Raw genomic sequence first — 72,089 nt, 5'->3', positions numbered from 1 at the left:
GCAGACCTCCATTTTTATTCTCTTTAACGAGTCAAAAAGGGAAAAATACTCGGCAATCTTTTCATATTTTACGAGTCAGAAAAGAGCTTAAAGGCGACTCGTCCTAGAGGAACGAGTGGTATAAAAGGTAGCAACTGGTTCCGGCAATGGTGGAACTGCTCAAAACGTGTAATGGTCAAGAGGCTGGCTAATAAAACCACTCATCGCTGCGGTTCCTCAGGAAAGGATAAAGAACCAAGTGAGAGCATATGATCGGCCAAAGAGATGGTGGCGATGGAATGAAACAACCAAGGCTCATCTAGCAGAATTCAACGGATAAAAATGGCAATCACGAGATGTAAATCGGGTATGGGTTCATTTTTACACAAGCTTGAACCATGGAGAACTTTGCTTGGATTCGGTTTCATTTTTACACAAGCTTGAAACGAAAAACTATGCTTGTTACAAGTTCGCATGCCCCCTAGCATAATGACGCAAATCGAGGTACATGCCCCCCAAGCTTTATTACATTCAACAAAGTGGATGGAATGAAGGTTCACTTTCGAGATCTTGGAAAGACTCGACTGGGATTTTACGAGATCTTAATCAAAGACTCGATCTGAAAAGGGAGTTGTTTCATTTTTGTAATGAGGTTGACACAGTAAAAGAACTATCCTCATAACCCTTGTTTCATGTTTTAACGAGCTTGACACAAGATCAGGAACTATGCTCGACTCCTTGTTTCGTTTTTTAACGAGGTCGACACAAGATCAGAACTATCCTCGGACTAAGCCTAGTTTCATTTTTTAAGGAGCTTGACACCAGAAAGGAACTATGCTCCAACCGGACCCAATTTCATTTTTTAAGGAGCTTGACATAGGAAAGTGAACTATGCTCCGCCCGAACTTCATCATAATGAACAGGAAGTCGGGGCTTCCAAGAGTGGCGCTCCCGGTGGCAGGTCAATATCTCGGAAGTCAGGACCCAATGCCCCCAGGACACTATGCACGATGGTGTCATCACTGGGTACGGGCACGGGGTAGGTGGCCACGTAGTTGATTTGCGGCGAGGCAGATGCAACTTGTGGATGGAAGCCAGGAGGGAAGGATGAGTGCGCCGGAGGGGCTTGTGGACAAACGAACGATAATTGATCGAACGTCACGATTCTTCCATCGTGTGGAAAACAAACCACACGGAAAAGTGAAGAAACAAGGGCTCCCATGGCATACACATAATCACGACCAAGGAGAAGACTGAAGTCTAAAGAACCTTGGGTAACCAAGACGTCTATATAGACAGTCTTGCCCCCCAAAGTAATAGGAAACTTTGGAAGGATCCCTAATGGCTGACTCGTTCCTCCGTCAAACGCGGTGAGATGCGGTGCAACAGGTACAAGCGATGGGGAACCCAAAGCTCGCCAAGTAGTAACGGGCATAAGACTAACCGATGCTCCTTCATCTAACACAGTGCCAGGCAGCGCCTTATTGCAAGCATAGGCGGTGACCTAGAAAGGCACGTGGGATGGAAGGGGAGGGGTAGTCAAACGACTCCAATCAAAGGAGATGACCGAACTACTTGGTGGGGGAACCATATGGTTGCCCCCCTGCTCGGAAAGAACCGAATCTAAATTCTCCGGAGAGGTTTCAGGAGAACCTTGATCAAGCGCAGGAGAATCTGAGGAGATGAGAAGAACATGAGAATTTTTCTCTTCCGAAACAGAGTGGTTGAGAGGAGGTGAACTCGAATCAACACCCTTTCCGACCAACGACGGGTCTGGAACAGGCTGGGAATAGCCAGGTTCGGGAAGAGGGGCTTGGACAAAAGGGGGATCTGAAGCGACCTCTTTGTCAACAAGGGCGCGATCTACAATTGTAGAAAGACGTTGATAACCGGCGGGAAATGGATTCGGGGGAGCAGCAAGACTTTCCAACACAGCAGAGGCTTTATCCATGAGTGGACAAAGGTGAAGGGGATGTTTGCCTTCACAAAGTCGACAGGGGATTCGAAACTTCCCTTTCTCCTTACCATTCCCAACTGATGAGGTAGCATCGCCATGATCATCAGTGGACGATGAAGGGCGGGCCGGATCGTGAGACCAAACTTCTAATACCCTGGGAATGCCGGGACAATCACGAAGCAGATGGTCCTCCCTGCATAATCGACAAGGAAACTTAACCTTCCGCGGAGGAGCAGAAGGTGACCTGACTTCAGGTGTACTGGAGTGGATAGCTGGACTTGAGAGGGGGACTGTGTGTGTAGGCTCTCCCTGAGGGGACTTCTTCTTCTTGGTCTTCCTCTTCTTCTTCTTAGCCACCTGGTTACTCACATCGAGAATTTCACCAGGCGAAGTAGAAGAGGACGACGTAGAAGTAGGCGTCGAAGGGGAGAGATCCACCTTAGGATCAACATGATGTTGTTCAGGTGGAGGGACTGATGGACTAACAGCCGATACGGTAGGGACCAAAGAGGTTGAAAACAACCACACAGGCAACCCGACAGTTAACCCTGGTAGGGACAACGTCGCCATATACGGAGCACCAACATTCCCAAGAGGAGGGAATTGTCCTGGATTCCCATCAGAGGGGGAACCTGGGTTAGTGAATCCCGGAAAAGTTGCCATAGCAAACGAAAACGAAACCTACTCAAGCTAACGCACACGAGATCTAATCAGGTGATGTTATCGTGGCCGAATAAATTTTTAAGACACAGGAACTGAACTTGACCTTTTCATGTTTCAAGAGTCGAGAAAAGGACGAAAAGATGACTCTAGTCTCCTTCGAATGTTTAATGAGCACGAAGTGACAAGACGCTCACAGGCACCTTTTCGTTTAGGGAGTCCGAAAAGGATCAAAAGCGACTGCTCTGGAACTCTAGGTAGAGGGTGTGCCAAACTCTTCGCAAAACCACAGAATACTTTTTAGGGTACGGGTGGTCAATCTTCGTGAATGTTGTGTTCACTGCATTGCGAATTGTAGGGCGGCCGACTCGGCTTCCTATGGATAAAGGATAAAAGCCTAGTGGGGTCTCCCTATATACTCGACGGTACGTGGGAGCGCAGTCCGTATTAGACCACTATCGAGTCACAGAAGGAGGAATCACCCAACCTAATGTGAAACAACAGTGACTATGTTTTAAGACGCCGGAACACGTCTCTAACCTAGACCTCTAAATATTTGCGTTTAGTTCCAATGCGTTTTTAGATTCATTTGGTTCATTTTATAGTTGATCTTGAGATTAAGTTTCGATTTCAAGCTCTATCGTATGTTCGCTCACAATTACTTAGATGCAATCTATATGCAAAAGAATTTCGTTTCGTTCGATGAATTCTAGCTACGAGAGAGCAAAGAATTTTTTAAACAAAACGAATACAAACAAACAAGCAGCTAAATGCAACTAAAGCGAGGAAAGGAAACTTTTCTTTTGAAAATGCAAATCAATGAAATGTTATTTTCCTTTTCGAATTTTAAAGCAAGCTACTAATTCGTTTTCTTTTTAGTGACATAAAACACCTAAAGGAATTTGGAGGAACCTGAACACCAAGTAAACTACTTAATGAGAGCACACAAAGTTCCCAAAAACACTCAACCGAAGTCTCGAAATCAAAAGGAAACAAGGCAATGCACGAGCTATGTGATCTAAGCTCTGCAAAACAAGCAAGGATCGCAAGCAAGGAGGAAGCGAAAAAGACCACTTGGAAGCACAATCCAATACACTCTGACAATCACTGAAAAAATGCGAAAACGAGTCTAGAACGAGCTGGTCAATCAAGCAAACAGGGATCCTCACGGGAGGCTTGACACACACACGGCCACTAGATGTCCTAGGGTTCAGAGTGCGAAATCAATAGAGAAAAGCAAACATCCGACGGACCAGAGTCGCAACCAGTCAATTAGAGACCCAAACACAATCCAGCAATCGCAAAAGTAAGGATGAAAACACGAACCAAGCAGCTAGAAGGGAAGTTGTTTGCAAACTCAAAACCAAGCAAAACGAAACCCTATGGAGTTGAGCTCCGTAATCAAACAGTTCAAAGTTCAGAGAGTGAAAAACAAGTCATCAGACAAGTGGGGAGAAGAAGGGAAAGTCACAGCAAGAGGTTTAGGAGGTCAATTTGGACAAAAATGAGTTTTTCAGGCTCAGCGCGGGTAGCCTTCAGCAACTTGGCGCTGACAGGGGGAGGCCTTCAGCAACTTTGCGACGTCAGCGCGGAAAGTTAGGGAAAAAGCGCGCTGCCCTAGAAGAAAGGAGGTCAGCGCGGATTTAAGGCACACAGACGCGATGACAAAAATTACAAAGAAGAGTGGGCGCGATGTCAGCGCGGGAGAACACGAATAAAGCGCGCTGGCCTTGAAAACGAGGTCAGCGCGGCTGTTAGACGTACAGGCGCGATGAAGAGAAAACCAAAGAACAGAGTCGCGATGTCAGCGCGACTGTTCCGAAATAAAACGCGCTGAGAGCAAAAAACAAGGAAAACCGAAATAAAACTTCCCAAACCAAAGGCAGGAGCTTTTCAATGATAAAAATGCTTCCCAGAAACGCCCAGAAAGTTCATAAGCAAAAAGACAATCCCGAAAACTCGAAAAGAGATCAATCAAAGCCAAACACAAAAGTGGACTCAAGAGACAAAAAGGCTGATCCCCAGCGGAGTCGCCAAATTGTTGGAGAGGTAAATCCCCTCTACGGATAGAGGCGATCCCTACTAGCCCAATAGGGGTCTAGCAACAATCACACAATGCTGCCACGCATGTTCCTAGTTACAATTAAACAAGAAGTAAAGAGCACCTACTTGGATTCCTGCGCTGTCGTTGGACGAAGAGATGTCTCCTTCGCTCCTTCGCTTCAGCTGGTCACAGTCCTCCGCGATCCCCGCGAACGGACACCTGCACACACGAAGAGAAGGCAAACGCAAGCGTGAAATCTAGTAAAAGTAACTATATGTCAGTCAGAAAAGACATAATTCACATTTATCCATTGCATAAACAAACGAGAATGGAACAATAATAGCAGTCATCTATTATTAATCAGAATAGAGAAGAGTACAACCAAATGTTCTGACGTCGATAAACTTCTCAGGAGGGATCAGTCAGCATGTATCTCAAGCATTCACCTTTGAGGATGGTTCTCCCAAGACAAACAACTCTCTCTCTCTCACACAAATGTCACAAACAAACTTCCCCAAGCAATCAATCACTTCCACTCCTAACACACCAAACCTATAGCAGCAATCTGAGCACTACAAGCTCTGTACAATCCAAGCTAAGTCTAGCTAGTTCCCACTAGTTTCTAACTAGCTGCTCATGGTAATGGTGGAAGTTTATATAGGAGAAGGAGTCTCCTAAAAAGGGGGAAGGATGAGCTTATCTTCAAGGGGAGTAGTTGCAAAGGGTCGAACAGACATGCCATAGAAGGGAGTCGATATTCACAAAGCTAACAACCAAGCCTGGAGAGATCTGGAAGGCTGGTTGTTTGAACAAATTCGCCCAAACTGGATCAGCGCGGATTATATGGAGACTGCCGCGCTGTCAGCACATAACAATAACTGAACAAGTCATGTCAGCGCGGAAGAACACGGGAAAGCCGCGCTGTGCGTCATCGCGGAAAAGTGATGTTCTTCCGCGATGGCAGCGCACGAAATACACTGTGAGGCGCTGGTCATCGCGGTTATTTTAGGAACAGACGCGCTGATGCACAAAACTTTGGAAAAATGGGTTTTTAAGCCAGTTCAGGGATCAAACACTTAGTGATTGTGACTTCTGGACACAGCAGGGTGACTGACAGGAAGGCAGTGATAAATTACTGTGTAACAGTTTCTACTAGCTGGATGAGCTCGAACACACAGAGCAAAAGGTTGAGTATAGGCATGGGGCTTCCCAGTGTGGACACAAGTTCATGGTTGGACCAAAAATTCCCTTACAGACGATTCAAATTTTCCATCAAGACTTCATCGGTCGAAGGTTACAACTAAGCATAGAGAAGATGAACACAAGACTGGCCAAATGCTATAGTGTCACAAGTTCCTTCAAATTTCAGCCACATACTCTATCCAGAAACCAGAATGTAGTAGTTGGCAGCACTTATTTCTGGAAACAAAAATACTAATATATCAAACAAACAAAATGAATGTGAACAAAAATAGTAAGCAGAACCAAACAAAGAAAAACAAAGATAATAAGCAAAGAAAACAAGATGAAAACAACAAGCAGCAAGTAGACTATGTACATGGCATGGGTGCGGCCCGACCTATTGAAGGTAATTCTTGAGATCTTGGCCATTGACAGGAAGGTTGTCAATCCTCCCGTCAAGTGATTACAAGTGATATGTGTGTGAGCCAAGATTCTCGTAGACCAGTGCAAGTCCACTAGGCTCCACTACCAGAACTTGGTGGCATTCCAAAAGACCTTTAAGTGAAGACAACACCACTGTTTCAGGTACTGTGTGCCATCTGGGCTCTGATGATGGAACAGGGTAGTTGTTTTTATTCCAGGAACGGTTCAAGTTTCTAGAATCAATGCATAAGAGGATTTTCTTGGATTTCTTACGTGCAGAATTTAAATTAGAAAACCAAGTGTGATGTTGAACTTTGCAAGTAATCCAATCATCCAAAATGTTAGTCAATTTTTTCTGTATAAGGAGTGAAAGCAACATGTACATGTGACCTAATGTTCGTTGTAACAACTTATCTCCTCCTTTACCTAGAATCACATGTTGGATTGCTCGCATGTAGTGTGTACTCAGGTTATCATCTGCCCGTGCAGACCCATTCTGGTACTGTTCAATCAAGCGGTCAAAGACTTGTCGTTGATGCGGTTTCAACTTGTAATCATGATAGGTTTCTAGGTTGCTCTGTTCATTTGTAGTGATAGTGCTTCATACTTAGTAGTGTTGTTTGTGCACTCGAACTTCAAGCAGCTTGAGATCATATATTGTTTGTTGTTTTAGATGACTGAGATACAACTGGTCCTTGAGACATCATGAGTCTCTAATCCGTCAAAATCCATGGACCACAACTGATCTATACACGGGCCGTTTGGCATGCTAGTACTACTGTTACTACTATTGCGGCTACTACTGCTACTATCGGTACAATGAACTGTAAAAGTTTCATTACCATTAGTTGGGAAAGGAAGGAGTCCCAAATGTGTGTCTGATGAGGTTGGAGCTGACCGTGTAGGATAACACTCCAATGTCATTTCAATGAGGCAGTTGTCAAACATGAGTTCTACGAAGGCCAATGGTTCATTCTCACCGTTAAGGGGAGTGAAATTGTGTTTCATATACCTCTCGGATAATGCCCAAATTTGGTTGCATTTTCCCTTATACGGAAGCCACACGTGAGACCAGTCTATCGCAAAATATTCATTTAACTTGCTAGACCAGTCTCTGATAAGTAATAGACCATATACTTCTGGTATGTCCACAACAACTATGTTAATGCATTGGTGGAATCAATTGTCATGAGATAGTCAGATGATCATGTCTCGTAGCTCACCAATGGCTAGTACCAATGTTCGATTGAGTTCGATGATTCTTGCAAATATTTTGCTTCATTATGCGTTGATCTTCTTAGCAATAGAGAGCTGCATGATGTTGGCTATCGTGCTAGAATCGACCAAACAATTGTGTACATTATAGTTAAAAACTTCAAACGAGAGCAGGAATAGAGAGAAACCTGAGTTTGCTTCTTCTATCCAGTGTGTGTTGAGCACAATGGATAGTGATCTGGGAGGTGTGTTTGCTCCCTTGCAAGTGGAGTTTGCGTTGTCCATTGCTGTCTGTCCCATTGCACACAGTAGGATATCTCGTTGACTCTGGACCTTAGCTAGCTCGAACAAACTAATCTTCGTTTGAGTTTTCTTCATGTCTTCAACAATGTTGTAGTCCATAGGTGGTAGACTTACCGAGGTGTCCGGGGTGGAATGGATGTCTAGATGTCCGACGGGGTGTTTTGCAACTTGCTGCTCATGGATGTAGTCTTATCCACTGCTGTCTTCCCGGACTTGCTTTGTGTTTTTTGTCTTGGGGCGGTCATTGGATCAACCTTCTTTATCAGCAGTCTCGCCTTCTTTATCAGTAGTCTCCCCAAGTGTAGGGGGAGCCCCTTTAATCCTAAGATTGTAACGATCATTTTTCTTTTGGGACTGCTTCTCAGTGTTCGTCTTTGACATTACTTGTAAGCACTAATATGCATTCACCACATGCCCAGAACTTGATGTTTCATCTGGTGTAGCCTCTTCGTCATCATCAGTGTCTTCTGGCTATTCCTTCATATTGCTTTCCACATCAAGTGTATGACTGCAAACAGAGCTAACGACTCACTTCCAATCCAAACAAGAGTTCTTGGGGTGATGTTCTTCGTGGAAAGAACAGAACTTACAATTTGCACACTGTTCAAGTTGGAACATAGGCTTCTACGCAGTTTTTGAAGTGAACCGATTGTTGCTTGACAAGCCAGTTGATGAATTGTTTGTCTGTCTTTGTCTGGGTGGATGATTACTTGAAAATTAATCCATTTTCCATTGCTTCAACTCGGACATTTCCATGGTCAAGTTCTTGACAAGGCGAGTGAGGGTCTCAATATCGGTTGCTTCCTTTTCTCTACCCTTGCTCTCCATTGCTTGGGGCTTCCTACTCACATCCTTGGAGTCCTTCATTGATTCGTCATTCTTGATGACTCCGATTGCGTGCAAATCCTTTTAAACAAAATATCCTCTTCACAACTTTCTAGGAGTGTTGGTTTCACAGCTCGCTTGGCAAACTGCGTAATGCTAGTTGGCAAGCGGATGTGTAATAGTCAACAATGATGGAGTCATGAGGTTTAATGGCCACTGTAAACTTGTTCAAGATACCTGTAAACATCTAGTTGAAATCTTTCACTTTCTCTTTTCCCTCCATCTTAAGGCTTCCCAATTCTTTTAGTAGCATGGTTGAGATCTTGTCATCAGCAAAATTTTCAAGCAACATACGTTTGAAAACACTCCAGTTCTATATTGAGTTGTGTGGAAGGATATGATACCATGCAGCTGTGCGACACTCCAAGGTACATGGGAACAATCTACATGATATGTCGTCATAACATACCTTAAGGGTCTGCAGTTATAGGTAGAAGTTGTCTAAGTAGTCTTTTGCCTTCACCATGCTCTTAGAGTTGAACTCGATATTCATTCCCTCTGCTCAATTTTACATTTTGTGCAGAACAGCGATGAGAGCCAATGGTCCTTGAGTCATCCATTAAAGATTTGGGTCAGCCATCTCATATTCGTCTTTGTGCTCTTCCTCTCCTTCGAAGTATGATGGTTCCACTTTGAGTCGATTGGTTCGTCTCTAACTCCGCCTCCTCCAATGCCTTCCCCTCTACCTCATATATCGGAGTTTGATCCCAAGATCACAAGAGTGTCTTGTTCGCCTTTCCAGAAGATGGGAGGTTCCTCTTCATCTTCAATGGTTTCTTCCAGACCTTCAAGTGTGGCAAGGACTACTTCTTCCACCGATGATACAATAACTCTGGTGGGAGTGGCATTTGACCTCTTTGATGCATATGGAAGATGTTGTATGCCTGGGATTAATCCGATTGCTTTTGCGAACTAGCAAGTGATGGGACGGATGGAGCGAAGGTGTTGATATGGAATCTCGTTTTTAATTATGGGAGGTGAGGAGTAACCAACTGCAAATACGTGTGTAGGTGAGAGGGAGTGCGATTTACTGCCTTGGCCAAATAGTTGATGAATAAGTGTGAGGGAAATTTCAGCCATATACAACTGGTGGCCCTCCTTCTAGTGCCAAAAATGTTGTCAGCGCTGGACCTGCCAACATTCAGGGGATCACCCCGATATGAAGTCCCAATTAGACCTCACACCATTTGGTGTGGAAGTCCCATCCCGTATGATGGCCCAGTTGCCATTGTCTTAAGGATTTTCCTCAACTCTTGCTTGTTAGTACAGGAGAGTGGTCTGCTTTGTCTTTCAGACGTAAGGTTTGCATGCCTGGTGAGTGTAAGTGTTACTTGTGTCAATGGTTCTTTCACTATAGAGGGAGAGGGTGGGAGTGAGTCCCAAGTTGGTTGGGATGAAGTCCCAACTCAGCTAGGAACACACAACATAATAGGACGTGCACAGCTTCCGGAGGAGCAATCCACACGGATGCGGTAGTCACAACACACATGGTAAGATAACACGTACAACACTCAATGGATGAGTTTGAATGAGTGTAACAGTTGTTACAGGAAGTTTCATGTGAAAGGCATGTCTGGTATCTCGGAAGGTAGTCTACATGGGCGAGATAGCGTTAACAGCATATACAACACATTTCCATTAATAGATTATGTATTACAACAAGTGAAATAGTTCAGATGTAGAACATAGGTTAAAGAAACATGCATCACAAGTGTTGAATATTAGTCTTACAATAGTTACAATACATGTGTGAAAATGTGCTAGCCTGTTGGCAGGCTTTTGAATTAAGCGAAAGTTCCAAGACACATCGTTACACCATACATTACTAACCCCGAGTGTGGGTCATTGGAGCTACTACTTACTCCTCAGAGAAAACATTACAGACTCTCTTGGCTAAGTGGGAGGAGCTGGGGTGAAAAGTCCTTTGCATATACAAATGAGGGGGTATTTATAGCCAAGGGTGAAATTAACCCTTGTGGTTGTTCGACTACCCTCATGACTATTTGACTTCCATGAATTTTCGACTTTACATGACTCTTTGTACAACAAGTGGGTCTCTTGGACTTCCACGTTACATTACATTGATTGACAACATAGCCCATAGTAGACATGTGGGTGACATGACTCAAAATGGTAGTGTTGGTACAACCATGATACTGCTGGAGTGCATGTTGAGCTACAGTGTTGTTGGGTGATGGATGTCTTCATGGTGTATCACAACTTCACTTCCGCATGGAAAAGTGCGTGGAGTCTTCAATGATATTTGGTTCACTTGATGATGCTTAGGAACATTGCTCTTTGCTTGCATGTTGGAAGGCTTGATAGGCTCATTTGTTCGCGAAAAGCGCATGTTCATCCGTTTGTCTGTTTGTGAGCACATCTTGCATGTTTTCTCGTTCATCTGTCCGCGAACATATCTTTGCATGATCATCCGTTCGCGAGCACATCTTTTCGCATGCATCATTTGTTTGTCCATTGGTGAACCTATCCTTCTACATGTGCTCCCTTTGTTCATCTCATTCATCGTCTTGCCATGTTTGTTGGTTTATCTATACCTGCAGTCACTCATGACGAGACAACATCAAATCCAAAACCTCCTAGTCTACCATGACACATGATCATTTTAGATGCAGGTGGCTAGGAGAGGCAGCAAGGTTGTGAAGCAGGATGATGGCTCTGGGAATTGCTGATGAAAACAACACAACAATAATTGAGTGATGAAGATGGGAAATCCAAGTCGACAGTAACTGTCTACGAGGTCTGACTCAGATTGAAGGTAAAATTGCGCAAATTTTGGGAGGGACAGTCTGGGTTGTAGGAAGGCAAGGTAGGTAGGAACTGTGCAACTGCTGGAACGAGCGGGAAGTAGGGGTTGGAAGGCCAAATTTGTGCAATTTTCAGGAGGGACGAGCCACGCTGCAACGAGGGTTGACATACAGAGCTTGCGTAGTTTTTGAGAGGAACTACCCGAGAGCCTGGCAGCCAAAATTGCACAATTCCCATAGGGAACTAGCAGTTGGCTGTTGCGGTCACTAGCAGCCAAACCTGCGCAATTCCCAAAGGGAACTGGCAATTGGATGTTGGGTCATTGGAAGTAGAAACTGCGCAATTCCTAGAGGGAACTGGCAACTTGCTGCTAGGAGCTGTTGGCCGAGGAAACTGCATTAAGGTTGGGAGATCGACCTGTTGATCATTTCTGCACAATTTCTGAGCTAAGCAGACTGATGGGTAGCAGAAGATCTGCTTATGAAAATTGCGCAATTTCTTGGATGAGCAGCCGGTCGACTGTGAGGATCACTAACTGGGAAAACAACACAATTTTCTGAGGGAAATAGGGACAGGCACTTGGTGTCTGTCCGACCTGTCTACGAAATTTCATCAGTCAATTGAGTGAGTGAGGTTAGTGGCCTCTGCACAATTTTTTAGGGAGTCAGTCCCGAAGTGACTATCGGGTCCGACTATTTGGGTGGCCAGCACGAAAGTGGATTGAATTGCTTGTAGGCAGCGCAACTTGAAAAAACTTGCTTGGTACTTCCACGCTGTTCTGGTTGATAGTTGATCAAGTCAATGTCGGGGAGATGATCCAGCTGTCAGAGGGGAGTCTAGTCGTTAGAACTTCAACAAGCATGACTAGTGTGTGAACGATCTAAAGGTGCATAGGTGATCATGCAAACACTCACTCACATGACTCGATGACGAAGCAACCCAAACCATCTAGGCACACATGTTCAACATGACTAACCGATACTACAAGTGATAAGCACGACACTCATGATTGACCGTTCATTGATCGAGACGACGCTTGCGTGATAGTGAATGTGACTATGTGTGTGATTGTGACAAATGCTTTCATAGCGAACAAAACAAGCATATACGAAGTGAAGACTTTGAACATAACCAGAACATGGTCGCAAGCATGACTTAGACACAAACATGCAAAAACTTGAATGAAATGAACAAGCAAGGCGGATGCAAGAACTCACACGAGCTCACGGGGTGAACCCAAGTGTGTGCAGTCATCAAGAGAAACTCTCAAGAACAGTGCCAAAATTGGGTGCAGGCCAAAATTTTGGAGGGTGATTATAGCCGCTACAACAGATTCTCAATCCTACCCACTTTCAAAATAGTGTAAAGCAACCAAATTGGAACAAGTTACATAACATTGAAAAAAAATACATATCTTTGAAAAAACAATGGATAGAAAGCTACTTTTTCCCTCTTAAACACTAAAACCCATGTTCAACACAAAAAACCAATGACTGCCCAAGCTAAAAAAATTATCACTAACAAATTCTTGAGAAATAAATATTCATACAAAAATAATCGTTGATCAAAAAACGTAATGCAACCGAGATCGCATTCGAGGCCGTGGTAGAGTAGTTTCTTTGAGACATTTTTCTTGGCAGGTAATGAGTGCTTGTTGGTAACTCTACCTTGAGAGTAGTGGATAATACTATTGTATCAACAATTCACTTTATTGTTGGATCAATCAAACCCTTCATTTCCAATAAGTTATAGCTATTCATGTTCATATTAGGTACACCGCCGAATGAATTCATTCCCGGTATGGTAGGCGGAAATGGCTACAAAATGCGATCATGTTTGATCCTCCACGCCTGCAAAGATAGGCCATTTGACATGTCAGAGCCATCATTAGCGTAGGCATGATCTATACTCCATCATATTACATGTTGAATAATACTCATTTTGATATTTTATCTACTTCAACTTGAAACAAGAGGAGTTGCACCGCAGCTAGTCCCTGCCTGGGGCTGGAAGAAAAAAATCCACTCATTCCTAGAATAGGAACTGGTTTTACAATTCCACCACCACGTCATATAAATACATGCCTTCCCTGATGCTCCAGCCGAGAACCATAGTGGTATGCACGTGGGCTATGAATTATGATAACTCTACTGGCCCAGGGACATCTGTCACCCTAGAACTCTGCAACTAACAAATGTACAGAAACATCATTTTAAACATATTGTCTCACCCCACGCCCTACACGCATTGTTGCTCTCAGGGAATTTGCCAAGGATGTAGCAGTCGTCATTCTCAGGAAAGCACGCGCATCGTAAAAGAACATACGATATTTCTCGTTCAAAGCCGAAGAAAAAGACTGGAATTCCACCCAATGTGCCTTTCCTTTCGACCAGTGTGCCTTCTTTTTCTTTCAGACAGAGTTGAATTATAAAGCTTTCGTGGTGAAAAAGAAAAACCAATTCCAGAAATTCCGCCAATGTGCCAAGAGGATCTATTTGTTCATCATTATGAAGCTCGATCATGTGGGTACATAACAAATTGGCATTCCACGTGCAAGCATATCAACAATTGTTGAGACATCTTGGCATGTGTCCATTACAGATGGAAGCATATCAGCCCGGCTATGAAACAATTCAATATTGCTTGGCAAGCAGCTCAATATTGTTTGTTTGGTGGAGAACTGAATGTAAGTTGGATTTTTGTTGTTACTAAGACCCTACAGTTCAGGTTAACAGAGTATCTGTACAGGTGACAGGATCAGAACTTCAATCTGCATAGCCATTGAATATGATCAAATAAATCAGTGGGAGTTCTAACATACCTCCGTGAGAGTTCTATCATATTTGTAAGTGATTATACATCTTTCTATTCAAAATGGTTGTTCATGCATTAACATTTGGTTGTTTATGCATTACCATTTGCGTTCTGTTTCACGTATTTGGCTCAAAACCTGGCTTAAAAAATAATCTAGGGCAAACTTTGAAATAAGTTTATCGATGCTTACAAATAGATATCTCTCGAGATTACCATGAAAGATCAGATAAGAAAAGAATAATTTATGAACTCGGAATGCATGAAATTTCTTTTCCCTTTTTATATATCAGATTGCCAAATCCTGTGCGCACATATTGTGAACGCAATATTCTTATTCATTCTCTGCCTGTTTGTCATATGAGAAGATATAATGAGGATGAGTTGCAATTGTTGTCGAGTCTTGCCAAAGGGTTGCATCGAATCCTGCATTCTGAGACCTTACCTGCAATGGAATCTTGCATTCTGAGACCTTACTACAACGGATAAGCATCGCAGTATTTTCTTAGCCAAGTTTTATGGGTCTGTGGGGCTGACGACTCTCGTTAGCAACGACCTGTGTGTTTGAGGCCTGGTATTTTTCTCATATTAACAATATTTTATCTAAATCTATAGTTGCAAGTTGCAAATTTGTATTATACTCTGTTCTCATCCTCTGTCTGACTAGCAGTGCAATCAAACTGCCCAATTTGGTCTTTGAAATGAGATTCAAAACATCTGAAACAAAATGAAAAGCTATAAGACCTTCAAGAGAGAAAAGAGCGAAAAAAAATTCTTAATAGCATGAATTACTTATGTATTACTTATTGCTACTTATTGTTTATCGTAGTTTAAATTTATTTCATAATTTGTAATTTATATTAATTTCAGAATTGTACCTCATGAGGCTGCGAAGATGTGAAGATGAAGCAGGTCGATTGCCGTGACAATAGTTCCTGATTCAATTGAAGCCAGCCTGGTCATTTGGCGAGGCAAAATAGCCAGGCCGCAAAATTAGCCTCATGACCAGTCCCGTAATCGATTCTCATAGCGTTTCCAAAGCTATCTGTAAAATAAGGGAAAATCTCAGGAATCGAAGCACGAAGATCTGGCGTCAAAACCCTGTCCATCAATTCCTGGCCATGGTGGAGTCGTTCCTGCCATTGCCGGAAAGCGGGATTTCCATACCGCGCGGGCTACTGGAGGGGCGGTATTTCGTCAATCCACGCATCCATAATCCCCAGAATTTCGACGATGGCCTTCACGGATGGGGATTCGTGGCATTCATCGGAGATCTTATGACCACGGATCGATTCGCTCAGCGCCACCACGAAGCCCAGAAAAGACCTTCCGGAGTCCGAATTTTGGAAGTGTTCGATATCTGCGGGGGTAAATATTCTCCTACATGGGATTTGGAAGGAATATGGCGGGGAGACGATTGAGACCTTCTGTGCCTGCGGGACGGGGGCGAGGATCACCGCCTGCGTATTGGGCGGAGTCCGGAGAGCGGGTGCCTGAAGCATATACACCTGAATAAGACTGAAGAACAGCAAAAGTGAAGGCCGCTGAACATTACACGAAACTGGAAATGCATGACAGAGCAATGCATGGTGTGCAGGGGCATGGTGTGCACGTGGCAGAACCAAGCTACTATATGGCATAGCCAATTATCCAATTACCTAAACAAGTATAACATTTAACATTTAACACTGGAGACTAATGCTAACATTAGTCTAGGCATACAACACCTTTAAAAACCAAATAAGATATGGTTTGTCTCAATTTGCCTCGGGAAGAGGCCAAATAACATGGTGAAACCATATGCGATTAAAAACTTTAATTATAAGTGATAAGGAACTCGAATAAAGAGCTCAATTAATGATAAACATCGCGATATCGATTACTGGACTAATAAAGATGCAATTGTGACTCTAGCAGCCAAATTCTTTCGGACGATAAATTTCGAGTGGCAGAAAATATTCTGTCTTGCGTGTGGTGGCCCCCCTAAATGATTAAATTAGTGCAAATAATAGTCATCATATCCATTCAAATTTTACATGGTAGAGCATCTTCATTCTTGTGCGTGCTTCCTCTAAAGTTGGGTGGGATGTCCTTAGACGACATGCTGTTTAGCGTCGCTGATATGATGCGCGTTTACCCGAACGGTTACGATGGTCTTTCGACGCGTGTGATCGTTCACGTTATTCCTCTTAAAACGCGTCGAAACATACAGGGCCCAATGGAAAAATTGGACAGTGGATACATCACCGACAAAGTGAAGGGTCTAATGTGAATATTAGATCTCTGCACTTAACCAACATTTTTCATGACCTTACCTCTCCTGGTTTCGCAAACGACTCATATCTTTTCCCAAATCACATTTCTGTATTCGCGAATTCACTATGGCTTGCTCACCGTCTGCATCCTCATTCCGCACAAGCGACCCCGAAACTCAAATTCAATTTGAAAGCAATTGGCCCTCTGCCTCTGCCGCTGCTTATCCCAGCGACGATAAAAATTACCAGGTTTTCATAAACCACCGCGGGCCTGATGTTAAGAAAACCTTTGCTAGCACTCTCTACCGTAGTCTTGTTAAAAATGGATTGAAGGTCTTTCTGGACCAGAGCGAAATGAAAGAAGGAGAAAAGATAACTTCTCAAATCGAAGGCGCTATCCGAAGCGCCTCCATCCACGTCGCCATTTTCTCTCCACGTTATGCGGAATCACAATGGTGTTTGAATGAGCTTGTGCTCATGAGGGAATCAGGTAGTACCATTATCCCGGTATTTTACCATGTCAACCCTTCCGAGCTCAAAAGGACGCGAGGGGAAGATGGTTTGTATGCAAAAGCCCTTCACAACCTCGAAACCAAGAAAACGCACGAGGAGAAGCTGCGATACGATTCCGCTACTATCGAAAATTGGAGAAATGCTCTTTTTGATGTTGCAGGAATAAGCGGTTTTGAGCTGGAGGCCTGTAATGAGTGAGAGCTCAATCTATCCCCTCTGTATTGTATTACTTTATGTATAGATATACACAGGCGTTTGTTTCTCACTAGATGTAATTTTTTTCCATTTTTTTGTTTATATCCAGTGACGAGGGGGAATTGCTGGATAATGTTGTTGAGAGAGTGCTGGAAATACTAAAAGGAGCAAGCTTGGAGGTGGCCAAATATCCATGTGGTCTGAATGAAAAGGTTAATGATTTTGAAAACATAGTCCTATCGCAGCAGCAGAGTGGAAAACTTATGGTAGTGGGAATTGTTGGGTTGGGTGGAGTGGGAAAGACAACCCTTGCAAGAGAACTCTTCGAAAGGAAGAGGTCACAATACAGTAAATCCTGTTTTTTATCGATTGAAAATGAAGATAAAAGCGATTTAGAGAAAAAGCTTAAGGATGAAGTTCGAGGGAAGCATAGAACTTTTGTAATTTTAGATGATGTAAGAAATGTGGATCAGGTGGACGCAGTTTTGACCCTTCAAACTGTTCTGAGTTCAGATAGCTCAATATTGATCACATCTAGAGATAGAGATGTTCTTACAAAGTCACGGACTCAAGTCTCCTCAATATATAAGCTTTGTGGCCTTAGTCTACAACATTCTCGGGATCTCTTCTGCGCACATGCCTTCGATCAGCCTTATCCGCTTCCAGGATTTGAATCTCTGGTAGATCGTTTCTTAGAAGTTTGTGATGGACTGCCATTATCTTTGAGTGTGATTGGGTTACGTGTTCGTGGAGAATATGACAAAAGTCGTTGGGAAGATCATTTGGATCGAGTTCAAAAAGTTGTTCCTAAGAAAATACGAGAGAGACTTAGAATTAGTTTAGATGAACTTGAAAGAGACGAAATGGAGATGTTCTTAGACATCGCCAGTTTTTTCATAAATGAAAGGAGGGATATGGCAATAAGGTTATGGGACGGATCGGGCTGGAAAGGTTTGCTGGGCTTCCAAACTCTACAGAATAAATCTCTTGTCCATGTGGACAGTGAAGATAAGATAAAAATGCATAATCACCTTAGGGTTATGGGAAGAGAAATTATTGGGGAGGTTTCAAGTTTGCCGCGCCGCTTTTGTGGTCCGACGGCGAATATTGATAATTTCTTGCACGATGAACACCTAATAATCAAAGTGCGAGGAATTAGGACGGGAATCAGCACGGCTCGTGATAATGAGTCAGCTGAAGTGCGGGGAGATCGCGAGTCATGGTACCAAAGGATTTTGCGGCATGACCCGTCCGTGAAGTCTCTTAGTAGACTGCGCAATACTGACTTGCAGCTTCTTGATGTTGAAGATGGTGACTGGCTACGCATTTCAGAGAGGCTGGACGCACCAAATCTCATATGGCTTCGCTGGCGGAAATGTTCCTATTCGTCTCTTCACAAGGTTCCATTGAAGAATTTAAGGGTTTTAGAAGTAATCAGCAGCGTTCTGAAAAAATTGTGGAAAGGCAAAGATCAGGTAAATAGATATTTTTTTATGTTTGTGTTTTCATTCACTATTGATTTAGCAACGCGTGGTCTTCAACAAATTTGCAGGGTTTTGTGGAAAGGAATCTTCAAAATCTTTCTTATACTTGAATCCGTGAATATTTTGCAGGCGCCGTTGCAGTTGCGAGAGTTGGTTATAGATTCTCCCCTTTCAAAGCTACCGAAGTCCATAGGGCGCTTGAAGGACCTTGAACTGATTATCCTGAAATGTCCATCCATGGGTAATCTCAAAACTTTGCCTGACGAATTTTGTGATCTGACTTCCTTGAGACACTTCGAGTTAACAGGCTTCTCAGAAATGAAGTACCTGCCAGATTCCTTGGGGAATTTAAAAAACCTGGAACACATCAATCTGTCTCGGTCAGAAAATTTGCGGCGCCTTCCAAATTCCTTCGGAGCTTTAATGAAGCTTAAATACCTTGATTTAAGCGGTTGCAGTAATTTAACCATCTCCAGCGAAACACTTGGAGATATCAGAAAGCTTGAATATATAAATCTTTCTGGTTGTACGAAAGTTGAGGTATTGCCTCTCCAAGTCGCCCATCAACTGTCTCTGGAAAAATTATATTGGTATTTCCTGGAAATGGTGCCGTCTCCTCTTGATGTAAATTTGAAGGAATTGAAGCTCCGTAAAGGCAATAATTGCAAGGAATTGAACTCGTTGCCTATTCCGGATAAAGTGTTGACTCAATTGGTTAAGTTGACAGTCAATGAATGTGTATTCAGCGAAGGGTTGGTTAAGGGGCAAACAGCAGCATCGGGATCAGGACAGTTGAGTGGGAAAAGAATATTAGGTGATTTGAGCTCTTCCATTGACATGTCCAAGCTTGTGCAGCTCCAACACATCGAACTGTACAAAACCGAAATATCAGAGGTATCATTTGCTGAAGGTTTTTGCCCCAATCTTCAACATCTCATCGTGATGTCTTGTAATGGTCTTGTGAAGCTCGGAACATTGCCAAAAGCACTCATAAAACTGGAATTGATTAACTGTTGTCAATTGCAGAAAATAGAGGGGCTTCGTGGTCTTGCAAAACTTCAAATATTGAACATTAAGTGGTGCAGAGAATTGAAAGAGCTATCCAGTATTGAAACATTGGTATCATTGGAAGTGTTGGATGTATATGACTGTGGGAAGCTGCAGAGAATAGAGAGGTTGGCTGGGCTGACCAAGCTCCGACGACTGGATATTGTTGACTGTCCTAACTTAAAAGAGCTTTCAGGTGTTGAACATTTAATGTCTTGAAACGGTTTGATACATCTGGATGTACCGGACTCCACTGTGTTGGGGAGTAGTGGTGCAGATGCGCCAATGACAGTTGGCATTGCTCGCGCTACAGAAAAGGTAATTTTGACGAATTTTAATTAAATTAGATACTATAAAATAAAAAATGTTTCTTGTGGATGGAATTCTAACAAATAACTTCATTGAATGTAAAAATCATATGTGAGAAATGGAAGGCTTAAAATAAACGTTTGATGTTTTGCTCCATTATTACAGTATTACACGTTTTACTCATTATTACAGTATTACACGTGGATCAAATTGAATGAATGACGGTTGTCCGAAATCCAAACAATCTGATAACGCATTCTTGCCCCCCAATGGAAGTCTGATCGTAATGGATGACTTCAGTTACTCGTTATTTCATCTCATCATGGTGGCATAGAATCTGCTTACCCTTACTAGCAGTTTTATAGAAAATATTGGATTTTACATGTTAAGTTTGAGCGGAGGTTTTGTAATAATGTTAGCTTTTACTATGAAATGAATTCATAGGTTTCAATCCTCTTCCCAAGACATTTAGGGGTTTTGGCGAGCCCATTTGAGTACCTGTAGTCTAACTAGATCGAGGAATTATTTAGAAAGTTCTGGAAACTCCAGTTATATTTAGAGAAAATTTGGTAAGGAATTTGGATTTTTTTGTATATCCACGTTATAATTATTAAACTTTAAAATTTTAGGTGTCTTAGATGTTTTTGATGGTATTAGAATTTATTTCCACCATCAAAAACACGATTCAAATACTGCTTCTACAAGATTTTTTTAAATTTTCTTGTCTCCGACCACTAGACAAGATTTTTTTAAATTTTCTTAGACCACTTTTTAACCGTACCACTTTTAACCGTCTCTGCCTCGGTAGACGACTCCATTTGAGTAGACTAACAATTTTAGACCTCGATTTGAGGAATGGAGTAGCGAGGTAGCTTTATTGGTTTTGCTCTAAGTGATGGAGCGCTAGCAGTATAATTAGGTTACAACAATGATGGCTTAGGTTACAACAATGATGGCTTTGGAGTTGCTATCGGTAAGTTTTATTTTTTTATTTTTTCATTTTTTAAGTTTTATTTAACTGCTGCGTCATTTTGCGCGCAGTTTATGTTTTTAGAGCTTGACCCATACATTCTAATCCTCATGACAGACTGTAATTGATCATAAGAAATAGAAAAGAAATAAGAATGGTTAGGCATAAGAGCACATTCCATATATACACTTATGTTGCAAGTGACGCCGCATCAACGTTGTGGCATTTCTTGTTACAGCACGCATTGTGGCATTTCCTGTTACAACAGGCATGTTCAAAGCCGCAGGCCTTGCCACAGGTGCCGCAATTGTAGCGATCTATCAATACGGTTACACAACGATGTTTTCAACATAGAAACTTCATGGAGCTTTGATTTTGTTATATTTTGTTATTGTGGATGCATTTCACACTCTTCGATTTGCCTCCAAGAAACCGGCTTATTGCAACCTTTTGATAATCATTAATTAAAATTTTTAATTTTAAACTTTTTTTTCCAAATTTTTTGGGCTTTGTGTATAATATTCAAATCCAAATTTGTATGGGAAATGGTTGATAAAAAAATATTTAGAAGTTTAAAATTATTGGAGAATTTCATTAGTTTTCAATATGCAAACTATAAAATGTTTATTGATGTAATTTATATTGATAAAATGTTTTCTACATAATGTTGGTGATTTTTAAGGTAAAATGATTTTATATTGTAAAATTTGGGCGAATCATTTTTCTAAAAAATGGAAATTGGTGATTTTTTTTTTTTGAAAGATCATGTAAAATTAGTCCATCTACGTATATTAGCCCCTAAAATTTTCCATGTTTACAAGTAACTTAACACCAATCAATATAGATGGATTAGTAATTTGTATATATTACTTAGATGTGTTATAGAATTTTAAGGTATGGACGCCCTTGCATTCAAATCTAAATTCCAATATCTTTGATAACTAAGTTTATATGTGTTAGGGAATTCTCCTTATAAAACTACATGATTTGATGTAATGGGAACACTTTCACAATCCTTGAAAGGTGTTAGATGATCATGGCTTTGAACTTTTAGCTCCTATCTCTTATTCCTCTATTGTCTTGATTTGAATCAGAACTCTAAATGGTTCCATATCCATGGATGATCACTAATTAAAATTTAAAAATTTTCTCTTATGAAGGCTCGTGCACATTATTAAAATCATAATTTGTAAATGAAGTTGACATAGATATAAATTAGTTAAAACATATTTTCAAATAATTTATTTAAATCCTATATTGAAATATTGAAAAGTATACGATTTAAACATCTTATTCACACATTTTTTTAACTTCTAATTACTTTACCTCCTTTTAAAGCTGATATGAAATTACATTACCTCATATGGGCAACTTACTAAACATGCATAGCATATTTATTTTTTGTTTTTTATTATACATAAAATTGTTTTTTTATTTACATAATACTTTTTTTTTTGAGAGGGAAGCATGTCAACTCCACATCGAGCACAGATGGAATTACACATCACCCTCATACTAAGATGTAGAATGGGCATATTAGCTCAATTAAGTATAAGCATAATTGACTACATTCATGTAATTCAATGTACTTTGAAGCCAAGAACAATTTCACTGAAAAGGGAGCCAACATATATATGAACTAATAACTTTTCTCAGCATATTCCATCAATCTGGGGAGAAAATATTGATGCTCAATTTGTGCTTGACTCACACGCTACAACTACTTATTGTAGTTCTATTGTAGCGGCTACAACCACCCTCCAAAATTTTTCCCATGCTTTGATTTTGGAACCTTTAGCTCTGCTATGCAACGCTGATTTTCCAAGGTCAGAGGAAAATTTGGTCTGTGTGATGGTGTCTTCAAAAGGGCCCCTCATGGGTCATTTTCCCTTTTCCTTCCATCCCACTCTCCCCCCCTGCCACCTCCATTCCTCTATTTTCCTCCTAAACCCGACAGATTAACCCCTTTGGCCTTAGCCCTAAGCGCTCAAGCCTAAACCCGCTGTAAAACCTCAAAAATATGACTTCGCACTATCATAACTCATCGCATTTCATCCCCGCTATTGATCTTCCCCACCGAATCTAATGGCTCCCATCACGTCCGATAAAGTAACTCGCACGATCAATTCTCCACCGTCCGATCATTTCTATAAAGATCCAACGGCATTCACTTTTATCGCGCCTGCGATTTGATCAAACGTTAGCGCACGATGAGAGCAGTTTTTCTCTCTCATCCACCGCTACGTGTCAATTGCTGAATGGAATCGCTCGATCCTGTCCTTTTATCGCTCAGGGCCCGAAAGCGGTGCGATCAATACCATTACTGCCCAACTAGACCACTCCCGCCCGATAACGACCACGTAACTTCGCCTCCCGATCATCGTTCGATCTAGCCGCCTAAGATCTAATAATCCAAATTCAACCCGCTCCCACCTCTACTGATATCCTTCACCGAGCCATCTCTGCCATCCATTTCCCCGATCCGACGGCCATCCTTTCTGCTTATCCATATCGTCCACTCACCCATGCAGTCCACGTCCTCTGACCACTCCGTTTGCCCGAAGGAGGAAGGTGACCAGCTTGCCAGTACTAGTCATAGTAAATCCTTAACAACCATATTTAACAGAAGGCATAGCCAAGGGAGAAAAGAATAGAGCATGACCCTGTAACTGCATTTATCAGTTGTGGAACTCCGCTGGTACAAGCACTCCAACTGCCTAAGAGGACAACACAACACCTGAGCAAATCAGATTCATCCACTGAAGCAAGAAAACACAATCGAAGACTCCATCAGGTCGTTAACTATAGTTGGTGGTCAATTATGACCCCTCCATACCTGAATGGCCAAGTGCCCTTGTAATGTAAATCTATAAATACCCAGAAATAAGATGTAATCAGGGTTGGTGGTTGGCATTTTGATGTAAGGTTCAACTTCTGGAGACTGTAGATATTTTGTCACTTGCAGCGTCTCGTCTTCATTTTCAGCTAATAGAAGCTTCTTTTGTTGTTAACTGCTCACTGTCCATTTTCTTCTTACTCTAAGCTTGTGCCTGATATGCTGTATTCTTGAGCTCCTGATCTTTAGCACTAGATAACTGTCATCTTATCTCTGTGTTAGAATCTTGTATGCATCATTGAGTAGGTTACTCAGGTTTCTTTCTATCTGGTGCAAGAGAGCTGTCATCCTGTCTATGCATTAGTAGAATAGATTTACAAGCTTCTTTACTAGTTGCAGCTAGCCATCACATGGTCTTGTGCATCTGCTGGTGTGGTTGGTATTCTCCATATTCACCCAATATCTAAACTGTGAGCATTTGGTGGTCTAAAGCCTTGTAGTCTAGGGGTGTTCACGCATGTCTGAAGTGAAACAAAGTAGAAGTGGTTATCTAGCTTGAACAAACCATCATTCCTTCCCTTAAACGTGCAACAATAGTTGAATTTATATGTTACTAGGCATCTCTGAGCTACAACCTAGGAGAGTTTCTTGGAATCCTAACATAATTGGCGCTATTGCCGGAGAGAGGAGATTGAAGCTCAACTTCCCTGGGAGAATGACACAGATCCAGTTTTGATGATAGATAAAGTTTGGACACATTTTTGGTTGTAATCATCTATCTGGGGACTCTACTGGAGGACCAACCTTTTGGCGACTCCACATCACATTTCTAGCTTAGTTTGTGAGGCATACTCGGAGAAATCCTCAGAAACCACCAACTGACCCAGTGCCTGACCATGAGAAGATTGTTAAGCAAAGCAAGATATCACGAAAAGGAGCATCAGAATCAGGTAAGCCTAAACAGTCTTATGTATCTCTGCAAGGAAGGCTTGTAACTGAGCATGTACATGTTGAAAATATAGAGCCTAGCACTATCAGTGAAGAAATACTCTCAGAGATCCATAAAGCTCCTTCTACAATAAGTTCCCCTTTAGATCTCAGTACAAATAAAACCTCCCCTGCAGTCCATCAGTTTCCTTCAACCCTGTCATTCATTTCTCAGCCTTCTTTCATCCAAACGACCAGTACCCTTCCACCCATCCCAGTCATGGCAGGCCAACAAGCACCTACCAAAATGGAAAGAATCATAGCTGCTAGGTATGGACCCCTAGTCCTGCCTGTTCGTTTGAATGTCATGCCTACAGGAGAGCATCAGAAATACATGCCTAAGTTCACTGGTACAGAGGGAGTAATAGCTGAAGAACACCTTGATTATTTTTGTAGCTATGCTGGTAACCTAGATATCAGTGAAGATGATGTTTGGATGAGGGTTTTTGTCCAAAGCCTAGATGGAGAGGCTACAAAATGGTTCAAAGAATTAGCCCCTAGGTCTATAGCAGACATTGAGGCCTTAGATGATGAGTTCATAAAGCTTTGCTCTACCATCATACTGAATTTGGGAACTTGCAGAGGGAAAATGGTGACCTGCTGTCTGATTTCAATAAGAGATTTAACCGCATGTACAACAGGATACCAGCTGAAGTGAAACCCACCCCACCTCTGCTAAGCTCACTTATGCCAATGCCTTCGATTCTTATTTTTGTTTACTATTGAGGGAGAGAAGATGTGCTTCTTTGGTTGATATGCAGGAGGCAACCCTGGAAGTAGAATCAAACATCATGGCTACAGAAAGGCTCGAAGGTAATGATGATAGAAGACGGTAGAGGGGTGAGCCCTCATCATCCTCAAATCCTAATATGGATAAAATGTCCAGGATGATAGAGTCATTAGCCTCTGAACTTTCCAAATTAAAGGTTGAGCAACATTCTGGGAAAGCAAGGGCTCCTAATACCTTTGCTCTTCCAAATCCAAATCGATATAGAGGAGCAAAGGAGCAATTGCAGATTTCACATAGAAACAAAGATGAAAACGAGGACCAAAGGGCGAAGCCCCTTTTTCAGAAAATGGTCATGGAAGAGGAGCAATTTGAAGAAGATGATGAGGTCCATGGTATGGAAGACAAGGGCAGTGCCCCCTTTTTAACCAAAGCTACCTATGAGAAGTCATTATTCAAAGGCCCTGCTCATAATTTTGTTGTCCCTGCAGAACAACAAGCCTATAAGCAGAAGCAACCAACAACCTATCCCATCATCCTCAAAGTTCTATCCATAGAGGTAAGAGGCCTTGAATGTTCCCATCCTTCTTTTAGTTTTCAATCAGAAAGCCAAAAGTCAAGAATACCCATGCCTCTGATTGAATCAGTGAAGAATGAGTCCTTCAAGAAATCTATCATCGAAGAGCCTGAGCCTAAAGCCAGCCAAGCTTCTAATGACTATGCAAATCTGCAAATTGACCAACCTGCTATTATCCTCAGCCCAATGATCAGAAAGTGTGAGGTCAACTCCCCATCATCTTATGCTTATTTGTCTGTTCAAGAGACAATCCCTCATAATTCCCCCCGAGGCACTGGAGCCAGCTATGATTCAATGCCCAAAGCTGACATGGATAATCTCAGTCTTGATATTCCGAAGCCTGCCCAGTTGGCCTCCACACAGCTTGAAAGGGCAGTTTGCCAGATCATAGAGGAAGAAGGTGCACAGATTTGGGACACCTCCTTGAATGGGGTTTGTTCTAAGAAAGCTATAGGAGCAGGTGAAGTCTTTGTGTCCCTAACACAAGAATACATAGATTCACCATTTATATTAATTTCTCAAGCCACAAATGACACAGCCGAGTACACAGTAGCCCTTGTTATTCAGCAGATGTACAAAAGCTTCCACGAAAAACATCCAAGGATGAGAGCATACAGAGAGGGGGTGAAATATAAACCATCTCTACTTGATAAGGTCAAATGCCCTAAACTGTTTGAGGTAGGTGATCAAATCAACCCGCTTTTGCAATTCTTTGATGAATTGGCTGATATGCACATTGACCAAGAGAAAGAAACCTTTCATAGAAAGGTAAAAAGGGTCAATTCTTAGTATGATGATTGTTTTCTCCAATGGGATGCACTAAAGAAAAGGCAAGGAGATCCTGGTAAAATCAACACTCTAAGGACAGGATCATTTGTCATCGCCCAGGTCTAGGGGAGCAATACTTTCATGCTGTAGAGTTTGGAAGGAAAAACAATTTTGATGGCCTAATTAATGGGCGGTTTTTGAAGAATTATGTTTTTTAAGGCCTGTAGGCATGAGCATTGTAAATATGTTCTTTTACAAAGTTTTAGTGTAGGCTTAATTACACTCCATGCCCAATGGAACGCTAGGAATTATTGCTAATTTTGTTTTGTATGAAAGGCAGTGGTCTACGGTTCTTGAGACCTCACAGGGAGGATCTCATCCCTAGAAGGAGCCAGTGTTAGCGCTGCTATGCAATGCTGATTTTCCAAGGTCAGAGGAAAATCTAGTCTATGTGATGGTGTCTTCAAAGGGGTCCCTCATGGGTCATTTTCCCTTTTCCTTCCATCCCACTTCCCCCACCCCTGCCACCTCCATTCCTCTATTTTCCTCCTAAATCCGACAAATTAACCCCTTTGGCATTAGCCCTAAGCGCTCAAGCCCAAACCCACTATAAAACCTCAACCATATGACTTCACGCTATCAAAACTCATCGCATTTCATACCTGCCGAATCTAACGTCTCTCGTCGCGTCCGATAAAGTAATCCGCATGATCAATTCGCTACCATTTGATCATTTCCATAAAGATCTGACGGCATTCGATTTTATCGCGCCTGCGATTTAATCGAACATTAGCGCGTGATGAGATAGGTTTTTCTCTCTCATCCGCCGCTATGTGTCAATCACTGAATGGAATCGTGCGACCTTGTCCTTTTACCGCTCAGGGCCCGAAAGCTATGCGATCAATACCATTACCACCCAACTAGACTGCTCCCACCCGATAATGACTGCGTAACTTCGCCTCCCGATCACCGTTCAATCTGGCAGCCTAAGATCTAATGGTCCAAATTCAACCCACTCCCACCTCTATCGATATCCTCCACCGAGCCACCTCTGCCATCCATTTCCCCGATCCGACGGCCATCCTTTCCGCTCATCCATATTGTCCACTCACCATGCAGTCCACATCCTCTGACCACTCCGTTTGCTCGAAGGAGGAAGGTGACCAGCTTGCTAGTACCAGTCACAGTAAATCCTCAACAACCATATTTAACAGAAGGCATGGCCAAGGGAGAAAAGGATAGAGCACGACCCTGTAACTGCATTTATCAGTTGTGGAACTCTGCTAGTACGAGCACTCCAACTGCCTAAGAGGACAACACAACAGCTAAGCAAATCGGATTCATCCACTAAAGCAAGAAAACACAGTCGGAGACTCCATCAGGCCATTAAATGCAGTTGGTGGTCAATTATGACCCCTCCATACCTAAATGGCCAAGTGCCCTTGTAATGTAAATCTATAAATACCCAGAAACAATATGTAATCAGGGTTGGTGGTTGGCATTTTGATGTAAGGTTCAAATTCTAGAGACTGTAGATATTTTGCCACTTGCAGCTTCTCATCAGACTTCATAAACTGGGTGAAAGCCTGTATTGCCTCACCATGGATCGCGCCTTTGGTCAATGGCCGTTCTACTGACTTCTTCCAAGCTTCTAGGGGCCTGAGACAAGGATGTCCTTTGTCTCCGCTCCTATATGTTGTTCAGGCCTCGGTGCTTAGTTTCCAACTCGATCATAATCAGCAAAATCAAACTCTGCCTGGCCTCAGAACTACTCACAAGGTGAAAGACATTAATCATGCCCAGTTCGCCGACGACACTTTGTTGCTCGGAGGAGCCAGCATAATCTCTGCCAGACATTTCAAGAGGGAGCTGGACATTTACAGGTTGATCTCGGGCAACAAAATCAATTATCGAAAATTCTCTATCTATGGCTGGAACTGCTCGATCAAAGAGTTGTCTGATATTGCAAGACTTTTAGAAATGGATGGAATTCGAAACTGGGAGTCATTTAAATACCTCGGGATCCCAATCTTCAAATCTAAGCCTAAAGTTGCTCACTGGCTGCCTCTGATAGATAAGATAAAGAATAGAATCCAAGCTTGGGGTGCCTCTTGGCTGAATAATGCAGGGAAAGTCATCCTTATGAAATCGGTCCTAATAAGCATGCCTCTATACCAAAACTCTATTCTCCTAGCCCCCAAAACCTTTCTCAGCAAATTGGACAGCCTGTTGAGAAGATTTCTGTGGGAAGGTGGGAATAACAATGATAGAATGATCCATTTAGTGAACTGGGAAACTCTAAAGAGACCACTTCTGGAAGGAGGCCTTCATCTGCGTAACTTGGCTGCCCAAAATCTTGCTTTGGGATCCAAGATTCTGTGGAATTTAGTCTCTGGAAATTCTAGCTGGAGTAAAAGAGTCATTTGGAAGAAATACTTCCAAGGGCAATGTTTGAGATGCCTGGATAAGCCTCCAAGACTTCTAAAAGGATCACCGATCTTCAATCTTTGTAATGCTGCTAGGGAGTAATTCAGCCATCACCTTTATTGGATCCCTGGTAATGGAAGAAAAATCAAAATTTGGGATGACTCGATTTTGGGTGACCAACCATTGAACCAAGTGGAAGGTCTTGCAAACATCAAAGATTGGCTTCAGTATGGCAATCTGCACACTTTGTGGGATATTTCAAATTGGAAGGAAGCTCCTGATAGAACCTGGGACTGCTGGAACCTGGGGGAGGTCCCCATTATGCTGCAGGGGGAAGCTTCTCTACTATTAGATATGCTCCAAGGAAAATCTCCTTCAAAGGCCACTACTAAAGACAAAAGAGGCTGGGGCTCCCTCTCTGGCTCTTACACTGTTTCCGAAGGTCATAAAAGAATTATGGCTGTCCCATATGCTCCACCCAATCCAGCCCAATGGAAATTTATATGGGATTTCCCCTCTCTCCCAAAAATCGACTTCTTATGTTGGACTGTTGCACACCAAAGCATTCTTACCAGAGATAACTTGCGAAGACGAGGGATGGAAGGACCTTCCAGATGTCCACTTTGCTAGTCTGATGAAGAAACTATTAGTCACCTGTTGCTGCTTTGCCCCTTTGCTCAAGAAGTCTGGAGGGGAGTTCTGTTGTTAGGTCCAGCTAATCTGGATTTTCCAGATAACATCCCTGGCCTGTTCCGATCTTGGGCCAGCTTATCTCCATTCTGCCTTAAAAATAAAAGTCTTCTTAAAACCAGTTGGATGTGGATCCCTAAATTCATTTGCTGGAAACTGTGGTTGGAAAGGAATAACAGAATTTTCCGAGAAGAAAGATGCACTGCTATAAGAGTTATCTCAAAAATAAAAGCTTTGCTGGGCGAGGCTTTGGAAGCCAATACTTCCTCAAGGAACGAAATGAGTCTGGACAAAGAGGAGGAGCAATGGCTCAAAGATTTGGTTCCAAATCTGAAGGAAAGGCCCATTCCTCCTGTTTCCGTCCATGCCAACTGGGAGATTAGGCTGGAAGAACTGGAGTTCATTAAGTGGAGATCGGCCCTGGATGATCACTGCTTATTCTTCGACGGGGACTCCAAAGGAAACCCTGGGGTTGCTGGCAGTGGTGGAGTTCTATTGAGTCCTGGAGGGATTCCGGAACTGCGTTTCCATTTGGGTCTGGGAATCGAAACCAACAACAGAGCGGAGGCTCTTGCACTGTGGTAGGGGCTGACTCTGGCGATTAACATAAATATCCTTTCTCTCTCTGTCTTTGGAGATTCAAGACTTATCATCCAGGCAATGCTATATCCTAAGACCTCCCACCAGGTTCATCTAGCCACTATTATCAGAAAAATCCGGCTATTACTGCCCAAGTTCAAAAAAATCTCCTTCTTTCATATTTTAAGGAAACTCAATTCTCAAGCTGATATGGAGGCCAATCTTGGCTCCCTCTGCACCCGGAGATCCCTGGTGGTCAACTCAATTGATTCTTCTTGCTCCATCCCTTAATGTACCTGCTGATCGATCCTCCTATCCTATTTGATCTAAGGGCTGCCTATTCTCTCCCCATTTCCTGCTCTATGGGACCTCTTCTCAATTCAATCTAAGGAAATCGATGATCTCAGGCCTGATCTCAGGTTCCTTTTCATTGACCACTGATTCCTGTCGAACTCCTGCTTTCCAAGAGCCTTCAAAGGATCCCCATGGGGGTATTTCAGTTTCAGCTTGGATCTTCACTTTATTCTCAAGCCTTAAGGCCGTGAACAGCATAATCAGAGCCTTTTATTCCTGGAAAGCAGTTTCCACTGAGCTACGCAAAAATTGTGATGGAGCTCCCCGCTGCAGACTCTTCAAAGCGTGGTCAATCAGGTTCCTCCGCCACTCAACAGCATCGATGCTCTTAGGCACAGTCAGATCAGAATCCGTCCAAGGAAGTCCTCTACACTGTGCGTTGTTCCACCTTGTCCAACAACCAACACTAAGAGATTTCATGTCAAAGCCGACGAAGCTCAATTCACTGACTCCGAACATCGGATGGACTAGTAAATCTCCGGTTTAGAGGCGAACAAATCCATTTCCTCTCAGATTTCCTCAGAACTCTGTCTCTGAATTGGCAGCAATGTAAAAGCACGCGGTAGCTTGTTTGCCACCCAAATCAATTTAACCGTTACTGTCCAAAAAAAAAAAAAAACTCTTTAATTCTGTTGTTGTAAGTGTAGCTAGCCACTTAGGGAAGTTGTGTTTTTTAGTAGATGCAAAATTCCACGTAACAAATTGGAGAATCTGTTGGGTACCAAATCGGACCATCTTTCTGCCTATTTCCATTACCCTTTTTGATATTTTTGCACTCATTTACCCATGTTGTTATGTTAAATTTACAAGGTAAATTTCCCCCTTTACTGTCCTATTGGTATATTTTAATTAATGAAGTAAAACACATGGAATCTATCTATTTGCGGTACTAAACTATGTGTTTGACCGCAGTATGAGAACAGGAACCCTCAACTCAGCGTATTGCAATAGAACTGGGAACGACCAATCAACAGGAGGTTGCACAGCTCGGAGAACAGATGCCCTGAACTATTCTTGGGCCTTCCTGCTATCTCAGGCATCTGATGCTGATACCGTTCCAGCCAATGTATATCTTTGTATCTGCAGTTGCTATGTTTTCGGGAGAACTGTTAATCTCCCTCTCTGTGTATAAAATGCAGGTTGATCCTGTGAATGAGGGTTCACCCATCAACATTGTAAACCTTTGTTACCGATTAATAAAAGATCATCCATTCGTTGTTCTAATTCTTTTTGTGGCTAACGCAACCCTGACCAGAGAGCTGGGCCTGCTCTTCTGATCAGGTGCTACGTCTTTGTGTGTGTGTGTGTGATTTATCACTTCATGTTGCTGTTATAGTTATTTACTGTTTACAATCATTTTTGCAGTTCTATAATTTTGTTAATCTTGCATTTATGTTTTGAATCTTTAACACGAACCCTTGGTTGGGAAAGATCACGCGTTTGCCCCTGCATATACTTTGCACATTGCCTTGAAAGGATATGCACTCGGATTGATAAGATTAATGTCGGAATAAGGTAGATAAATCACCCCTACCTGGACACAAACATTTTGGCGCCGTTGTCGGGGATGCTAACAAGGTGCAACAACGATTCGGAGCGACCAGAGGGTCAATCTCTCGTCCTGGGGAGAGAACGAGTTTTTTCACTCTGCTTCAGGTCCTGAGTGTAGTTACTCTTTCTATTTGTTCATTTTTGTTTTCTGATTATTTTGGGCCATTCTCTTGTCCTGGGGAGGGAGGAGTCCTTTGATGCCCTACTCGAGGCCTTGAGCTAGAATTGTTTTTTTAAAACCCTGTGTGTGCTTTCTTTTTGGGAAATCCCTAGCTTTCACCTTGGGGAGGGACAATTTTTTTCACCCTGCTTCAAATCTGGGAAATTAGGGTTTTCCGTGGTTTTTGTTTGTTTTTGGTTCTTGTTCCTGGGGAGGGAGGAGTCTTTTGACGCCCTACTCCAGGCTTGAAACCCTAGGTTTTGCTATAGCTGCCTTTATTTTTGTGAGTTCTTTCATCCTGGGGAAGGAACGGTCTTTTGACACCTTACTCCAGGGTTGAAGCATTGTAGGTTCATACAGAAACCCCCCATCAATCCAACTTTTGTATGAACAAAGAACCCAATAAAAGGGGCAGAGGGAGAGCCCCAAGGAGGGGAAGACCAGAGCTGGGAAGAAAAACCTATATACAAGAGATCATAGCAAAGGCTAAATATGAAGCATCCTCTTGCGCAACTGTGAGACCGCGAGCAAGAAGGTTGAAGTCAGAAGGACAATCAATGGAACAACCAGTATTGGTTGCGGCATTCTGTGGTGACTCAACACAGCAGGTTCCTCTAACCGTGGAGGAAGTGTTTAGCAGTGGACCTGATTCAAAGAATCTTGAGCTAGTATTAGTAGAGGAGGAAGCTGCAAGCAGAGCATCGGTACAATCAGACCATTCTAGTGAAGGGAAGGGAGTTGTAGCCAAAGGATCAAGCCATCAGGCCACAGGAGAAAGAGTTGAGGAGATATTTACATCACCAAGAGACTGGGGAAGTGCTACCAAAGCAGCTTGAATCTCAGTAATAAAGAATCTCGAGCCGCCCTCTGCAGAACCTGTTGAGATCCGTAGTGATTATTGGAAAAGATTCATGGCTCATATAAACTCCACCATCGATTTCCCTATTGGATACCTGGGAACCAGTGCGCCTACAAAGCCTATTCCATTGGCAGCTTTACCAACCTTCCATGGGCTTATCTCTGAAGACCCCGACACATTTCTATTTGAGTTTGATATAGTATGCCAGGGGTATGACTACACAATAGATGCCTAGAAGCTGAAAATTTTCCCTTCCACTCTAAAAGGGACAGCTCTGCAATGGTTCATGGGCCTTGGAAGAAATTCCATTTCTACATGGGAAGATATGCAAACAACTTTCTTGGAGAAACACCAAGATTACTGTAAATCCCGGAACATTAAAGACGAACTCTTCAAGTTCACACAGAAAGAAGATGAAAGCTTGGAATATTGTGTGGAGAGGTTCCACTACACCTTACAGAGGTCGAGGCATTCTAACCTAGATAAGGAAATATTAAATATTATCCTCCTTCAATCCCTTCGAGAAGAATCGATGGAATTATTAAACATTGTCGGAAAGGGGGATATCTCCAAGGAGACATTCGAAGATATTTGTAAATTATGTATTCAATGCTCAAGGGGGCTTGCGAGGAACAAGCAAGGGGTCTGTTCAGTAAAGGGATCTGGCGGGGGCATTACAAAAGCAAAAATTGGAAATCTACTAGATAACCTAAGAACAGATATCCTCAGTACCCTGTCAGCACAGATGGACACTTTGTAGGTAAAGCAAAAGCAGCTAGAGCTAGACAAGACTATGGTAGTATTTTGCCCGAAGTGCAGAAAGAAGCATATGGAGAGGGAATGTCCACTTAATTCCATAGAGGAATGTGCGATCTGCGAGCTCAATCATGCGACAAGCTCATGCCCTTTCTTGCCAGGCTTGAAAGTAGTATTTCAAGGAACGGGGGAGGACACGGAGTAGCTGTACCTCATGGGATCTCGGAAGCCATGGTAGCCTCGACCACTGATGGGAAATAAAGGTATGTATCTGGATCCATCTCAGTATTTTAATAATTGTAATATGAATCCCTAGACCATGCCTTATCTTCCCATGTGGCCGCAATACTAGTACCCACGGCAACAGTGGAACCCCCAATCCAGTACGAGCTCCCCATGGGCTCCAACCTGGCGAGGATCCATGTTATGAAACCAGCTCAAGAAAAATATATAAAAGATAGATCAACGCCTTAGAATTTAGCCTCTTCGAGGGGGCAACCTCCTTTACATTACATAAATGAACAGTTCTTGGATCATTCAAATGACAAAACCTCCTTTCTATATATAGGAGTCTAAGGAGTCACAATATAACCCAGCCGACCTAACAATAATAATATAAATCCACAAAAATAACACTAGAGGGATTCTATGGGGCACAGTAATAACAATATGGGGACAATAGGGGCACAACAATATTAATAAGGGATACAACTACAATAGTAATGGGGTAATCACTAGTATTATTGGGACCCAACATGCCCCTCTCCTTCAAAAAAGTGTTGTCCTCAACGCTTGAGTAGTTCTGGATGCTTCTATATAAAATTCTCATCCTCCCATGTGCAATCTTCAGCAGATAAGTTCTTCCACTTGATAAGATACTCCGAAATTGATCGATTTCGTAGCTATCGAGTTCTTGTTTCTGTGATTGCTTCTGGTTCCAATATAATTTTTCCTTCCTCATCAAGTTCTGGCAATATTGTTTGAACTGGGAGCTTGTCGCCTATAACCTTCTTTAAACATGAAACATGGAAAATTGGGTGCAATTGAGAAGCTGCAGGAAGCTCCAATTTGTATGCCATAGTACCAATCTTTTGCAACACCTTGTACAGACCATAATACTTTGGTGATAATTTATTATCCTTCTTAGCTTGCTTGAGAGACATTTTCTTATATGGTTGTAGCCGTAGGAATACCAAATCACCTACATCAAAACTTCTTTCGCTGCGATGTTGATCTGCCTATTGTTTCATTCTATTCTGTGCCAACACGAGGTTATCCTTTAAGAGTTGGAGGACTTGTTGTTGATGTTTGATGTGATGTTCCAATGCTTGAACCTTAGAATTTTCTCTTAAATCTGATGTGATAGATGGTGGCTGATATCCATAAAGTGCCATAAATGGGGTCATTTTTGTTGCTGTATGGAAGGAAGTGTTATACCACCATTCAGCCAGAGGCAACCATTTGACCCATTGTGTCTATTTATTAGATACAAAGCAGCGAAGATATCCTTCCAAACATTTGTTTACTATCTCAGTTTGCCCATCAGATTGAGGATGATAAGATGAGCTATGAGCTAACTGAGTACCAAGACAAGAAAATAATTCTATCCAAAAATTTCCAGTGAAAATGGGATCTCTGTCACTTACAATAATCTTTGGGTTTCCATGTAGCTTTTGAATTGTTTCCATAAATGCAGTAGAAACTATACTGGCTTTAAATGGATGTGATAATGCACAAAAGTGTGCATACTTGGTAAGTCTGTCAACTATCACCATGATGACACTCTTTCCCTCAGACTTGGGTAAATATGTGATAAAATCCATTGAAACCTCCTCCCAACGTTGGCTTGGAATGGATAAAGGTTGTAATAGACCTGGTGTCTTAATTGTTTCAACTTTATTTTGTTGGTAAACCAAACATTCTACCACAAACTTTTGAATATCTGATTTAAGGCCATCCCAAAAAAATTCCTTCTTAACCTTGTGGTAAGTTTTTAAAAATCCTGAGTGCCCTCCTGAGGGAGAAGTGTGCAATTCCATAAGAATCTTTTGTTTTAGCTGGGAATTCTTACAGAGGTATAAGCGATATTTGTACCATAACGAATCATTTTTCTAGCTAATTGTATCAGACGTATTGGAATCTTGTTGTAACTTTCGAATAAGTGCCCAAAATTCTTCGTCATTCTTCCATTCCTCCCTTGCTTTGTTTATCCAATCTGGTTGGATAATAGAAATGACGCACAACAATGCTTCCACATCCTCATACTTTCTTGAGAGTGCATCTGCCACCACATTTTGCTTCCCTTTTTTGTAGATGATTTCAAATTCATAACCCAACATCTTTGTGACCCACTTTTGTTGCTCTTCAGAGGATAATCTTTGTTCTAAAAAGTATTTAAGGTTATCATGATCTGTTTTTACCTTGAAGTGTCTTCCCATTAGGTAGGGTCTCCATTTCTTAAGTGCATGGAGTATTGCCAACATTTCCTTCTCATAAATAGCTTTGTGTAAAAAGTTTCCCTTGATTGGACGACTTTCAAAAGAAAAGGGTCTTTCATCTTGCATTAAAACAACACCAATTCCATTTCCTAAAGAATCACATTCCACATTAAAGGTTTTTGTGAAGTCTGGTGTAGCTAAGACCAGTGCTTGGCACATTGCCTCTTTAAGATGTTCAAAGGCCTTTGTTGCTTCTGGAGTCCATGAAAATGCATCTTTCTTCAATAATGTTGTTAGAGGTACTGTTATTCTCCCATAATTCTTAACAAACTTGCGATAATACCCTGTCAACCCGAGAAATCCTCGCAGATATTTCATGGATGTGGGGATTCTCCATTCCTCAATGGCTTTAATTTTGCTAGGGTCTACCTTAACTCCTTCATGAGATACAATATGACCTAGATATTCCACCTCTTGTACTCCAAAGAAACATTTGGATCTTTTTGCATATAATTGTTTCTCCTCATATAGTTGTAGCACCCTTTCAACATGTTCAACATGATCCTTCCAAGACTTGTTGTAGATTAGTATATCATCGAAAAATACTAACACAAATTTTCTAAGGAATGGTCTGAAAATGTTGAAAATGCAACAAGATGATGGAGCTTAGTGGAAAGGAGTCGCCTTCACTAAGTGGGCCCGCAGGCTATTTTTGGCGCAAAGTCTATTTTTAGACTATGTCTATTTTTAGACATATGGATCATGGTCTATGAGTTGGAGGATGTTGTTTATGGATGATTGGTCATGTTGGGAAAAATAGATGGACTTCTATTTTTGGTTCACAACGGAGTGATCAGAGTATATTTTTAGACTGCCAGGCTAAAAATAGAAACAGTCAAATATTATTAGCCCTTAGTAATATTTGGACTCTAAACATTATCTTATTCTCTTGAAGCACTTCAGTTTGAGCTACGGATGTGGCACATGCAGCTGACAAAAGGAATCACGTGGTTTCTTATGTGTTAGTTGAGCTATTGCATGGAGGACTTTGGTTAGAACTCATGCATGTGAGTTCTGTGGAGCTGGATGTGGAGTTGATGGAGTTGTGTTTAGTTTGACTTAGTTGAACCAGTTGTATTTAGTATAACTAAAGAATACACTAGTGATGAGTTGTGTGAATTAAATATTAATTAATTCACTAACTATTAACTCATAAAGCAACTAAAGAATACATCAGTTAACTCAGTGCATGGACAGTTCAACAGAGACAGGTGTTAGAGGTAAGTGAAAGGGTGAGTTGTGACTATCAGTTGTGCATGTGATTTTGCACATGCATGGGATTGAGTTATGCCAATGAGGATTGTGCAGTGTGGGCCAATACCAAGGAAATTATAGCTTGTGCTCATGTGATTTTGGATCAGCCAAGGTAAATAGGAGTTTGGATCAGCCATTCTCATTCATTCTCTTGCAGGATTGTGCAGTGGAGGCAAGAAAACAGTGGAGGAGATTTGAGGCATCAGATCTCAGCTAGTTTTGTGTGTAATAGGTGGAGATAGTACTGAGTACTTGTGAGGAGTATTATACTATGTATTGTTACATGTTCTCAATCATTATAATATATAGATAGTTTGGGGTTTTCAACTGTAAGCTTTCCCTCGGTTACATACTGTGTTAGTGCGCATGCGATTGATGTTTCATTATTTTTAATGCTGCTAAATTGATGATCAACATAGAGGAGGTTATGTATTATGCATGTATTCCGCAATAGTGTATAATCGGGATAATCTCTGTGAATAAGTGTCATATTATTCAAAATTTCTACATGGTATCAGGGCAGAGTTGATCATCAGATCTATTATTCAGAAAGTGTTTACATTTTATTTCTTCAGGCAGAGTCTGTAATCGGGCCAGGTAGCCTCTAGATTCATCCTTCCTTTGGAAGGTGAGATATCTGGTAAAAGCCCATACACTCAATCTTTGTATGAGAAATACTTTGTTCTCACGAATTCTAGATCAGAGGCGATTGAGTTTGGAGCTAGTGGAATTCGAATTTGCAGCAGTGTTTTCTTGGTATCAACGTGGCAATGTCTTTCAACGGATTGCGATTGGAGTATGCTCTTGAGGGCAGCTCGAACTATATTGCATGGAAGGACAGGATGGAAGCAGTGTTGGATGATAATGGGTTGAAGGATTTCATAGAGGCTGATGTCCCAAATCCTACTGATGCTGCGCAGGTTGATGCTTGGCAAAAGAAGACAGCAAAGTGTCGAAGGATTCTGTTGGAGGGCGTGAAGGATCACATTGTGTCCAGCTTGCATGGAAAGGCTTATCCATATTTGATGTGGAAAGCATTGACAGATCTATTCCAAAGAAAGAGCGACTAGAGAAAGTTGGCGCTCAAGGATAAACTCAGAAACATTAAGCGTGAGAATGGAGACAGTATGCCCAGGCATCTCACGAAGTTGACCCAGTGCCGGGATGAGCTGGGAAGTGTGGGGGTGACTGTTGATGATGAGGACTTGGTGAGCTTGGCTCTCCTTGGTCTTCCGAAGAGTTGGCATTCCTATCAGGACTCTGTCAATGGTCGGGAGAAATTGCCAGGATGGGAGAGACTTTGGTCGGATGCTGTGGAAGGAGGAGATCAAATGGAGCACCAGAGACAATTCTTCATCTATGCATGATGAGGAGAATTGTGCCTTAGCGAGTAAGGCGAAGAAGGGGAAGGAGAAGGGTTCTCTTTCCGAATCCAGTTCTTCCAATGATGGGAAGAAGGTTGACAAGTCGAAGGTGAGATGATTTCGTTGTCATGAGTTGGGCCATTATGCTACTAATTGCCCAAAGAAGAAATCCAAGAAGGGATCCGTGGAAGGATCTGAAGGTGAGGCACTTGCTTCACAGTTTGAGTTAGATTTCACACTCTTCACATGCATGGTTTCATCCATGGTGGGAAGTGGTTGGTTTCTTGACAGTGGAGCTTCTTTCCACATGACCAGTGACAAGACTTTGTTCAGTACTTTGGAGGAGAAAGATCTCCAGATACACATAGTGATGGGTAATGATGAGAAGTATAGTGTCTCAGGTGTAGGCACGGTTATTTTTCAGAGGGAGCATGGAGCTCGACTTACCTTGACCGATGTCAAGTATGTACCAGGACTGAAGAGAAACTTGGTGTCGATTGCGATGCTGGACGACAGAGGCTATGATGTAGTCTTCAGTAAGGGAAATGTTTTCCTTAGACACATCATCACTAGACAGGTGAAGCAGATTGGTTCACGGGTCAAGAACTTGTATGCTCTTAAGGTTCAAGATACATGCAAAGCCTTGAGCAGCGAGGCAACTGATGGAGACTTGGTGGTTGAGAGGGAGCGTATATTACCTCTCAACATGCAGAGCCAGAAGAAGTCTCAGACGATTGTGGAGGAGCCATGATTGGTGCAGCAGCTTCAAGAGGTTGTGGAGTAGCCACAACAAGAGAAGCTGAGAGGAGATCGAGTAGAGACATATACTCATCTAGAGACCTCAAGTAGGGGGAAACTTCGAGCCAGGTGGGCTGAGGGATCACATGCAGCCATACCTCCAGGTAGGAGGTGGGGTGATATAGAGTGATCGTCCCAAGGAGGAGGGGCAGGATCCTTGAGGTACCCAACCTCTTGGATGAGACCTTGCTACGGGAGCCTCGATGTGGAGTAGTAGGAACTAACTGATTGGGTAGAGACAGATGCGGATGGAGTAGCAGAGAGAGCGACAGTGTAGGGAATCCCAGGACAGCGCATAGCTAGCAGGCTGCAGCAATGCGAGAGGCACAAGTGTTTTGCACAGTGCTAGGTGGCACAGAGAAGTGTGCAATGGTGCGAGATGCATGGATATGTTGCAGTAGCACAGATGTCAGGGAGGGAGCACTTGTAAGCAGCGGGTAGAGCTTCAGCATCAGAGTATGTTCCTAGCCCAACAGAGTGGTCAGTTGGGAGTGTTTTTTTTTCAAGTGTTGTTGGAGCAAGTGGATCGGGCAAATGTGTTGCATGCAGAACATTCCAGAGTTGCAGGATAGGGGTTGCAGATATTCCATATCTTGTTGAGAGGGAGTGTTGAAAATGCAACAAGATGATGGAGCTTAGTGGAAAGGAGTCGCCTTCACTAAGTGGGCCCGTAGGCTATTTTTGGCGCAAAGTCTATTTTTAGACATATGGATCATGGTCTATGAGTTGCAGGATGTTGTTTATGCATGATTGGTCATGTTGGGAAAAATAGATGGACTTCTATTTTTGGTTCACATCGGAGTGATCAGAGTCTATTTTTAGACTGCCAGGCTAAAAATAGAAACAGTCAAATATTATTAGCCCTTAGTAATATTTGGACTCTAAACATTATCTTATTCTCTTGGAGCACTTCAGTTCGAGCTACGGATGTGGCACATGCAGCTGAAAAAAGGAATCACATGGTTTCTTACGTGATAGTTGAGCTATTGCATGGAGGACTTCAGTTAAAACTCATGCATGTGAGTTCTGTGGAGTTGGATGTGGAGTTGATGGAGTTGTGTTAAGTTTGACTTAGTTGAACTAGTTGTATTTAGTCTAACTAAAGAATACACTAGTGATGAGTTGTGTGAATTAAATATTAATTAATTCACTAACTATTAACTCATAAAGCAACTAAAGAATACATCAGTTAACTCAGTGCATGGACAGTTCAACAGAGACAGGTGTTAGAGGTAAGTGAAAGGGTGAGTTGTGACTATCAATTGTGCATGAGATTTTGCACATGCATGGGATTGAGTTATGCCAATGAGGATTGCACAGTGTGGGCCAATACCAAGGTAATTATAGCTTGTGCTCACGTGATTTTGGATCAGCCAAGGTAAATAGGAGTTTGGATCAGCCATTCTCATTCATTCTCTTGCAGAATTGCGCAGTGGAGGCAGGAAAACAGTGGAGGAGATTTGAGGCATCAGATTTGAGCTAGTTTTGTGTGTAACAAGTGGAGATAGTACTGAGTACTTGTGAGGAGTATTGTACTATGTATCGTTACATGTTCTAAATCATTATAATATACAGATAGTGTGGGGTTTTCAGCTGTAAGCTGTCCCCGGGTTACATACTGTGTTAATGTCCGCATGCGATTGATGTTTCATTATTTTTAATGCTGCTAAATTGATGATCAACATAGAGGAGGTTATGTATTATGCATGTATTCTACAATAGTGTATAATTGGGATAATCTCTATGAATAAGTGACATATTATTCAAAATTTCTACATGGTATCAGAGCAGAGTTGATCATCAGATCTATTATTCAGAAAGTGTTTACATTTTATTTCTTCAGGTAGAGTCTGTAATCAGGCCAGGTAGCCTCTGGATTCATCCTTCCTTTGGAAGGTGATATATCTGGTAAAATCCCATACAGTCAACCTCTGTACGAGAAATACTTTGTTCTCACGAATTCTAGATCGGAGGCGGTTGAGTTTGAAGCTAGTGGAATTCGAATTTGTAGCAGTGTTTTCTTGGTATCAACGTGGCAATGTGTTTCAACGGATTGCGATTGGAGTATGCTCTTGAGGGTAGATCGAACTATATTGCATGGAAGGACAGGATGGAAGCAGTGTTGGATGATAATGGGCTGAAGGATTTCATAGAGGCTGATGTCCCAAAGCCTACTGATGCTGCGTAGGTTGATGCTTGGCAAAAGAAGACAACAAAGTGTCGAAGATTCTGTTGGAGGGCGTGAAGGATCACATTGTGTCCAACTTGCATGGAAAGGCTTCTCCATATTTGATGTGGAAAGCGTTGATAGATCTATGCCAAAGCAAGAGCGACCAGAGGAAGTTGGCGCTCAAGGATAAACTCAAAAACATTAAGTGTGAGAATGGAGACAGTATGCCCAGGCATCTCACGAAGTTGACCCAGTGCCGGGATGAGCTGGGAAGTGTGGGGGTGATTGTTGATGATGAGGACTTGGTGAGCTTGGCTCTCCTTGGTCTTCTGAAGAGTTGGCATTCCTATCAGGACTCTATCAATGGTTGGGAGAAATTGCCAGGATGGGAGAGACTTTGGTCGGATCCTATGGATCGAGAAGATCAAACAGAGCACCAGAGACAGTTATTCATCTATGCATGATGAGGAGAACTGTGCCTTAGCGAGTAAGGCGAAGAATGGGAAGGAGAAGGGTTCTCTTTCTAAATCCAGTTCTTCCAATGATGGGAAGAAGGTTGACAAGTCGAAGGTGAGATGCTTTCGTTGTCATGAGTTGGGCCATTATGTTACTAATTGCCCAAAGAAGAAATCCAAGAAGGGATCTGGGGAAGGATCTGAAGGTGAGTCACTTGCTTCACAGTTTGAGTTGGATTTCACACTCTTCGCATGCATGGTTTTATCCATGGTGGGAAGTGGTTGGTTTCTTGATAGTGGAGCTTCTTTCCACATGACCAGTGACAAGAGTTTGTTCAGTAATTTGGAGGAGAAAGATCTCCAGATACTCATAACGATGGGTAATGATGAGAAGTATAGTGTCTCAGGTGTAGGCACGGTTATTTTTCAGAGGGAGCATGGAGCTCGCCTTACCTTGAGCGATGTCAAGTATGTACCAAGACTGAAGAGAAACTTGGTGTCGATTGTGATGCTGGAAGACGAGGCTATGATGTAGTCTTCAGTAAGGGAAAGGTTTTCCTTAGACACATCATCACTAGATAGGTGAAGCCGATTGGTTCACGGGTCAAGAACCTGTATGCTCTTGAGGTTCAAGATGCATGGAAAGCCTTGAGCAGCGAGGCAACTGATGGAGACTTGGTGGTTGAGAGGGAGCGCATATTACCTCTCAACATGCAGAGCCAGAAGAAGTCTCAGACGATTGTGGAGGAGCCACGATTGGTGCAACAACTTCAGGAGGTTGTGGAGCAGCCACAACAAGAGAAGTTGAGAGGAGATCGAGTAGAGACATATACTCCTCTAGAGACCTCCAGTAGCGGGAAACTTCGATCCAGGTGGGCTGAGGGATCACATGCAACCATACCTCCAGGTAGGAGGTGGGGCGATATAGAGTGATCGTCCCAAGGAGGAGGGGCATGATCCTTGAGGTACCCAACCTCTTGGATGAGACCTTGCTACAGGAGCCCTGATTTGGAGTATCAGGAATTGACTGATTGGATAGAGATAGATGCGGATGGAGCAGCAGAGAGAGCGACAGTGTAGGGAATCCTAGGACAGCGCATAGCTAGCAGGCTGCAGCAATGCGAGAGGCACAAGTGTTTTGCACAGTGCTAGGTGGCACATATAAGTGTGAAATGGTGCGAGATGCATGGAGATGTTGCAGTAGCGTAGATCATAGAGGGAGCACTTGTCAGCAGCAGGTAGAGCTTCAGCATCAGAGTATGTTCCTAGCCCAACAGAGTGGTCAGTTGGGAGTGTTTTTGTTCCAAGTGTTGTTGGAGCAAGTGGACCGGGCAAATGTGTTGCATGCAGAACATTCCAGAGTTGCAGGATAGGGGTTGCAGATAATCCATATCTTTTTGAGAGGGAGTGTTGAAAATGCAACAAGATGATGGAGTTTAGTGGAAAGGAGTCGCCTTCACTAAGTGGGCCCGCAGGCTATTTTTGGAGCAAAGTCTATTTTTAGACATATGGATCATGGTCTATGAGTTGTAGGATGCTGTTTATGGATGGTTGGTCATGTTGGGAAAAATAGATGGACTTCTATTTTTGGTTCACAGCGGAGTGATCAGAGTCTATTTTTATACTGCCAGGCTAAAAATAGAAACAGTCAAATATTATTAGCCCTTAGTAATATTTGGACTTTAAACATTATCTTATTCTCTTGGAGCACTTCAGTTCGAGCTACGGATGTGGCACATGTAGCTGAAAAAAGGAATCACGTGGTTTATTATGTGTTAGTTGAGCTATTGCATGGAGGACTTCAGTTAGAACTCATGCATGTGAGTTCTGTGGAGTTGGATGTGGAGTTGATGGAGTTGTGTTCAGTTTAACTTAGTTGAACTAGTTGTATTTAGTCTAACTAAAGAATACACTAGTGATGAGTTGTGTGAATTAAATATTAATTAATTCACTAACTATTAACTCATAAAGCAACTAAATAATACACCAGTTAACTCAGTGCATGGACAGTTGAATAGAGACAAGTGTTAGAGGTAAGTGAAAGGGTGAGTTGTGACTATCAGTTGTGCATAAGATTTTGCACATGCATGGGATTGAGTTATGCCAATGAGGATTGCGCAGTGTGGGCCAATACCAAGGTAATTATATCTTGTGCTCATGTGATTTTGGATCAGCCAAGGTAAATAGGAGTTTGGATCAGCCATTCTCATTCATTCTCTTGCAGGATTGCGCAGTGGAGGTAGGCAAACAGTGGAGGAGATTTGAGGCATCAGATCTGAGATAGTTTTGTGTGTAATAGGTGGAGATAGTACTGAGTACTTGTGAGGAGTATTGTACTATGTATTGTTACATGTTCTCAATCATTATAATATACAGATAGTGTGTGGTTTTCAGCTATAAGCTGTCCCCGGGTTACATATTGTGTTAATGTGCGCATGCGATTGATGTTTCATTGTTTTTAACGTTGCTAAATTGATGATCAACGTAGAGGAGGTTATGTATTATGGATGTACTCCGAAATAGTGTATAATCAAGATAATCTCTATGAATAAGTTTCATATTATTCAAAATTTCTACATGGTATCAGAGAAGCGTTGATCATCAGATCTATTATTCAGAAAGTGTTTACATTTTATTTCTTCAGGCAGAGTTTGTAATCGGGCCAGGTAGCCTCTGGATTCATCCTTCCCTTGGAAGGTGGGATATCTGGTAAAAGCCCATACAGTCAATCTCTGTATGAGAAATACTTTGTTCTCATGAATTCTAGATCGGAGGCGGTTGAGTTTGGAGCTGGTGGAATTCGAATTTGCAGCAGTTTTTTCTTGGTATCAACGTGGCAATGTCTTTCAACGGATTGCGATTGGAGTATGCTCTTGAGGGAAACTCGAACTATATTGCATGGAAGGATAGGATGGAGGCAGTGTTGGATAATAATGGGCTGAAGGATTTCATAGAGGCTGATGTCCCAAATCCTACTGATGCTGCGCAGGTTGATGCTTGGCAAAAGAAGACAGCAAAGTGTCGAAGGATTCTGTTGGAGGGCATGAAGGATCACATTGTGTCCAGCTTGCATGGAAAGGCTTCTCCATATTTGATGTGGAAAGCATTGATAGATCTATTCCAAAGCAAGAGCGACCAAAGGAAGTTGGCGCTCAAGGATAAACTCGGAAACATTAAGTGTGAGAATGGAGACATTATGCCCAGGTATCTCACGAAGTTCACCCAGTGCCGGGATGAGCTGGGAAGTGTGGGGGTGACTGTTGATGATGAGGACTTGGTGAGCTTGGCTCTCCTTGGTCTTCCGAAGAGTTGGCATTCTTATCAGGACTCTGTCAATGGTCGGGAGAAATTGCCAGGATGAGAGAGACTTTGGTCGGATCCTGTGCAAGGAGGAGATCAAACAGAGCACCAGAGACAGTTATTCATCTATGCGTGATGAGGAGAACTGTGCCTTAGTGAGTAAGGTGAAGAAGGGGAAGGAGAAGGGTTCTCTATCTAAATCCAGTTCTTCCAATGATGGGAATAAGGTTGACAAGTCGAAGGTGAGATGCTTTCGTTGTCATGAGTTGGGCCATTATGCTGCTAATTGCCCAAAGAAGAAATCGAAGAAGGGATCCGGGGAAGGATCTTAAGGTGAGGCACTTGCTTCACAGTTTGAGTTGGATTTCACACTCTTCGCATGCATGGTTTCATCCATGGTGGGATGTGGTTGGTTTCTTGACAGTGGAGCTTCTTTCCACATGACCAGTGACAAGAGTTTGTTCAGTACTTTGGAGGAGAAAGATCTCCAGATACTCATAACGATGGGTAATGTTGAGAAGTATAGTGTCTCAGGTGTAGGCACGGTTATTTTTCAGAGGGAGCATGGAGCTCGCCTTACCTTGACCGACGTCAAGTATGTACCAGGACTGAAGAGAAACTTGGTGTCGATTGCGATGCTGGAAGATGGAGGCTATGATGTAGTCTTCAGTAAGGGAAAGGTTTTCCTTAGACACATCATCACTAGACAGGTGAAGCAGATTGGTTCACGGGTCAAGAACCTATATGCTCTTGAGGTTCAAGATGCATGCAAAGCCTTGAGCAGTGAGGCAACTGATGGAGACTTGGTGGTTGAGAGGGAGCATATATTAACTCTCAACATGCAGAGCCATAAGAAGTCTCAGATGATTGTGGAGGAGCCATGATTATTGCAGCAGCTTTAGGAGGTTGTGGAGCAGCCACAACAAGAGAAGCTGAGAGGAGATTGAGTAGAGACATATACTCATCTAGAGACCTCCAGTAGGGGGAAACTTCGAGCCAGGTGGGCTGAGGGATCACATGCAGCCATACCTCCAGGTAGGAGGTGGGGCGATATAGAGTGATCGTCCCAAGGAGGAGGGGAAAGATCCTTGAGGTACCCAACCTCTTGGATGAGACCTTGCTATGGGAGCCCCGATGTGGAGTAGCAGGAACTGACTGATTGGGCAGAGACAGATGCTGATGGAGCAGCAGAGAGAGCGACAGTGTAGGGAATCCCAGGACAACGCATAGCTAGCAGGCTGCAGCAATGCGAGAGGCACAAGTGTTTTGCACAATGCTAGGTGGCACAGAGAAGTGTGCAATGGTGCGAGATGCATTGAGATGTTGCAGTAGCATAGATGTCAGAGAGGGAGCACTTGTCAGTAGCAGGTAGAGCTTCAGCATCAGAGTATGTTCCTAGCCCAACAGAGTGGTCAGTTGGGAGTGTTTTTGTTCCAAGTGTTGTTGGAGCAAGTGGACCGGGCAAATTTGTTGCATGCAGAACATTCCAGAGTTGCAGGATACGGGTTGCAGATATTCCATATCTTGTTGAGAGGGAGTGTTGAAAATGCAACAAGATGATGGAGCTTAGTGGAAAGGAGTCACCTTCACTAAGTGGGCCCACAGGGTATTTTTGGCGCAAAGTCTATTTTTAGACATATGGATCATGGTCTATGAGTTACAGGATGTTGTTTATGGATGATTGGTCATGTTGGGAAAAATAGATGGACTTCTATTTTTGGTTCACAGCGGAGTGATCAGAGTCTATTTTTATACTGCTAGGCTAAAAATAGAAACAGTCAAATATTATTAGCCCTTAGTAATATTTGGACTCTAAACATTATCTTATTCTCTTGGAGCACTTCAGTTCGAGCTACGGATGTGGCACATGCAGCTGAAAAAAAGAATCATGTGGTTTCTTATGTGTTAGTTGAGCTATTGCATGGAGGACTTCAGTTAGAACTCATGCATGTGAGTTCTGTGGAGTTGGATGTGGAGTTGATGGAGTTGTGTTCAATTTGACGTAGTTGAACTAGTTGTATTTAGTGTAACTAAAGAATACACTAGTGACGAGTTGTGTGAATTAAATATTAATTAATTCACTAACTATTAACTCATAAAGCAACTAAAGAATACATCAGTTAACTCAGTGCATGGACAGTTCAACAGAGACAGGTGTTAGAGGTAAGTGAAAGGGTTAGTTGTGACTATCTGTTGTGCATGAGACTTTGCACATGCATGGGATTGAGTTATGCCAATGAGGATTGCGTAGTGTGGGCCAATACAAAGGTAATTATAGATTGTGCTCATGTGATTTTAGATCAGCAAAGGTAAATAGGAGTTTGGATCAGCCATTCTCATTCATTCTCTTGCAGGATTGCGCAGTGGAGGCAGGAAAACAGTGGAGATGATTTGAGTCATCAGATCTGAGCTAGTTTTGTGTGTAACAGGTGGAGATAGTACTGAGTACTTGTGAGGAGTATTGTACTATGTATTCTTACATGTTCTAAATCATTATAATATGCAGATAGTGTGGGGTTTTCAGCTGTAAGTTGTCCCCGGGTTACATACTGTGTTAATGTGCGCACGCGATTGATGTTTCATTGTTTTTAATGCTGCTAAATTGATGATCAACGTAGAGGAGGTTATGTATTATGCATGTACTCCGCAATAGTGTATAATCGGGATAATCTCTATGAATAAGTGTCATATTATTCAAAATTTCTACATGGTATCAGAGCAAAGTTGATCATTAGATCTATTATTCAGAAAGTGTTTACATTTTATTTCTTTAGGCAGAGTCTGTAATCGGGCCAGGTAGCCTCTGGATTCATCCTTCCTTTGGAAGGTGAGATATCGGGAAAAATCCCATACAGTCAATCTCTGTACGAGAAATACTTTGTTCTCATGAATTCTAGATCAGAGGCAGTTGAGTTTGGAGTTGGTGGAATTCGAATTTGCAGCAGCGTTTTCATGGTATCAGCGTGGCAATGTCTTTCAACGGATTACGATTGGAGTATGCTCTTGAGGGCAACTCGAAGCATATTGGATGGAAGGACAGGATGTAGGCAGTGTTGGATGATAATGGGCTGAAGGATTTCATAGAGGTTGATGTCCCAAAGCCTACTGATGCTGTGCAGGTTTATGCTTGGCAAAAGAAGACAACAAAGTGTCGAAGGATTATGTTGGAGGGCGTGAAGGATCACATTGTGTCCAGCTTGCATGACAATGCTTCTCCATATTTGATGTGGAAAGCATTGACAGATCTATTCTAAAGCAAGAGTGACCAGAGGAAGTTGGCGCTTAAGGATAAACTCAGAAACATTAAGTGTGAGAATGGAGACAGTATGCTCAGGTATCTCACGAAGTTCACCCAGTGCCGGGATGAGCTGGGAAGTGTGGGGGTGACTGTTGATGATGAGGACTTGGTGAGCCTTGCTCTCCTTGGTCTTCCGAAGAGTTGGCATTCCTATCAGGAATCTGTCAATGGTCAGGAGAAATTGCCAGGATGGGAGAGACTTTGGTGGGATCCTGTGCAAGGAGGAGATCAAATAGAGCACCAAAGATAGTTCTTCATCTATGCATGATGAGGAGAATTGTGCCCTAGCGAGTAAGGCGAAAATGGGGAAGGAGAAGGGTTCTCTTTCTGAATCCAGTTCTTCCAATGATGGGAAGAAGGTTGACAAGTCTAAGGTGAGATGCTTTCGTTGTCATGAGTTGGGCCATTATACTACTAATTGCCCAAAGAAGAAATCCAAGAAGGGATCCGGGGAAGGATCTAAAGGTGAGGCACTTGCTTCACAGTTTGAGTTGGATTTCACACTCTTTGCATGCATGGTTTCATCCATGGTGGGAAGTGGTTGGTTTCTTGACAGTGGAGTTTCTTTCCACATGACCAGTGACAAGAGTTTGTTCAGTGCTTTGGAGGAGAAAGATCTCCAGATACTCATAACGATGGGTAATGATGAGAAGTATAGTGTCTCAGGTGTAGGCACAGTTATTTTTTAGAGGGAGCATGGAGCTCGCCTTACCTTGACCGATGTCAAGTATGTACCAGGACTGAAGAGAAACTTGGTGTCGATTGCGATACTGGAAGACGAAGGCTATGATGTAGGCTTCAGTAAGGGAAAGGTTTTCCTTAGACACATCATCACTAGATAGGTGAAGCAGATTGGTTCACGGGTCAAGAACCTGTATGCTCTTGAGGTTCAAGATGCATGCAAAGCCTTGAGTAGTGAGGAAACTGATGGAGACTTGTTGGTTGAGAGGGAGCGTATATTACCTCTCAACATACAGAGCCAGAAGAAGTCTCAGACGATTGTGGAGGAGCCACGATTGGCACAGCAGCTTCAGGAGGTTGTGGAGCAGCCACAACAAGAGAAGCTGAGAGGAGATCAAGTAGAGACATATACTCATCTAGAGACCTCCAGTAGGGGGAAAATTCGAGCCAGGTGGGCTGAGGGATCACATGCAGCCATACCTCCAGGTAGGAGGTGGGGCGATATAGAGTGATCGTCCCAAGGAGGAGGGGTAGGATCCTTGAGGTACCCAACCTCTTGGATGAGACCTTGCTACGGGAGCCCAGATGTGGAGTAGCAAGAACTGATTGATTGGTTAGAGACAAATGCGGATGGAGCAGCAGAGAGAGCGACAATGTAGGGAATCCCAGGACAACGCATAGCTAGCAGGCTGCAACAATGCGAGAGGCACAAGTGTTTGGACAGTGCTAGGTGGCACAGAGAAGTGTGCAGTGGTGCGAGATGCATGGAGATGTTAGAGTAGCGCAGATGTCAGAGAGGGAGCACTTGTCAGCAGCAGGTAGAGCTTCAGCATCAGAGTATGTTCCTAGCCCAACAGAGTGGTGAGTTGGGAGTGTTTTTGTTCCAAGTATTGTTGGAGCAAGTGGATTGGGCAAATGTGTTGCATGCAGAACATTCCAGAGTTGCAGGATAGGGGTTGCAGATAATCCACATCTTGTTGAGAGGGAGTGTTGAAAATGCAACAAGATGATGGAGCTTAGTGGAAAGGAGTCGCCTTCACTAAGTGGGCCCGTAGGCTATTTTTGTTGCAAAGTCTATTTTTAGACATATGGATCATGGTCTATGAGTTGCAGGATGCTGTTTATGGATGATTGGTCATGTTGGGAAAAATAGATGGACTTCAATTTTTGGTTCACAGCGGAGTGATTAGAGTCTATTTTTAGACTGCCAGGCTAAAAATAGAAATAGTCAAATGTTATTAGCCCTTAGTAATATTTGGAATCTAAACATTATCTTATTCTCTTGGAGCACTTCAGTTCGAGCTACTGATGTGGCACATGCAGCTGACAAAAGGAATCACATGGTTTCTTATGTGTTAGTTGAGCTATTGCATGGAGGAATTCAGTTAGAACTCATGCATGTGAGTTCTATGGAGTTGGATGTGGAGTTGATGGAGTTGTGTTCAGTTTGACTTAGTTGAACTAGTTGTATTTAGTCTAATTAAAGAATACACTAGTGATGAGTTGTGTGAATTAAATATTAATTAATTCACTAACTATTAACTCATAAAGCAACTAAAGAATACATCAATTAACTCAGTGCATGGACATTTCAACAGAGACAGGTGTTATAGGTAAGTGAAATGGTGAGTTTTGACTATCAGTTGTGCATGTGATTTTGCACATGCATGGGATTGAGTTATGCCAATGAGGATTGCATAGTGTGGGCCAATACCAAGGTAATTATAGCTTGTGCTCACGTGATTTTGGATCAGCCAAGGTAAATAGGGGTTTGGATCAGCCATTCTCATTCATTCTCTTGCATGATTGCGCAGTGGAGGCAGGCAAACCGTGGAGGAGATTTGAGGCATCAGATCTGAGCTAGTTTTGTGTGTAGCAGTTGGAGATAGTACTGAGTACTTGTGAGGAGTATTGTACTTTGTATTGTTACATGTTATAAATCATTATAATATACAGATAGTGTGGGGTTTTCAGCTGTAAGCTGTCCCCGAGTTACATACTGTGTTAATGTGCGCATGCGATTGATGTTTCATTGTTTTTAATGCTGCTAAATTGATGATCAATGTAGAGGAGGTTATGTATTATGCATGTATTCCACTATAGTGTATAATCGGGATAATCTCTATGAATAAGTGTCATATTATTCAAAATTTCTACATGGTATCAGAGCAGATTTGATCATCCGATCTATTATTCAGAAATTGTTTACATTTTATTTCTTTAGGCAGAGTCTGTAATCGGGCCAGGTAGCCTCTGGATTCATCCTTCCTTTGGAAGGTGAGATATCGGGTAAAAGCCCATACAGTCAATCTCTGTACAAGAAATACTTTGTTCTCACAAATTCTAGATTGGAGGTGGTTGAGTTTGGAGCTGGTGGAATTCGAATTTGCAGCAGTTTTTTCTTGGTATCAATGTGGCAATGTCTTTCAACGGATTGCGATTGAAGTATGCTCTTGAGGGCAGCTCGAACTATATTGCATGGAAGGACAAGATGGAGGCAGTGTTGGATGATAATGGGCTGAAGGATTTCATAGAGGCTGATGTCCCAAAGCCTACTGATGCTGCACAGGTTGATGCTTGGCAAAAGAAGACAACAAAGTGTCGAAGGATTCTGTTGGAGGGCGTGAAGGATCACATTGTGTCCATCTTGCATGGAAAGGCTTCTTCATATTTGATGTGGAAAGCATTGATAGATCTATTCCAAAGCAAGAGCGACCAGAGGAAGTTGGCGCTCAAGGATAAACTCAGAAACATTAAGTGTGAGAATGGAGACAGTATGCCCAGGTATCTCACGAAGTTCACCTAGTGCCGGGATGAGCTGGGAAGTGTGGGGGTGACTGTTGATGATGAGGACTTGGTGAGCTTGGCTCTCCTTGGTCTTCCGAAGAGTTGGCATTCCTATCAGGACTCTGTCAATGGTCGGGAGAAATTGCCAGGATGGGAGAGACTTTGGTCGGATTCTGTGCAAGGAGGAGATCAAACGGAGCACCAGAGACAGTTATTCATCTATGCATGATGAGGAGAACTGTACCTTAGTGAGTAAGGCGAAGAAGGGGAAGGAGAAGGGTTCTCTTTCCAAATCCAGTTCTTCCAATGATGGGAAGAAGGTTGACAAGTCGAAGGTGAGATGCTTTCGTTGTCGTGAGTTGGGCCATTATGCTACTAATTGCCCAAAGAAGAAATCCAAGAAGGGATCCGGGGAAGGATCTGAAGGTGAGGCACTTGCTTCATAGTTTGAGTTGGATTTCACACTCTTCGCATACATGGTTTCATCCATGGTGGGAAGTGGTAGGTTTCTTGACAGTGGAGCTTCTTTCCACATGACCAGTGACAAGAGTTTGTTCAGTACTTTGGAGGAGAAAGATCTCCAGATACTCATAACGATGGGTAATGATGAGAAGTATAGTGTCTCAGGTGTAGGCACGGTTATTTTTCAGAGGGAGCATGGAGCTCGCCTTACCTTGACTGATGTCAAGTATGTACCAGGACTGAAGAGAAACTTGGTGTCAATTGCGATGCTGAAAGACGGAGGCTATGATGTAGTCTTCAGTAAGGGAAATGTTTTCCTTAGACACATCATCACTAGGCAGGTGAAGCAGATTGGTTCACGGGTCAAGAACCTGTATGCTCTTGAGGTTCAAGATGCATGCAAAGCCTTGAGCAGTGAGGCAACTGATGGAGACTTTATGGTTGAGAAGGAGTGTATATTACCTCTCAACATGTAGAGCCAGAAGAAGTCTCAGACGATTGTGGAGGAGCCACGATTGGCGCAGCAGCTTCAGGAGGTTGTGGAGCAGCCACAACAAGAGAATCTGAGAGGAGATTGGGTAGAGACATATACTCATCTAGAGACCTCCAGTAGGGGGAAACTTCGAGCCAGGTGGGCTGAGGGATCACATGGAACCATACCTCCAGGTAGGAGGTGGGGCGATATAGAGTGATCGTCCCAAGGAGGAGGGGCAGGATCCTTGAGGTACCCAACCTCTTGGATGAGACCTTGCTATGGGAGCCCCGATGTGGAGTAGAAGGAACTGACTGATTGGGTAGAGACAGATGCGGATGGAGCAGCAGAGAGAGCGACAGTGTAGGGAATCCCAGGACAGCGCATAGCTAGCAGGCTGCAACAAGGTGAGAGGCACAAGTGTTTTGCACAGTGCTAGGTGGCACAGAGAAGTGTGCAATGGTGCGAGATGCATGGAGATGTTGCAATAGCACAGATGTCAGAGAGGGAGCACTTGTCAGCAGCAGGTAGAGCTTCAATGTCAGAGTATGTTCCTAGCCCAACAGAGTGGTCAGTTGGGAGTGTTTTTGTTCCAAGTGTTGTTGGAGCAAGTGGATTGGGCAAATGTGTTGCATGCAGAACATTCCAGAGTTGCAGGATGGGGGTTGTAGATAATCCATATCTTGTTGAGAGGGAGCGTTGAAAATGCAACAAGATGATGGAGCTTAGTGGAAAGGAGTCACCTTCACTAAGTGGGCCTACAGGCTATTTTTGGCGCAAAGTCTATTTTTAGACATATGGATCATGGTCTATGAGTTGCAGGATGCTGTTTATGCATGATTGGTCATGTTTGGAGAAATAGATGGACTTCTATTTTTGGTTCAAAGCGGAGTGATCAGAGTCTATTTTTAGACTGCCAGGCTAAAAATAGAAACAGTCAAATATTATTAGCCCTTAGTAATATTTGGACTCTAAACATTATCTTATTCTCTTGGAGCACTTCAGTTCGAGCTACGGATGTGGCACATGCAGCTGACAAAAGGAATCACGTGGTTTCTTATGTGTTAGTTGAGCTATTGCATGGAGGACTTCAGTTAGAACTCATGCATGTGAGTTCTGTGGAGTTGGATGTGGAGTTGATGGAGTTGTGTTCAGTTTGACTTAGTTGAACTAGTTGTATTTATTATAACTAAAGAATACACTAGTGATGAGTTGTGTGAATTAAATATTAATTAATTCACTAACTATTAACTCATAAAGCAAATAAAGAATACATCAGTTAACTTAGTGCATGGACAGTTCAACAAAGACAGTTGTTAGAGGTAAGTGAAAGGGTGAGTTGTGACTATCAGTTGTGCATGAGATTTTGCACATGCATGGGATTGAGTTATGCCAATGAGGATTGCACAGTTTGGGACAATACCAAGGCAATTATAGCTTGTGCTCACGTGATTTTGGATCAGCCAAGGTAAATAGGAGTTTGGATCAGCCATTCTCATTCATTCTCTTGCAGGATTGCGCAGTGGAGGCAGGCAAACAGTGGAGGGGATTTGAGGCATCAGATCTGAGCTAGTTCTGTGTGTAACAGGTGGAGATAGTACTGAGTACTTGTGAGGAGTATTGTACTATGTATTGTTACATGTTCTCAATCATTATAATATACAGATAGTGTGGGGTTTTCAGCTGTAAGCTTTCCCCGGGTTACATACTGTGTTAATGTGCGCATGCGATTGATGTTTCATTGTTTTTAATGCTGCTAAATTGATGATCAACATAGAGGAGGTTATGTATTATTCATGTATTTCGCAATAGTGTATAATCGGGATAATCTCTGTGAATAAGTGTCATATTATTCAAAATTTCTACAGAAAATGGAATTCATCAAACCTTGAAATGTTGAAGGTGCATTGGTAAGGCCAAAAGGCATGACCAAAAATTCATAATGACCCTCATGAGTTCTAAATGTTGTTTTCGGAATGTATTCAGTCTTAATTCTAATTTGATGATATCCTAAACGAAGATCCAACTTGGTGAAGTAAATTGATCCATGCAATTCATCCAGTAATTCATCAATGACAGGAATGGGAAACTTATCTTTAATAGTGAGCTTGTTGAGCTCCCTATAATCTAGACACATGCACCATGATCCATCCTTCTTGTGCACCAATACTACTGGAGCAGATAATGAACTTTGACTGGGTTGAATTATACCAGCCTCTAGCATTTCTGCAACCATACGTTCAATTTCACTCTTTTGGGCTTAGGGATATCTGTATGGCCTGATGTTTGGAGGAACACTTCCTGGAATCAGATGAATAGCATGGTCATGATCACGAATAGGTGGGAGACCTTTGGGAGTCTCAAATACCTTTGAATGATTGTCTAGGAATTTTTGGAGATCTAGAGAAATAGATGATTCCAATGTGGAAACATCTAGCGAACATAATTGTGCAATTACACCTCTTTGTTCATTTTTTAGAAGCTTTGTCATACCGTTAGAGCTGATTATCTTTCCCGGTTTCCCTACAATACCCTTTAATTCAACTTCCTTTTCTTCCATAGAAAATTTCATGAAAAGTTCTTGAAAATTAAAAGCTACTGTACCCAAGGATTGTAGCCATTGGACTCCTAGTACAACATTAGCACCTCCCATTGGAATGGAAAGCCTTGGGCTAGTCAATACATATTCTCCCATGGATAGCTTGATATTATGGCACTTTCCAGAGCAATTTATTGTTCCTCCATTTGCAACCATCACTTGACACTCTGGTGCTGGATATAAGAAGCAATTCAATTCTTCTGTAAAAATTGGCCAGGTGATAATTTGTTTACGAGAGCAAAGCCATTGATACCATACAAACTGATTTGGTTCCAAATATAAAGTTGCAATACGTAGCTTTTGTGTGTTTTGCACATTATTGAGATCGAAAAATTGCTCCATTTGTAATATCCATGTTGCGAGATCCTTGCCATCAAACTTCCTCATATTGATTTTTGGAATATGGTGGGTCTTCGATCCCACATTAGAGTCTGTGAAATCATGATTAACATTTATTTTGTTCTCATCATGAGTTTCCTTTACTACCTTTTCACCATTAGTAAGTATTTCTTGTAGAAAATTTGTCAAATATGTCTTCAAATCTACCATGTCTCTCTTCAATTCTGTCTTCAATTCTATCTTCAAATCGTCCATCTTAGCTTCCATGCCCTTTATCTTAGATTCTATTAGCTTGTGTGAGAGTGACATTTGTTGCACTTGGTCTTGTAATTTTGATATATCATGTAGCATTTCTTCCTCTTCTTCATGAGTCATGCTAGAGCTGTCAGGTTGCTTACTAGGTGTTTGCATTTTCTTTCCTCGGGGCATTAGTTACCGATAATAATGCTCTACTATGCCCTTTGAATTCCTTCAAAATAAATTTTCAAACCAAGCTTAAGCAAAAATTTAAAAAAATCTACACACCTTTTTTCACTTTGTAGGATCTTATATTGCCTCTGATGTATCTCTGTACTTTCAAATCATCTAGTTTTGAAATTGCGACTTGCAGTAGCCCTCTATGTCCTCTTTCCAATGCCACCAGTGTGATCCAAATTGTATTCTCCAAGGAAGAGTTATGTGAAATCTCCCACAGTGACCTGATTATAGACTAGATCGGTAGAGTGAAACTGTACCATGTGCCACGAGTCATTGTTTCAACCTTTGGCTTTGAAAAATATATACAAGAAACTACAGTCCGTCCTCTTTCTATACCTTTTTACAAAATTTCAATCCGATTCTTAGAGAGAAAGTTATGACGATTTTCCCCAGGTTACCTGCTTGGAATGTAATTTAGGAGTCTGCAAAAAGACCAACTTCCTTAGATCATATCTCCGCAAATATAGCGCGAAAAGCTTTGAAATTCGGATCCGAGATTCAACGCGATTTCTTCTCAAATGGTTTTTTTTTTAGCTTCTGAAACGTCGTAGAAAAAAAGTTATAGCGAAATGCCACGATGACCTATTTGGAGCAGCGAAACCCTAGAATCCAAAGCTCTGATACCAAATGTTATGAAACCAGCTCAAGAAAAAGATAGAAAAGATAGATCAATGCCTTATAATTCAGCCTCTTTAAGGGGGAAACCTCCTTTAGATTACATAAATGAACAATTCTTGTATCATTTAAATGAAAAAACCTCCTTTCTATATATAGGAGTCTAAGGAGTCACAATATAACCCAGCCGACCTAACAATAATAATATAAAGCCAAAAAAATAATAATAGAGGGATTCTATGGGGCACAATAATAACAATATGGGGACAATAGGGGCACACCAATATTAATAAGGGATACAACTACAATAGTAATGGGGTAATCACGAGTATTATAGGGACCCAACAATCCACTCCTAGTCAGTTTCCTCCCCAGATGACACAACAGATGCCCCAGCAGCAGCTTCAACTACCCTCCAATGTGCCTCCTGGTAACCAGCCTGCCCATCCTTATCTCCCAATGCAGCCTAACCCTAATTCTAACAATAAGGGAGCTCATCAAGCTAATGTTCTTAACCTACCTTCATATAGTATCTCCACTGTAGAGCTGTATGAAATGAATCTGCGATCAAGTCGGACCATTAACATCCAACCTCCTCCAGTTATCATTTAACAACTTGATGGTGAAGGTAAGGAGGTAGAACCAGTCAATAAAGAGACAAAGAAAACCAATAGAACCCAAACGTCTCCTGTTAAGCAACATCCATCTGAGCCACCTTACCAAGAGAGGTTAATCATAAATAAACCAGGTCCTCAATCTGAATTTTATTTATTAGGAGAATTGCAGAACTTATTTGTTAAAATTCCCTTATTGCAAGCTATGAAGGATGTGCCAATATATGCAAAGACACTTTGGGAATATTGTTCCAAGAAACGTGCCAAAAAAATTAAAGATCCCCTCACTATACATGTTATGGGAAATTTGTCAGATTTTATGATGGGAAAATCAATGCCAGTGAAAGATGGAGATCCAGGGAACCTGATCTTGACAGTACAGATTATTGGGGTAGAGATTCCAAATGTGTTAGTAGACCTGGGAGCTTCCATCAATGTCATCACCACTGAAACCATGCATGTCCTAGGACTTCGTAATCTAAAGCATACACCTACAGTCCTGGAATTAGCAGACAGATCTACAATTAATCCTGTAGGAAAGCTAGAGGATGTGACCATTTCAGTAGACTCATGGCATTACCCTATAGAATTCCTGGTATTACATACACAGTCTTCAGTGGGTGGTCTTCCCCTAATTTTGGGCAAGCCATGGATGGTCACTGTAGACGCTTACATTAGGTGCTGCTCAAGGAATATGGTCATTTCTAATGGGCATAACACTAATAATTTGGTGTTATATCCACCTGCAGAACCAAATTCACCCACAAAACTAGCAGGTAGTAAGAAGGCTATATTTGCAGTAGAGGATGGAACGGAAGATGAAGAAGTGAGGCCCGTCCTTACTATCAGACAGGCCTTGCAATTGAAAGCAGGATCAAAAGATGATGTGATCACTTCCTTCATGGATAATCCCCATTTCGTTTTGGAATCAAACCGGCAGATCCTAGAATCCATCCTGAGCTGTGAGACTTGGGAAGGTATGGAAATAGTGGAAGGATTAGAGGAAACACCTGTTGATGCACCCCATGAAAGAATACAAGTGGAATTGGAACCTAGGAAAACCTTGAACATTAATCTGAACTTGGAAGAATCTCAGAAGGAGCAGCTTATAGATGTTCTTCGGAGACATAAGGAGGCCTTCGCCTGGGATTATGCAGATATGAAAGGAATCCTGGCTAACTTATGCACCCATCACATATACATCAAGGAGGATTATCATCCTATAAGGCAACCTCAAAGGAGAATGAACCCGGCATTGAAGAATGTGGTAAAAGAAGAACTTCAGAAGTTACTGTATGTGGGTTTTATCTACCAAATCTCAGACAGCCAATGGGTCTCACCACTGGTGATGGTCCCCAAAAAGAATGGAAAATGGTGGATCTGCGTAGATTATCGAGAGTTGAATAAGGCGACGCAGAAAGACCACTTTCTATTGCCATTTATTGATCAAGTGTTGGACACACTCGCTGGTAAGAAGTATTTCTCTTTTCTGGATGGGTTTAGTGCCTATAACCAAATCCAGATTGCTCCTGAGGACCAGGACAAGACCACGTTCACATGCCTCTAGGGGACATTTGCATATAGGGTCCTTCCTTTTGGCCTATGTAATGCTCTTGCAACATTCTAGAGGGAAATTCTGGGAATCTTCTTCGATTTGATAAATGACAGTGTTGAGATCTATATGGACGACTTCACTCCATATGGGGACTCGTTCATGATGGGACTGGAAAATCTAGAAAAGGTTCTTGCAAGGTGTATACAAGCACGCGTCTCTCTGAGTACAGTGAAATGTCACATGATGATGGAAGAGGGAATCGTTCTGGGACATTTACTCTCAGCTGAAGGAATCAGAATGGATCCAGCAAAGATACAGGTAATTCTGCACTTTCCAACACCTAAAACGGTCACACAGGTACGCAGTTTCATTGGTTGTGCTGGTTATTATAGACATTTCATAGAAAATTTTGCAAAAGTAGCACACCCACTGTTTCAATTATTAACGAAAGATTCAGAATTTGTGTGGACTAAAGACTGTGATGCAGCGTTTACAAGAATTAAAGAGTTAGTTTGCAGTGCTTCAATCCTTAGAGGACCTAACTGGGCATTACTGTTCCACATTCATACGGATGCTTCTCAGACAGCAATTGGTGCAGTGTTGGGACAATAAGAGGACAAAGTACCTTACACAGTCTACTATGTTAGTAAAATTTTGGCCCAGGCTGAATTAAACTACACAGTGACTGAGAAAGAATTTCTTGTTGTCGTTTATGCCATCAACAAGTTCCGGCACTACATTACTGGGTATCTACTTTTGTGCACACTGATCATGCGGCCATTAGGTGTTTAATGAACAAACCTGTTACCCCTGGTCGAATTACAAGGTGGTTGTTACTGCTACAGGAATTTGATATCACTATAGTATAAACCGGGTAAAGATAATGTGGTTGCAGACTTTTTATCTAGGATAGAATGTGATGGTAAGGAAACACCAATTAAAGATGATTTTCCGGATGAGCATCTTTTTGCAGTTTCTATTAACACTTCGTGGTATGCAAATATTGCTAACTCTTTGGCTACAAGTAAAGTGCCTCATCACCTATCCTATAAGGATCAAAGGAAGATCATTCACCACAGTACCAGATATTCATGGATGGCAGGATATCTCTTCCACATGGGAGTGGATCAGCAGATTCGGCGTTGTGTAGCAGGAGATGATATTTTTGAGATATTAAAAGCTGCACACGGCGGACCTTGTGGGGGACACTTTGCAGACAAAAGAATAGGTCATAAAGTACTGCAAATGGGGTATTACTAGCCCTCCATCTTCCATGAAGCTCGGGATTATGTGCAGAGGTGTGATAACTATCAACGGATGGGACAACCTGGGAAAGTAGATGAGATGCCCCTGCAGCCCCAGATAGTCCTTGAACCATTCTAGAAATGGGCCATCGATTTCATTGGTCCCTTCAACCCACCTTCACATTAGAAGGCTTACATCCTGGTCTACACTGATTATGTAACTAAATGGGTGGAAGCTAGGGCAGTCACGAGAGCAACAGAGAAAGTGGTGGCAGACTTCCTTTTTGAAGAAATTTTTTCCAGGTACGAGACTCCAAGAGAGATTGTATGAGATGATGGATCACAGTTTACTTCCCATATGATAGAAAAGCTAATGCAGAAATATGGGGTCAAACATAGAGTGGCAACCCCCTATCATCCCCAAGCGAATGGATAGGTAGAAAGAACAAATAAGGTATTGGAAAATATCTTGACAAAGACAGTAGCAAGCCATCGCCAGGATTGGGCACAGAAACTCCCAGAAGCTCTATGGGCATACAGGATGACATGGCGGAATACAATAGGGTTTTCTCCATATGAATTAGTCTATGGGAAATCCCCCTTGTTTTCAGTGGAATTTGAGATTAGTACACTTAGAACAGCTCTAGAAGTAGGCCTATATTTATCAAAAGCCCAGAAACATTGACTGGAACAGCTGAATGAATTGGATGAGATTCGAGCAGTGGCTGTCCAGAGAACTACTATTGTTCAACAGCAGAGAATGAAATGGCACAATAAATTCATCAAAACCAACGTGTTTCAGGTGGGGGGCTGGGCGTTATTGTATGACTCCAGATTTAAAGATTTCAAAGGCAAGCTCTGCACTTGCTGGATGGGCCCATATCAAGTGGATGCGGTGTTCGACAATGGAATGGTTAGACTAAGTACAATAGATGAAAACCATATTTCATTCCTGGTAAACGGACACTGTCTTAAATTATATCACTATCCAGCCTCTAAAGATGCTTTTGTTAAAAATCTTTCTTCTTCATCTGATTTAATGGTCATTGGAAAACAAGACAACCTCACTCTATTCTGAAAAAAAAAAAAAAAATCTAAAAAAATAAATAAAATAAAATAATAATAATAAAAATATATATACTGCTTGTTTATCTTTTGCAAGAATAATGAAGAAATATGGCGAGGAGAAAGGTAACACAGGTGCTATCATTTTAACTACTGTTACACCGTAGCTGCTATTACTTTGTGTTAAATTTGGACAACTAGGTCCAAACTCCATGTTCTGATGCTCAGATTAAGAGGCTAATATTTTTGTTGGATTCCTCTTTCTGAGAGGTGTAAAATCCATATAAAAATAGTCTTAATCCGATGAGCATAACTTATATTTTGAATTTATTATTCTTAATAAATTATATGTGCAAGGTCAACGAGTTTTGTAATGTAGGCTCACATGCCCAACAGTTGTGTCACACACCCTCATTGATGGATATATATACAGGAAAAGTTGGAGAGAATTTGATCACAAAAAAACAACTCACATCTTCCTCTCTCATCCTAAAAAGTACGAGCTACCTGGAGGACGAATTTCAGCCACACGTGGGAAGAACGAAGAGGATTTTTTTTGCTAGGGTTTCTGCTGCTAGGGTTTCGCAGAAGTTTGACCAGCGTTGACTTTGGTCAAAGCTTGGTCCAAACAAGCTAAAAACTTGTGGGAGGTTCGATTTTTGAAGGCCGTACTACCTGGCACAAAAATCGAGGTCAAAGGGTTGTCCGTTTTGCTGCTGCGTTGACTTTTAGCTTGCTTCCCCTGCGTTGACTTTTAAGGACAGCGTTGACTTTTGTAGAACTGACTTGGGTTGACTCATCTACTGGTTGGAGGATTGTTGTGACACATGCTGGGCTGGCTGACCAAAGGAGACTTTGCTGGTTGAAGCATCCTGTTGACCGCCGAAACGAACACATACATTTTTCTTGTTTCTGATTTGTCTTCTGTAAGATCTGCTTATATGTTCTATCTGCATTTTGCTTATCTACTTGTATGATTGCTGTGAGAAAAGTGAAATTTCTCTTAGCATAGAACATCTTCAAAACTTTACATGGTATCAGAGCTGAGGTGAAGACAAACTCTATCTATAGCAATCATCATCGAAGGAAATGGATTCCTCTAAGCTTGAATTCAGGGAGAATGACAAGCTGACTGGAAGTGATGACTTCCGTGCCTGGAAGATGTTATTAGATCTCAAATTAGAAGATCATGATCTCCTAGATCATGTGACAGGGAAGATTCAAGAACCTCCATCAAATGCCTCTGCTGCTGTTAAACACAAGTATAAGAAGGGAGAAATCAGAGCAAAGCTGCTGATCAGGGAATCCATAAATAAGAGTCTGGTTGCCTACATATCTGAACTAGGCACATCCAAGGAGATGTATGACAAACTGATACTTATGTTCCGAGTAAACAATGTGAACCAAGTGCTATTCCTCAAGAACAAGTTGAAGAATATGAAGAAGGGCCGAGACGAGTCTATTCAAACTTTCTTTATGAAGTTGACCGAAACCAGGAACAATCTGCTAGCTATTGGGGAGACAATAGCTGATCGTGAGATGGTTCTCACCGCACTTGGAGGACTTCCATATGAATGGAAAGTATTCACAACTACCATTCTCAACAATAATACCATCCCTAACTTTGATGAGCTTCTGTCTAAATGTATGCAAGAAGAAACAAGAATGAAGGAATTTGATAATGAAAGAAATGTTGCCTATGTTGCTCATTCCCGAAAGAAGAACTCTGGTGGTTCCAAGGACAAAGGAAGGACTAAGACTCAAAAGAAGAAGGGTAAATGTTTCACCTGCCATAGGACTGGACACTATGCTAGAGAATGCCCCTTCCAGAAGAATTCTCCCGATAGTGACGACAACAACAACAACCGAAGGAATGGGAATCGAAGAAATGAAAAATCCAAAGGAAAGAGGAAGGCTCACTTTGAAGGAAACAATCCACCTTCTAAAAGGACCAGAAATACCAGGTATGAGGAGTCTAATGTTGTTGATAAAAGAAATGAGTATATTCTAATATCTGCTCTCTCAGCTGCATCTCCGCCCGACACTATGGATGTCTGGCTAATCGATAGTGGTGCCTCAAGACACATCACCGGATTCAAGGAAGCACTTTCTGACATGGTTGAAAGGGATACTAATCTAGATATTATCCTTGGGGATAATGCCACTTATCCTGTGAAAGGGACCGGGACTGTGACCCTCCACTTGTCTCAAGGACAAGTCCTCCATCTACAAGATGTACTCTATGTACCCAAATTGAAGAAGAACCTTGTGTCTGTATCTGCCATGGAAGACAAAGGATTCAATGTAACTTTCTCTAATGGAAAGGTACTCATGTGGAAGGAGAGCTTCAAGGAAGCTATCTCAATTGGTTTTAGGGTTGGTACACTCTACCAGGTTGGAGGGAGTCCGTTGGGAGCTATGACTTGTGATACTATCCGTCAAACCGAACTATGGCACCGAAGATTTGGACACCTTCATTACAATGCTCTTCCCGAAGCAAGGAAGGTGGTGACAGGGATGCCTGATTCTGGAAATAATCATAAAGGTGTATGTAAGGGCTGTGCTGAAGGAAAACATACAAGGGGACCTTTCCCCTCAAGTGTCACAAAGACATCTGAGATATTGCAACTGGTCCATTCTGATCTTTCCGGTATGTTGCCTGTAACATCCCTGGGGGGATGTTCTTACTATATGACATTTACTGATGACTTCTCTCGCAAAACCTGGATATACTTCTTGAAGAAGAAGGATGAGGCTTTCATGTGGTTCCGTACCTTCAAAGCCTTGGTGGAAAATATGACCGGAAAGAAGATCAAGATTTTGAGGACTGACAATGGCACTGAATATGAGTCAAATGAGTTCAAAGACTTTTGCAGAGAAGCTGGCATTAAGAGGGAGACTACCACTGCATATACTCCTGAGCAGAATGGTGTTGCTGAACGCAAGAATAGGACTATTGTGGAAGCTGCTCGTGCCATGCTATGTGACCAGGGTCTTCCAAAGTTTCTGTGGGGAGAAGCTGCAAATACTGCTGTGTACATTCAAAACCGATGCCCTCATTCCGCTTTGGACTCCAAAACTCCCGAAGAGGTTTTCTCTGGTAAGAAACCTGATGTCTCACATTTTAGAATTTTTGGATGTCCTGTCTATTTTCATGTGCTGAAAGAAAAGAGAAGTAAGCTGAATGCTACTAGGAAGAAAGGAATGTTTGTGGGCTACAGTGAGACTTCTAAGGCATATAGAGTCTATGTACCTGGTCAAAGGGAAGTAGAGATAAGCCATGATGTCACTTTTGACGAAGATGCTTCCCTGAAGAAAGTAGTAGATCTTCCTAGATCTGAAGAAAACCATGAAGAAAGACCTGGAAATCTGGAAGAACCCCAGGATGAGACTATGCCTGATGTTGAAGGGCCAATGGAACCTATTGATCCTTCCCCTTCTCTAGGAAAGAGGCCATCATGGCTTAGGGACACCCTCGAAGATGCTCAGGGTCATGCTGCCCCAAGGGGAACATTCCGAGAAAGCAAGAAGCCGTGTAGATACCAAGGGTATCTAGCTGCCATGAGTACTATTATACAATCTGAACCTGGATCTTTTGAGGAAGCCATCAAGCATCAAGTCTGGAAGGATGCTATGCATGAAGAATACGAGGCTATTATGAAGAATGATGTTTGGGATGTGGTCCCGAGACCGAAGGACAAATCTGTTGTCACCGCTAAATGGCTCTACAAGATTAAACATGGATCTGATGGGAGTGCTGAAAAGTTTAAGGCAAGATTTGTTGCCCGTGGCTTCTCTCAAAAGGAAGGAATTGACTATGACGATATATTTGCACCTGTGGCTCGATATACCACCATCCGATCCATCATAGCCCTTGCTGCTACGCAAGGATGGAGTCTTCATCAGATGGATGTCAAGACCGCTTTTCTGCATGGTGCAATAAAGGAAGAGGTGTATGTAGAACAACCTCTGGGATTTGAAGTTCAAGATTGACACACTTATGTTTGCAGGTTGAAGAAAGCCCTCTATGGGTTAAAGCAAGCACCCAGAGCTTGGTATGAGAGGATGGATAGTTACTTGATGAAGCTGGGCTTCACTTGAAGCAATGCTGATTCAAACCTTTACTTTAAGGTTGTGGAAGGAAAGCCTCTCATTCTAGTGCTGTATGTGGACGACCTCTTCCTGACAGGTGATGACCCTCTCATTCATCAATGTAAGAGGGAGCTTGCTGCTGAGTTCGAGATGAAAGACCTAGGACTGATGCACTATTTCCTAGGCCTGGAGGTCTGGCAGAGACCTGGAGAGATTTTCCTTTCTCAAGGAAAGTATATTGTGAAGCTTCGGGAAAGATTTGGGATGGTGGACTGTAAGTCTGTGTCGACACCAATGGAACTCAACTTTAAGAAGTTGAGTGGCAGTGCTGCAGGGCCTATCTTGGCCAATCCTACTGAGTATCGTCAACTCATAGGAGCTTTGATGTTCTTAGTGAACACCTGTCTGGACATATGTTTTGCAGTGAATACTTTGAGTCAACAGATGGTTGAGCCTCATCATTTTCACTGGGTTGGTGCCAAGAATCTTTTAATATATCTTCGGGGCACGATAAACCATGGGCTGAGATACACTGCCGGGAGTGTGATACTCCGAGGATATACTGATGCCGATTGGGCTGGCAGTGTGGTGGATCGTAAGAGCACATCTGGATGCTGTTTCAATCTTGGTTCTGCTTCGATCTCATGGATGAGCAGGAAGTAGAAGTCGGTGGCTTTGAGCACCGCGGAGGCCGAATACATTGCTGCTAGTATGGCCTGTTGTGAAGCAGTTTGGTTGAGGAAGCTCTTTAGTGAGTTGTTCCAACATGTGCTAGATACCACTGTAATACTCTGTGATAATCAGAGTGGGATTCGTATGACTGAGAATCCTGTGTTCCACGACCGATCCAAGCATATTGATATCAGGTACCACTTTATCCGGGATATGGTACAGCGAGGCGCCGTAAGGCTCGATCATATAGGAACTGATGAGCAGGTCGCGGATATTCTCACTAAGCCCCTGGGGAAGGTCAAGTTCCTAACCTTCCGTGAGAGTCTTGGTGTCGTGGAAAGACCCTATGATGTGGGTCCTGTTGGACGATGAGCTCTGGGAGCTCTGGGGGGCTTTGGGGATAGCTTCTCGGAGCTATAAGCACTCATAATGCTTCTGCCCCACCCTTGTGATTATTGAGCTGGTTCGCCACTCATTTAATCTGTGCCCCGTATGCATCCTACCCATTGAGTTCAGGGCTCATGGGAAGTACCTCTCATTTTGCCAATGAGGTGTGGAAAAGCTAGAGACTATTAGCAAAGATTGATGGACGCATCAGAGATTTTCGTACTCTCTATCTAGGATGGCATGGTCCAACCACTTGATCTGGGATCAAGATTTGTGAGGTCTGGGACCTCTGGACTGATTATGTCAGTCGGGGAATGATGTCTTTGTGACTGACCCACTTCTGTTCTGAAATAAAGAAGCCAACAAAGCAAGTTTCGGCGGGATGACTCACGATGTTAATTGCACTAATAGATGGAGTTCTCCCTAGTTGAGAGGGAGTGTTAAATTTGGACAACTAGGTCCAAACTCCATGTTCTGATGCTCAGATTAAGAGGCTAATATTTTTGTTGGATTCCTCTTTCTGAGAGGTGTAAAATCCATATAAAAATAGTCTTAATCAGATGAGCAGAACTTATATTTTGAATTTATTATTCTTAATAAATTATATGTGCAAGGTCAACCAGTTTTGTAATGTAGGCTCACATGCCCAACAGTTGTGTCACACACCCTCATTCATGGATATATATACAGGAAAAGTTGGAGAGAATTTGATCACAAAAAAACAACTCACATCTTCCTCTCTCATCCTAAAAAGTACGAGCTACCTGGAGGACGAATTTCAGCCACACGTGGGAAGAACGAAGAGGATTTTTTCTGCTAGGGTTTCTGCTGCTAGGGTTTCGCAGAAGTTTGACCAGCGTTGACTTTGGTCAAAGCTTGGTCCAAACAAGCTGAAAACTTGTGGGAGGTTCGATTTTTGAAGGCCGTACTACCTGGCACAAAAATCGAGGTCAAAGGGTTGTCCGTTTTGCTGCTGCGTTGACTTTTAGCTTGCTGCCCCTGCGTTGACTTTTCAGGACAGCGTTGACTTTTGTAGAACTGACTTGGGTTGACTCATCTACTGGTTGGAGGATTGTTGTGACACATGCTGGGCTGGCTGACCAAAGGAGATTTTGCTGGTTGAAGCATCCTGTTGACCGCCGAAACGAACACATACATTTTTCTTGTTTCTGATTTGTCTTCTGTAAGATCTTCTTATATGTTCTATTTGCATTTTGCTTATCTACTTGTATGATTGCTGTGAGAAAAGTGAAATTGCTCTTAGCATAGAACATCTTCAAAACTTTACACTTTGTAACTATTGTTACAACGTAGCTGCTGTTACTCCATAACTATTGTTACACCGTAGCTGCTGTTAGCCCATAACTGTTGTTACACTGTAGCTGCCGTTACTCCATAATTGTCGTTGCACCGTAGCTACTATTACTTTGCAACTGTCGTTACACCATAGCTGCTGTTACTCCGCTAGGGCTGTTACTTCGCAACTGCCATTACACGTAGCTGCTGTTACTCCACAACTACTGTTACACCGTAGCTGTTGTTACTCTGCAACTGCCGTTACACCGTAGCTGCCGTTACTCCGCAACTACCGTTACACTGTAGCTGCCATTACTCCGCAACTGTTGTTACACCGTAGCTACTGTTACTCCGCAACTGCCGTTACATCGTAGCTGCTGCTACTCCGCAACTGTCGTTACTCCACAACTGATGTTACACCATAGCTGCTGTTACTCCACAACTTCCGTTACACCGTAGCTGCTGTTACTCCGAAACTACCGTTACTCACTATTGCTGCTACTCACTATTCCGCTACTTTAGAACAGCTGTTACTCACTGTGCTACCACTCAAGTTGCTGCTACACGCTGTGTTGTCACTCCGTCAGGTAAGTCCACAGGTACGTCTCTATCGTTTTATGGATTTAATTAAATATTCCAAAAAGGACAAATAAACATGCCGAGGACGACTGTCATTAAAGTTGGGGGGAAGAAACCATCATAAGAAATGACGGCATACCATGAAAAGCATTTAGTGCACATAATCTCGCTCAACCGAATATGATGATGGTGGTACGCCGTAATCGTATTTTTAAAAAACCTCAGGATGCAGATTCGTACCACTAGGTCATATCAATCATCCCCCCCATGCATCGCATTTAATTTTTAAAACACAGCTCTATACCACCCTAACTTGCCATAATATCCGAGCGTACCAGTACTGGATTTGCTATGACTCCCATACATACCAGTACTGGATTTTCCATTACTCCCATACATACTAGTACTATTTGTCCCATCTTTCCCAAATCAGCCATGACATTATTTCAACCTCCAACGGTTTGGAGACCTGTCACTCTCCCCTGCCAACCAACTACAATCGACGTGTTGTTTTCACCTTCACAATGATGGGTGGCCAATCAATTTGACATGAACCAGAGAGCACAAGGGTAGTTCGAAGTAATCGGGAGGTATGGCAGGTCTTTTAGAACACAGGATGGCATGTATATTTCGACAGGTTAAGGGGACTTGATGAAGAATTGATAGTGGAATTCGCACAGAACTTGGGGGAAGAAGGCTCGTGGGTTCGTGGAGTGGTGATTCCCGTAACAGAAGAAATCATTGTGGAAGTCACCGGGCTTCCGTAAGTTGGGGAACGATGGTTTTTAAGGAGAAATCCCCTTCCAGAATTCCCCAACGTCTTTCTTCAAGCTAGAGAGAGCATAGCATAGAAAGGCAGGGGGTACGACAGGAATTCGCTACCATATCTGTGGGGAGAAGTAGCAGAATTTGTCATCAAATATATGACATGTGAGGGCAGATACTCTACAATTTTCAGATATCACCTCCGCATATTAGCCCATCTGCGATTTCCATAGGCAGAGGCTTTCTCCATGAATGTGCCCTACTTCCTGCTAAGGAGCCTTCATCTAATGGCACATTCGGCTCAGGGGGCTTGATAGGTACTGGTCGTCATTACGCATCATGGGTTGGTGCGGCTGCTAATAATGAACGCCATTGGACAGATTTCAATTTCGTGGGAGGTGTTTCAGGATTCCACGGAGGAACAGATAGCAGCTGCTATGGTTGCTAGGGCAGAAGAATTCAAAGCCATGGAGGAGGATCCTGTCGAAGATGACTATGCCGATCAGGAGGAACTAGAGGAGATGGGGATGGAAACAGAGGAATTGGGGGATGAGGTAGCTCCCTAGGACCAAGCAGAAAGTATGTAGATAGCGGCAGACACAGGGGCTGATATAGAAAGGCCCACCAGTACCACGGATGAGGCTGTACCACAAGAACCAACTTCACCCATGGAACTAGCAAAGCAAGAGGACACTACGACAGTCACGGGAATAGACCCACATCAAGCTAGTGTGGGCGAAACAGATGATATGGTGACCGAAGGAACCCCACAGGGATCCCCTGCCACCATGGAAATAATAGAGGAAGGACAAAGACAAGAAGGGACCAGAGTTGAGGAAACTGTGGGACTCGTTGAGGAAGCAGCAAAAGAGCCAGGGCGCGAGGTTGACACTGTACCACAAGAACCAGTGTCAAATTCGGGGCCAATTGTAGAAGATGCACCCTAGTCCCCTTTCTCTACCTCGATTCCAAGAGGAGCGAGGGTGACTCGTTCCCCTTGACGGGGAGAAAAAGAAGATTTTGTAATCCTGGTGGCTCTGAATTTGTTACAGAGGCCACAAACTTACAGATTGGAAGCCACTCAGGTGGCGGGTGCCTTGGAGCAGGAAAGGAGAAAAGAAAGTCTAAAAGCTGGAGAACTGGGAGGAATTCCAGTAGACACAGCAGCGGGAGAATGTCTCGCCAGCACATCACTAGTTGCAGTGTGGGCACACGAAGAGGAGATTGTTGTTGGCGAAGAGGAGGGACCAAGTGAAATAGTCCCGACGACTGAGCCAACGATACAACCTGGCGAGGGGGTTGTTGAGCATGAAGAGCAAGCAGGGAAGGAAAATCCCCCAGTCAACACAACAGAAGATGTTTCGAGGGATTTGCCTCCAGTTGAGGAAATATTGGTTAAGCAAGAGTGGATAGAGCTGTGTGAACAACGAAGGCTTCCGATGAAACAAAAGTACCAGCTGCAGTTCAAGGAAATGATGCGGCTCAAAATGGAAGTGAGGAAGCTGAGAAAGAAGGTGAATAAAATGTAGAAACAATTAAGGAAGCACAAATGGCAAGCCAGAAAGGCCAAAACTATCCGGGTTGACGCAGAAACCCAAGCAGACCAGATAGTCATGACCTCTGCCGACACTCAGACAGACCCGATCGACCAATTATTTGAAGATCAGGAGTATGCCCTAATAGTTGAAATTCAGTCCTGGAAGTCTACTATGGCCCAATATAAAAACGAAATCAGAAGGACTGAGGAAAGGGCCTCCACAACAATTTTTGGATATGTGGAGCGTATGGATGTGATGAGGTTACGGCAGGCAAAACAACAACTCAAGATAGAACAACTGGAGAAGAAAGCGGTAGAGCTGAAGGCCGACAAGGAGCAGATGTTTGAGCTGGTGCAAGAGGTTATGGCATGTCATCCCCCTGCTTCTTGTTATTCCTTATTTTTGCATGAACGTTTCCTTTTATTCTGCATGGAAAGTATTAAG

At 42.5% G+C, this 72,089-nt stretch overlaps 1 protein-coding gene across 1 annotated transcript; it reads left to right on the top strand.

Moving 5' to 3' along the window:
* The first annotated feature begins 16,606 nt into the window (after window positions 1-16,606).
* Window positions 16,607-19,938, top strand: LOC149188244 (disease resistance protein Roq1-like). Its single transcript, XM_089409903.1, has 3 exons — window positions 16,607-17,187; window positions 17,298-18,663; window positions 18,802-19,938. The coding sequence occupies exons 1-3, from the start codon at window positions 16,607-16,609 to the stop codon at window positions 19,936-19,938; spliced, it is 3,084 nt and encodes a 1,027-aa protein (XP_089266029.1).
* Window positions 19,939-72,089: the final 52,151 nt, after the last annotated feature.

The sequence above is a fragment of the Pinus tabuliformis genome, chromosome 3_1, assembly GCF_031772625.1.
Source record: "Pinus tabuliformis cultivar Carrire ecotype Pingquan chromosome 3_1, CPIR1, whole genome shotgun sequence".
NCBI lineage: Eukaryota > Viridiplantae > Streptophyta > Pinopsida > Pinales > Pinaceae > Pinus > Pinus tabuliformis.
This window is presented reverse-complemented; position numbering and strand designations above follow the sequence as displayed.

Coding starts and splice junctions, on each gene's coding strand:
- LOC149188244 (XM_089409903.1), top strand. CDS start 16,607: ATGGCTTGCTCACCGTCTGCATCCTCATTCCGCACAAGCGACCCCGAA. Junction 17,188..17,297: donor GAGCTGGAGGCCTGTAATGA/GTGAGAGCTCAA, acceptor GTTTATATCCAG/TGACGAGGGGGAATTGCTGG. Junction 18,664..18,801: donor TGTGGAAAGGCAAAGATCAG/GTAAATAGATAT, acceptor AATATTTTGCAG/GCGCCGTTGCAGTTGCGAGA.